This window comes from Poeciliopsis prolifica, unplaced genomic scaffold, assembly GCF_027474105.1.
Source record: "Poeciliopsis prolifica strain line A6 unplaced genomic scaffold, Auburn_PproV2 SCAFFOLD015, whole genome shotgun sequence".
In the NCBI taxonomy this organism is placed as follows: domain Eukaryota; kingdom Metazoa; phylum Chordata; class Actinopteri; order Cyprinodontiformes; family Poeciliidae; genus Poeciliopsis; species Poeciliopsis prolifica.
The window spans coordinates 687,623-752,500 of NW_026562390.1; the positions used below are offsets into that span (position 1 = coordinate 687,623).

The 64,878-nt window shown below is 39.0% G+C and overlaps 3 protein-coding genes, 1 long non-coding RNA gene and 1 pseudogene across 4 annotated transcripts; all 5 read right to left on the bottom strand.

Annotated features, from left to right (window-relative positions):
• Nucleotides 1-8,644: 8,644 nt before the first annotated feature.
• Nucleotides 8,645-14,355, bottom strand: LOC129366659 (NACHT, LRR and PYD domains-containing protein 12-like; annotated as a pseudogene).
• Nucleotides 14,356-30,809: 16,454 nt separating this feature from the next.
• On the bottom strand, nt 30,810-36,640 carry LOC129366660 (NACHT, LRR and PYD domains-containing protein 3-like). The gene is made up of 6 exons (XM_055040630.1): nt 36,028-36,640; nt 34,625-34,798; nt 33,936-34,104; nt 32,640-32,658; nt 31,919-31,966; nt 30,810-31,777 (listed from the first exon to the last, which is right to left on the bottom strand). Exons 1-6 carry the CDS (start codon nt 36,537-36,539, stop codon nt 31,245-31,247), a joined length of 1,455 nt encoding a protein of 484 aa, XP_054896605.1. The 5' UTR covers nt 36,540-36,640; the 3' UTR covers nt 30,810-31,244.
• Nucleotides 36,640-39,092, bottom strand: LOC129366334 (NLR family CARD domain-containing protein 3-like). The gene is made up of 3 exons (XM_055040112.1): nt 38,310-39,092; nt 37,938-38,148; nt 36,640-37,817 (listed from the first exon to the last, which is right to left on the bottom strand). The coding sequence occupies exons 1-3, from the start codon at nt 38,310-38,312 to the stop codon at nt 36,655-36,657; spliced, it is 1,377 nt and encodes a 458-aa protein (XP_054896087.1). The 5' UTR covers nt 38,313-39,092; the 3' UTR covers nt 36,640-36,654.
• Nucleotides 39,093-39,382: 290 nt separating this feature from the next.
• Nucleotides 39,383-40,487, bottom strand: LOC129366346 (uncharacterized). The gene is made up of 3 exons (XR_008606610.1): nt 40,398-40,487; nt 39,632-39,763; nt 39,383-39,497 (listed from the first exon to the last, which is right to left on the bottom strand). It is a non-coding gene; the product is annotated as an uncharacterized LOC129366346 (long non-coding RNA).
• A 9,442-nt stretch (nt 40,488-49,929) lies between these two features.
• Nucleotides 49,930-56,093, bottom strand: LOC129366661 (NLR family CARD domain-containing protein 3-like). Its single transcript, XM_055040631.1, has 7 exons — nt 55,998-56,093; nt 55,212-55,343; nt 54,954-55,076; nt 52,390-52,468; nt 52,003-52,228; nt 50,090-51,875; nt 49,930-49,982 (listed from the first exon to the last, which is right to left on the bottom strand). The coding sequence occupies exons 2-7, from the start codon at nt 55,298-55,300 to the stop codon at nt 49,958-49,960; spliced, it is 2,328 nt and encodes a 775-aa protein (XP_054896606.1). The 5' UTR covers nt 55,301-55,343; nt 55,998-56,093; the 3' UTR covers nt 49,930-49,957.
• Nucleotides 56,094-64,878: the final 8,785 nt, after the last annotated feature.

Below are 64,878 nucleotides of genomic sequence, written 5' to 3' on the forward strand. Positions count from 1 at the left end.
TTATACATAATGAATCCCTGGGGGAAGTGGAAGACCCTCCGTCTGTCCATATTGTTGGTTGAGGATTTTAAGATGTTATATAATTAAATGTATGATAACAGGATTTCTGCTTTTTGGGCTTGTCAGTTATCTGGTATATCATACAATTCAGAAAACATTGGCAGTTGTTCTGCCCATTGAGAGGCTGCCTGTCTTATACAAGGAAATGCCTTGCTGTGAACATTCAGACTCAGATGCTGTGTGAGCAGAACCACAAACAAGAACTGGTTCTTACTGAGAGGAACAGTTCAGTTGCAGTTCCTGAAACCTCAGGAATAAACCTTGGAGAATTTACAAGATCAGTTCAGCAGAACCGATCATAAGTTTTTCTGTCTGGAGTTGCATTGAGGTGTAATAGTGAGAACAATTATTGTCATCTGAGTCTGAGATGCTGGCGTCGCCGGCTCCCCTCACTCATCCCCCACAGAACAACCCAGGTTGCTGCAACGTACCAGGTTGCTGCAATGTACCAGGTTGCTGCAATAAACCAGGTTGCTGCAATGTACCAGGTTGCTGCGTTGCTCACCTCATTTCTCCGACATTTCTCCATCTCTCATATCACATGTCCTGTTTTTTATATTGTCAACATGTTGCTTTTCATATATTAGAGGTTTTTTACAACCTCACTGTGTAATTAGACAAAGTTAGAACATCAGTCTTCAGAAACAAACTGTGACATAAATCTTTTTAAGCTTGATAATAGTATTTTCTACCATCATAATGTTAAAAATAATAATAGTACATGACTGAATATCAACATGAATTTGCAGCATTTTATTTCAGGAGGGAAAAAAGACCAAAACAGGCAGACAAGATGGTGAATCACTGATAAACACTTTGGTTTCTGATGGGTTTGAGGAACCAGGATGAACTAAGAACAGCAATTTATCCTCTGCCAGTTAACAAGAATAAATTGTCACATATGTGGATAATTGGATAAATGTAACATATGTGTTATTGCTTTTGAGAAACCAAATCAAGGTGTAATTAAGTCAGGATATCTGATAAATTATGGTTTAATCTTTTATCTTTTTTTGTGAAACAACTCAAAGTTTGAATCCAGGACATAGAAACATGAAATAATTTGTTCAGAGAAAAACCAAAGAAACATCAGCTGTTCATCACTAATCTAATAATCCTGAAGATTAAACTTTAAAAGGAAGAGAGATGAAACTTTGACCAGAAATCAGAAGTGGATGTTTTCTAAAAACATGAGAGAAAAAACAAACAAGTAAATCAAAGTTCAATTAGAAAAAACAAGAAAACTTACAGTTTGATCAAATGATCCAAAGAGTTGATGAAGAATATATGAACAACAGTCTGACTCTCAAACTGAAAGTAAATGTGAGGGATGTGGTGGGACTGATGACATCACAACTCACATGATTTTCAGTTTCTTCTTTCAGAGCAGCAGAAAATCTGCAGTGAAATTAGAGACATGTTGATAAAACCTTCATGAGGAAAAGAGAAGTTCAGATGAAAATGTTTCATGATGGAATCATGAGGAGAAAAAAGTCCAGAGAAAAATATCAGCTGATTCCTGCAGCAGTAACTGAACTGACTATAAGTACAAACTGAAAATAATCAGAAAGATCCAACAAAATAATCAGTAGTTCCTGATATCACCAAACTACTGCAGCTGAAATAACATTATTATAATACAGATTATTACTATAGCTCATATAAACTGTCTCCAATATATATTTATATAATTATTCTCTTATTTCTGAATCATGATTCATTTCACATTCCTGGGTAAAAGTTACTCAAACACCAAAATGTACAAATAATATGAATTATAATTTACTAGAAGTTACCTGTGGAAAACCACAAGGGTCAGAACTGGATCCTAAACTTTATTACTTTACATAAATGATTTATGCAATGAATCTAATTTGTTAACATTTACTTTATTTGCTGATTCATTATTTTGATCTGGTCAGTTTGGAGCAGCAATAGTTTAATGGAAGGAGAATTACAAATATTAATGATGTGACAAAAATAGATTAACACTAAATTATGGAAACATTTTAATATTTAGTAACAAGAAAATAAATAAATGAAAGTGCAAACTTTAAAATGTTATGATTTAGTAGAGATCAGAACAACATTGATTATTTACAAAGTCTATAATAAACTTTCATGGTGTAAAGAAACATTGTTAGAAATGAAAGAAACTATAAACTAATAGAAAATGATTTATTTAGGATGAATATTAAAACAATTGTAGTTCAGTTAGAGTGTTTTCAATAATTTAGTGAGGAGATAAAAGTGTTTTTCTCTCTTTAAAATATTTGCTAAACAAATAAAATCAGGTTTATGTTTTTTTAGTTTCTTTGCAAACTTAGCTAGAAATCCTTGAAGATGTTTTAGAAAAATAAACAGGAAATATTTTGCTGCTTTGATTTGGATGATTTATGTAGAAAAGAGTGAAAGTTTAAAAAGTTTGTTTTTCTATCTGAACTTTTTTCAGTCTACACTTTGTATTCTTGCCATTAACAGTAATTTGAACTATTTCTATAATAAAATTGCCCCTCCCTCTGCTTTTTGGACAGCTGGCTAAAAACCCTTGATCCACCGACTCTCTTTTTAATTTCTGCTGCTCCAAGTCGTTAAGATGAGTCTCTTGCAATAGAGATATCGAACTTTTAAGCCATTTTAATTCAGCTAATATTTTCTTCCTCTTTATCGGATGACCCAGTCCTCTCACATGATAACACACAATATTTAAATCACTCATAATATATAGTTGTTTTAATCATGTTGACCTCGACCTCTACTTTTTGACCTTTTGACCTTAATTCTGGATGTTGCATCTGATCTGTTTCTGCCTCCTGTTGGTCACTCAGTGTGGCCACAAACATGTCAAGGAACAAGAACATAGTAACACAGAAATAGTTTGAACACATGAAGCCCCAAGGACTCCCATAAACCCGCCTGGTTCTATTAAGACCACATATAATCTGTGGTGGCCTCCTGACCAGCCCCCGATGTAACCAAGGCAGAGCGCCGTGTGCCCGTAGTCGCTCTGGGGAAAAAGCACTAAGTGCTTCCAGATCACAAAGAACATCAATAATTCCCTGCTGAGATCTCCACCCAATTGGGAGAACAATAGAAACCAGGTGATATTGGCGACCCGTGAGATCAGAAACATTTGAAATACAGATTCCCTATATAACTATGTAACATTGGCTGTTTCCATAACGTCTTCTTCTCCCCTAATAATTGTTGCTAAAACATCCCTTATATCCTCCAGAGTTCCTCTGTTTATGAACATTTTGTTCTCCTCAGTCTTCAATGTAAACTTTTAGATGTGCATCAGGTTGTCCCCCTTTTCCATGTCTCCTGTTGTTGACTCTCGGAGTCCAGGCCTCTCTGGAGGCTCCGCTTCCATCCTCTCTCTCTCACTCATCTGCACCGAGACGTCCAACCTCTCCAACGTCGGCGTCCACAAGAGGAGGGAAGCTTTTCGTTCCCAAGTCCATTCTGAGTTGTGCCGGAAAACCACATTTTGCCTGTTTTCCTTTAAGTTGCTTGATGAAGCTCCGCAGTCTCACTCTCTTCTTTTGGAGCTCTGGAGAGAAGTCCTAGTCAAAGTATATTGTTTTCCCTTGGAGAACGATGTGTTTTAGTGACCCGGCCCGTTGCAGCTGCGCTTCTTTTCTGGTGTAATCCATGAAGCGGCCAATGATGGAGCGAGGCGGGTTGGTGTCAGTGGGCCTCGGTCCCGGCGCTCAGTCTGCTCTTTCAATGCGGAAATCCTCCTGCAGAAGAAGCCAGGTTCTGATTCATTCCTTTACGAAGCCGATCATGTCCTGTTTCTGGCTTCCCTCCCTCCAGAACCTGCTAGATTCTGAGATGGTTCCGGCCCAGACAGTTCTGCATTTCAGGGTTTTTTAACCTTTTCTGAGCCAAGGTTCATTGTTTTCATTGAAAGAATCACGAGGCAAACCACCGACCAAAAACATAAACAAATAATACTCTATAGCCGCAGATATTAAATATATAGTAATTATTATCAAAGTGTCTTGAATAGAAATCAAATAAACACAAATTTATGTTTTGTCATATTTTATATTTTTTATTTCAAATTGCACTTAACATGTTCACTTCAAAATACAGCTGAACAGAGGCACAACAATGTGGTCTTAAATTTAAAGAGGTTAAACTTCAGTTATAAAAAACTGTAGAAAACTTCAGTGTTTTACAAACTAATTCTGTCCACAAGCTTTCTGTTGGCCAGAAAACAGAAAATAACTCCATGTGAAGAGTTGAAGCACAAAATGTCAATATGTGTATATTTTAGTCACTTAGTGTGAAACCTGTGCATGTTGGGATGAACACAGGGCTGAGATCCTGGCAGGAGTTGAAGAAAGACACACGAAGCTCTTCCTCCACAGCTCTCAGTCTCTCTCTGTTTTTATAATAGCCAGGCTTGAGAAGCTCACTTCACACAGATATGGTGAGGAAAATGGGAGCAACATCAAAATAGCTTTGTTTGCCAGAACAGGGAACTCCTTGGCAGCAGCGAACCAAAAACTGTCCAAAGGTCGATCAGCAAAGCTCAGCTTTAAACCACCATTTTGTCTCAGTTCAGTTAGTTCCTCCTGCTCCTGGAAAGTCATGTTCTTTCCAACAACTGCTGAGCTGTTTGGGTCCCTAACCCAGTCAAGGCCTTCAGTGAAGGCTGAAATAAAATGACATCTTCTCCTCCAGAATGTTTAAATGTGTCCCTATTATTTCACACAGAGCAACAGTGTGAACATTTACAGGTTGCCACTTTCCACTTGTTGTTGCCAGAGGTACAGCTTTGAGCAGAATCCTTTTATTTCAACCGTACTTGTGAGCAGGTTTTCATTTGGGCCTTCAGTTCATTCAGATGATGAAAAATATCTGCCAGGTTTGCCAGCTTTGCACACCACTCATCACTTGCAAGCAGCTTTGCGTAATTGGACCCTCATTAGTCAGATATACTCTGAGTTCCTCCTGCAGCTCAGACACATGAGCCAGTACCTTGTTACCATCGGACCTCCGTAGGAAACAGCAAGATTTGATGCTCCGCTCCCATTTCCTCACACAAAGATGCAAATATGCGGTTTTTCACAAGTCGTACTTTCATAAAGTTTGCTATCTGCACATCATTCAACACAGGTGTTGGGTCTGCTGGTAAAGTGTTGGACATGAGGGCCTCACGGTGTGAGAAACAGTGCGTAATGATTACATCTGGGTTTCTTTCCTGTCTCCAGGCTTTTCCTCCCAGCGGGATTTAATCAGGGATCTGATGCTTTCAGTAACATCCTCATATGAGAGAAGACTGTTGTTCCTCTTCCAACAGACGGCTCTAGGAATGCCGGGCGTCCAGAGCCAAAGGCTGAACGGGATTATTTCACGGTCAGAGAAAGGAGCAGGGTGCGTATCAATATTAACAGCAGCAGAACCGACTGGCTTTGATACCAGCCAAAAGTCAATACGGACTTTTTAGAAAGGTCTTTGGTAGGGAGGAAAAGATCCGGTTTATTGCTGCCGATTTCGATACCGATCACCATGAGGCCCATCTTTGCTGATCGCCTGGATCCGCTGATTATTTTTCATTTTAGTTAGAAATGATACTATGTGATGTGGCAAAAATTAAAAATGGATCTGCTCATAAATTCATCTCATTAACGTAAACATGCAACAAACTTGCAGGCACAAAACAGCAGCTACTGAGTCAAAAGAAGTGAAAAACCTGCAACCAGTTCAACAACATGAACAGTAAAGTTCTCTGTAGCATAAATTATATATGAGCCAATAATCTCACAACATTATTATATCAAATAATGTCCAGTAAAACAGGGAAACATTCATTCAAAGTAAAATGCAGCTTGAACCAAAATCAACAATCAAAACTTAATGAATCAAAACTTCATGAGAGCAGCTATGATTAACACAGGTTCTGGTTAACAAACTGATTAATGCTGGTTCTGGTTGGCTTTTGGATTTTTTCTCCAAAGAGAAAAATGGGGTGGGACCGGTGTGGTTCAATAGAACTGTATTTAAGACAAAATTGTAATAATTTATCCCCAAAAAGTTATCTTCAAGGCACACAGGCCCGCTACATATGAGGCTTGAGACAATCTCACTAATTTCAATAATTATTTATTACAGCAATTCATGCTAATCAATAAAATACACTAAGTTAAAACCACTCACATTAAATAAATAACAGTGACAGCTCAAGTCAAGGGTGGCAGTGCAGTTCAGGGTAGTGACCTAAATAAAAGAAACACAGCAAACAAAACAACAAAACTAAAGAAAATTGTGCAAAATCAAAAGAGTACCACCACCCAGAAAGTCCACCACCAACACCACGAACTGGCCTTTCCTGTCAAGATAAAAGACATTCAATTACATGAGTCATTTCATAGTTATCGTTCAGTTAACAATCAATCAGCAGCAATTGTCAATTAAGAATCCGTCCTGGGATGCCACGCCACAGACGCCACTCAAGAGCGGCAGCAGAGTCCGTCCAAGCTGGTCGCCAGTCCAAACCAGCCAAGCTGGACAAAGGGCAGGAGTCAGGTTCACGCTGACCACGACGGCTGGCAGAAAGCCAGCAACCAGAGCGACAGATGGACTGCCGACGGACAACCAAAATAACAGCTGACATCAACCAGGAACCACAGGGCAACAGGCAAACAGCCGGCCAAGGACAAACAGCAGCGTCTATAGCAAACATAAGTGTTAAACATCTAAAAGCATGCAGGTAATGAGCTTTTCACTTACCACAAGCTCAATGTGTAGTGCCTCTGGCTGGGAGGAGGATCATGCAATTTACACAGGCTACCTAGATGTACAGTTAAAGCTAAGCGAAGGCTAGGCTAACCAACAGCAAGTATAGGAGAGGCCTCTTACCAGAAGAAAGAGCGATCAGCGTGCATCAGTCAAGCACACCTGAGTGTCAGACTGGCGCTGCACAGCAACAGAGGTCTAAACCGGAAACACATGTTGACCAGGTGAGGGAGGGCCCCTTATATACAAACAGCGCCACAACCAATTAAATGCCAGCACTTGTGTGGTGCGTTCAAAACCTGCAGGGCATACTGCCACAATTATATCAAATAATGTCCAGTAAAACAGGGAAACATTCATTCAAGTAAAAATGCAGGTTGAACCAAAATCAACAATCCAAAGTTAATGAATCAAAACTTCCTGAGAGCAGCTATTGATTAATGCTGGTTCTGGTTAATCTTGAAAATATAAGTTTAATTAGCATAACTGTAGAGACAAGCTAACTTCAGGCATATGAAATATTAGATCTTGCATGAATATTTGTAGTATACTTTACATTAAGATAAACTTAGATAAAGATCCAAACTAAAACAACTGGTGACTCTCTGAACTTACGTTTTGCAGAGAGACAGGCCTGCACTCCCTTAACTGCTATACAGACAGGGAGTCTGTCTACTATCAGGACAATAAATTCTTTGGTTCAATAGTTCAGTAAAACTTTTAAAAAGTCTTATTCATACTATAATTAAACATATTAAGAGATTCTTAAGCATTAAACAACATGTTTTGAGTTAGTTACTTCGTAATCACATTTGCATGCATTTTATATGACTGAATACAATAGATTTAGGAAACTACTCTACTTTAAAAATATTTCAGATATTCTCAAAAAGAGCTTTTCTTAAAATAAAAAAAACAACAGTTTTTAGATCCAAACTCATAGTTATTATTTAGCATTAGATTTTGTGCAGTTTGTTTAAAATACAAACTACTTTCTTGTTGAATCATTTTGAGGCAGAGACAACAGTCCAGCTGCACGCCATAAATCATGGCCTGGGATGTGAAACCAGGAGACTGGCACAAGAAGATCTGGGTGTTTTAGCATTAACATAAGACAGCCCCCTAATGAATACACATTCTTATAAAAGCTTTTTTTTACAGTAAAAAAGTTGAATTGCTTTATGCCCGAGTATGCAATTCCCGGAAAATGCATTTTCTGTACTTTCTCTTCAACTCGTTGCAGGTATTTTCTGTTTGTCATTTTGTTGGATTTTTTGATAATCTGGTTAGATGCTTATTGTAACATTCTGTATGCATTGAATTCTCTGAATAAAGATCTAGATATCTGAAGTCTGATGTCGTATGATTGTTCTTTTTTTCCCTCGCACGATGACACTCAAGAATCCAGGAAAACAGAGGAAAATTAACAAGCAAAGCAAAGATATTCCTCTTAAATCTTAACATTAGCTAGGGGATTAATGCTGGTTCTCATTGGCTTTTGGATTTTTTCTCCAAAGAGAAAAATGTTCTGAAGGTTCTGAGTTTCAGGTAGAAGTTCTGAATGAAACAGAAAATATGAAGATTTTCCCACTTTATGCTTCAAAGCATTGACCTCTGACCTTCATGGGATGAGAATGTTTTACTTTAACTAGGACTTTCTGAAAGGAAAAGTTGATGAAAAATATTTTTAATGCAAATATTTAAATTTGAACAGGAAAAGAACAGAATGAGCAGCAAATGAACCAAATGAAGAAGAAAAATCTTTTTATTTAAAACACATGAAGAAAAACTGCAGCAAATTTACAAAAGGAAGATTTAATATTCAAATCTGACATGTTGAGAAAAATAGGAGCCAATAGAAACAGAAAATGATCAGATTGAAAAAAACTGATCAATATTTCAATAAAATCTGATGAATGAAAGGAAAAAAATAAGAGAAACAACATCTTGATATTCAGTGTGAAGCTTTGACTGGAAACAAAGAGAAAACATAAAGATCCTGGAATAATCCTGGAATAATCCCAGCTTCCATGTTTAAAGGACTGGAAGAAGAAAAAGTTTCGAAGGACTCAATCAGAATCGTTTCAACAAGAAATAGATTGTAGAGACTGAACTATCTGTTCAACAGTGAGAGAGTTTCTCTGACAGGAGGAAAAACTTTAAACTCTTTAGACTCAAATCAGCTCAGAAACACTGAAGAGGAACCAGAACTGGACCACCAGAACCCAAATCCAGGAATCAGAGGTTCAGTGAATGTGGTGTTGAAGGTGTGGAGGAGGATCAGTGAGTCAGAGAGGACTCTGTAGAAGGACAGAATGCCAGCAGGACAGTCCACATACACTGCTACTCTGTTAGAGACAGAGGACGAGGAGAGACCAGTTTCCCTGTTATTGTGCCTGACAGAGTAACCATAATCATCAGAGCAGCTCAGACTCCAGGAATGATCATTATATCCAAACACTGTCTCTATTGTCTCCTTTCCTCCTGATTCTTCTGTAACTCACTGATATATAAACATTTCCTCTCCACTCAACCTCCCAGTAACAGCGACCAGTCAGACCAGTTCTACACAGCAGCTGATCCCACTTATCAAATCTGTCTGGATGATCAGAATATGACTGAAGCTTCTCCACACGTGTCACCTTCCTGTTGTCTTCAGACAGTTTGAGTTTTCTGTACACTGTGTTTGTGTCGATGGTGAGTTGACAGGAATCTGATGGAGAGAACAAACACAATCCAGCTGCAGTTATTGATCATTTATTGACACTTTGACTCCTGAATGAGTGATGACAGTTTGAAGATGGTTGAATGTGAGCTGCTTTGTTGTCATGAATCAGATGAAAAACACACTTACATCTCCATGGACCTGGAGTCAAGAATCGGCCTCCAGCAGGCTCCACCCTGAAAGGAGGAGGGGGGTCAGACCATCAGTCTCTTTCAGCAGCAAACATGGACATTACATGTCTCTCAGACACACATTGTCCTCCACTGAGACAGGTACAGTCCAAAATCTGGATTGCAAACTGCAGTGGATGTAGGAAGGACAGTTGGTGCTGCTGCAGCACAACTCATTTCTCCAAACACAGGAAAAGCTCCAACAGAGAGGAGAAAGGAAATCCCTCAGTAATAACCTGAAGAAACTCACTGAAGCCTAAAAGGACATCAGGAAACTAAGGAAACATTTCTGGAAGCTCAACCTGATTTAATAATCAGCATTAAAGTACAATCAATCTAATCTCTGATCAACACCTGGATAGATACCTGATCCATCCACACTCCCACACACAGATGAAGGAATGAAACACTAAACAGCCCTGCTGCTGAAAACCTGCTGTGGCCTCACTGTAATATCCATAAATACAAACATTAAAAAGGAGAAGCTGCATCACATTCAACAAAGATTCAACAACAATCAAAGATTTGAAGCTGATAAACATTGAGCTTCCATCTAAATGTTTACCAGCAGACTGACTAAAGACATTTCTCCCTCTTCCTCCTCTATCAGACCTTCTCTGCTCCTGCAGCAGGTTCCTCCATACCTGAGAGCTTCCAGTCTCCAGAGTGGATCCTTCAGTCCAGCCGACAGCAGCTTCACTCCTGAGTCTCCTGGATGATTGTAGCTCAGGTCCAACTCTTTCAGATGGGAGGGGTTGGAGGTCAGAGCTGAGGCCAGAGAAGCACAGCCTTCCTCTGAGACCAAACAGCCTGATAAGCTGCAGACACACAATTCATCACATGTTGAGAAAATGAGAATATTGAGCTAGAAACCAAGATCTGAACGGATGGATGGATGGATCTGTAATTTTGCTTCTTTTTGCATCTTAGATGCATCAATTTGTCAAGAGCCCAGAGTTACCTGAGAGTTTCCAGGTTGCAGTTTGGACTCTTCAGTCCAGCAGAGAGAAGCTTCACCCTGAATCCTGCAGGTTGTTGTTACTCAGGTCCAGTTCTCTGAGACTGGAGGACTGGGAGCTGAGAACTGAGGACAGAGCTTCACAGCTTCTCTCTGAGAGGTTACAGCCACTCAGTCTGAGGAGACAGGGAGGAAAATCTGTCACTAAACAATAGGCTGTTCAAAGATACACAGTCAAAATTATCAGAAATAATTTTAGTTATTCAACTGTCATAAGAGACAAAAAGATGTTCAGAATATCGAGCTATATTTTCACCATCTTAACCATTCACTAATAAATCCCATTGTTCCAAAATAAATATTAAATTGTCAAACTACAAATTTAGCTTCATAATAAATGTCTTTAGTCACTCAGCAGACTGACTAAAGACATTTCTCCCTCTTTCTCCTCTATCAGACCTTCTCTGCTCCTGCAGCAGGTTCCTCCATACCTGAGAGCTTCCAGTTCTGCAGGTCATAAAAATCAACATCAGTCACATCTGCAATGGATTTGGAAGTCTAACAACTGCTGGGAGGAAGGATCTGCAATAATGCTCCTTGTGCACCAGGATGCAGCAACCTGTCAAATATCCAGAGCTTCACTACCAATGTTAGCCTGAACCAAACCTTTCTAAATTTCTCTCTTCTTGGTTCATTCAGGCTGCAGGGAAGGAAAACCAGCCATGTTTGTTTGTTGAGATTTAGCATGATTACCCATCTCACTGTAAAATATCTATTATTATTTTACTCTACTATTGAAAAAACATTTGCATCATAACTGATAGAATATAATGGATATAAATCTGGTTTCACCAGGATTGAAAACATTTTACCTGAGAGTTTGCAGGTTGCAGTTTGGACTCTTCAGTCCAGCAGAGAGAAGCTTCACTCCTGAATCCTGCAGGTTGTTGTTACTCAGGTCCAGTTCTCTGAGACTGGAGGACTGGGAGCTGAGAACTGAGGACAGAGCTTCACAGCTTCTCTCTGAGAGGTTACAGTAACTCAGTCTGAGGAGACAGGGAGGAAAATCTGTTATTCAGCAAATCACAAATATTAATTTCTGTATTTCCAGTCAAGGATGTTGTTCTTGGAAAGACGGAAAGGACTTTACTTTTAATATTTTTATGCTGAGTTTTATTGTGAACTGAATCATTTTGTAGATGGTCATCCTGTCTTAAAAGATTGAACAACAGACAAATAAGAAGCGAAGAGAAATATTACAATCCACTTTGAACTAAATGAATCCAGGTTCAGGTTAAACAGAAAGAGTCCAATGGAAATCCAGTCTGAATAACAGCATCAGAGCTGGTTTGAGGGAAAACACCAGCTTCAAGCAAAGCAGAGAATCTCAGATTTTCATCTTTCCCTTTTTTAACTGATGGATACAGAGATGGAAAACTGAGCAGCAACTGACAAAAGCTGTTCCTTTGAGCAACAAGCTAATTATTTAGCTTCAAACTAAATGTTCCCCAGCAGACTGACTAAAGACATTTCTCCCTCTTCCTCCTCTATCAGACCTTCTCTGCTCCTGCAGCAGGTTCCTCCATACCTGAGAGCTTCCAGTCTCCAGTGTGGATCCTTCAGTCCAGCCGACAGCAGCTTCACTCCTGAGTCTCCTGGATGATTGTAGCTCAGGTCCAACTCTTTCAGATGGGAGGGGTTGGAGGTCAGAGCTGAGGCCAGAGAAGCACAGCCTTCCTCTGAGACCAAACAGCCTGATAAGCTGCAGACACACAATTCATCACATGATGAGAAAATGAGATATGGAGGTAGAAACCAAGGTCTGAACGGATGGATGGATGGATGGATGGATGGATGGATGGATGGATGGATGGATGGATGGAGGAGGGAGGGAGGGAGGGAGGGGGAGGGAGGGAGGGAGGGAGGGAGGGATGGATGGATGGAGGGAGGGGGAGGGAGGGAGGGAGGGAGGGAGGGATGGATGGATGGATGGATGGATGGATGGATGGATGGATGGATGGATGGATGGATGGATGGATGGATGGAAGGATGGATGGATGGATGGAGTTACCTGAGAGTTTCCAGGTTGCAGTTTGGACTCTTCAGTCCAGCAGAGAGAAGCTTCACTCCTGAATCCTGCAGGTTGTTGTTACTCAGGTCCAGTTCTCTGAGACTGGAGGACTGGGAGCTGAGAACTGAGGACAGAGCTTCACAGCTTCTCTCTGAGAGGTTACAGCCACTCAGTCTGAGGAGACAGGGAGGAAAATTTGTTATTAAACAAATCCACAAAAATTATGTTCTTTCAAATCAACAATTTTCATTCGACAGAGAAGGATCTATCTAATAGAACAACTTTTGCTTTTGTTGCGAACTGCTTCATTCTATACTTGGACCTCCAGCCTTAAAGGACTGAACTCCAGGTAAAAAGAGGTTGGAAAGAGCATCATAAACTTTATTAATCCAATTTCAACTTTAGCAGTGGAGGAGATATGTAACACTATCTCTGCTTCTTTTTGCACAACAGCCCAATGGGACACTTTGAACAGACGACGCACCAAAACATAAATTAAAAAATGGATATTTACCTAATAATGAGCATATATCTATCAAACACCTGCATTAACAATCTGTGTCCTTACAGAGCTTTGTTGGAGGCTTTAACCACTGGCAGCAGCCTCAGAAGAACCTCCTCTGAAGCAGAGTATTTCTTCAGGTCAAACACATCCAGATCTTTTCCTGATGACACTAAGATGAAGATCAGAGCTGACCAATGAGCAGGAGACAGTTATCTGTGGAGAGACTTCCTGAACTCAGAGACTGTTGGATCTCCTCCACTAGAGAACGATTATTCAGTTCATTCAGACAGTGGAACAGATTGATGCTTTTCTCTGCAGACACATTCTCATTGATCTTCTCCTTGATGTACTGAACTGTTTCCTGCTTGGTCAGTGAGCTACTTCCTGTCTTTGTCAGCAGACCTTGTAAGAGTCTCTGATTGGTCTGCAGTGAAAGTCCCAAGAGGAAGCGGAGGAACAAGTCCAGGTGTCCATTTGGACTCTGTAAGGCCTGGTCAACAGCTCTCTGATGGAGAGACTTTAGTTTAGGTTTATTAAATAATGAAGATTTATTAGATCTTTCTGTTTCTTTCATCAGGTTGACCCCAGAGTTGATGAAGGTCAGATGAACATGAAGAGCAGCCAGAAACTCCTGAACACTCAGATGGACAAAGCAGAACACCTTGTCCTGGTACAGACCTCTCTCCTCTTTAAAGATCTGTGTGAACACTCCTGAGTACACTGAGGCTGCTCTGATATCGATGCCACACTCTGTCAGGTCTGATTCATAGAAGATCAGGTTTCCTTTCTGCAGCTGATCAAAAGCCAGTTTTCCCAGAGGACTCAATCATCTTCCTGCTCTGGACTCCAGTGTGGATCTGTTTCAGCTCCTTCATCATACTTGACCTTCTTCACTTTGGTCTGAACTACCAGGAAGTGAATGTACATGTCAGTTAGGGTTCTGGGCAGCTCTCCTCCCTCTCTGGTCTCCAACACATCCTCCAGAACTGTAGCAGTGATCCAGCAGAAGACTGGGATGTGGCACATGATGTGGGGCTTCGTGATGTCTTCATGTGGGAGATGATCCTGCTGGCCTGTTCCTCATCTCTGAATCTCTTCCTGAAGTACTCCTCCTCTGAGGGTCATTGAACCCTCTGACCTCTGTCACCATGCCAACACACTGAGGAGGGATCTGATTGGCTGCTGCAGGTCGTGTGGTTATCCAGAGGAGAGCAGAGGGAAGCAGTTTCCCCCTGATGAGGTTTGTCAGCAGAACATCCACTGAGGTGGACTCTGTAGCATCAGTCAGGATCTCCTTGTTGTGGAAATCCAGTGGAAGTCGACTCTCATCCAAGCCATCAAAGATGAACAGAACCTGGAAGTGTTCAAAGCTGCAGATTTCTTTGGTTTCAGTAAAGAAATGATGAACAAGTTCCACCAAGCTGAACTTTTTCTCTTTCAGCATTCAGCTCTCTGAAGGTGAATGGAATATGAACTGGATGTTCTGGTGGGCTTTGTCTTCAGCCCAGTCCAGAGTGAACTTCTGTGTTAGGACTGTTTTCCCAATGCCAGCCACTCCCTTTGTCATCACTGTTCTGATTGGTTGATCTCTTCCAGGTGGGACTTTAAAGATGTCTTCTTGTCTGATTGTAGTTTCTGGTCTGTGTGGTTTCCTGGATGCTGTTTCAATCTGTCTGACCTCATGTTCATCATTGACCTCTCCAGTCCCTCCCTCTGTGATGTAGAGCTCTGTGTAGATCTGGTTCAGAAGGGTTGGACTTCCTGCTTTAGCAATCCCTCAAACACAGACTGGAACTTCTTCTTCAGACCAGATTTAAGTTGATGTTGACATACTGCAGCAAAATGTCCTTAATTAACACAATAACGAAAATCACAAATGAAAAAAAAACATCTCTTGAATTTGATTCCATCACTTCAGCAAATGTGTAATTTATCTATCATTTCAAATCTCTAGAAATTTTCTTACTGCTCTGCAGATGGTCAGCCAGCTTTTCCTGCTTCATCTTCCTCAGGAAGTTCAGTGTGATCTTCATCACTGCCTCTCTGCTGCTCCTCCTCTGTTCTTCATCATCACCTTCCAACAACTCATCATCTCTCTGACTCTGAATGTTCTGGGTAATCTGGACTCAGAACTTTCTGGATCTTCTTCAGTTCTTTTCTCACAAAGTAACAATGTTTGTCCTCCAGCAGCTGGAACAGAATAATAGATGAAGGAAACATCAGAGTAAAATCATGGAGCCAAACACCAGATGGATGTTGGACAGACTGACAGTCCTCTGGTCTACAAAGTGCAGCATGAAGGTGACTTTGAACAAAACTCATGAAAAGTAGTCGTTGTTCATATACAGACCATAATTATGGAGTCCAAATGTGTTTGATGCTGCTGGGCAGATGGACCCCTGGGGACCTCTGAGCTCTGCTGGTCCACACTGTGGAGGAACCAGGAAAAATTAGGAAGTCAAGAAATATTCTTCTAGATGTGAACAGTGAACCAGGTGATCTAATTAGTTGTAAAGATTTAATGTTCCTGCTGATCCCATTAAGAACCAGCAGAACCTCTGATGGTCCACATCAGCTCAGTTTGGTTGAGTTCCAGCAGATCTCACCAACCACATCATGAAGCTTTCCTTCCCTGCTGAACTGCTCACAATGCACACAGGAACCAAGTCCTGATGGACCAGAATGGCTTTACCAGGTATTTCCCAGTGGAAATGTGATCCACTGTTAGTCTGACATGGAGCCAGGAAGCAACAGAACATCATCATCAACATCCAGAGATAAAGATATGAAGGTGTTTTCATGAGAACAGAGCAGCTGATTTCTGTAGATAATGGATCAAACCTCTGGAAATATAACTGGAAAAACTGAGTTCTTACTGGTTCAGTTTCCAGAGTTACAGCAATTAGATAGCTCACCTCTCTGATGATGGAGATCCAGGAGATTTAAAGTCAATGGGACGATCCATTGATATGTTGCTCTTAAAGGACAGACAGCTGGGTTCTGGTTCTGGTTCTGGTTTCAATCTCTTATGGATCCTGAAAGAAAAAATCTCATTAGAAAATTTCTATTTGTGTTCAAGATAATTTTTTATGTGACTGTAAAATAAAAAGCTGTAAACCAAAACCAGAACCAGACAGATCATCAACCTGATGTTCTAAATGATTCCTATCAGAACCGGTCCAATCCTCCAACATGATCCTGATCATTGATCCTCCTGAATAATGTCCAGCCTTCTTTAAAGAGCAGAAAGATTTGTTTCTGAGACCACCGTGTTGTTTGAAATGACTGAGAGAACAGTTTGGTGATCTTAGTGTTGAGCTCTGACATGGAGCAGAACCAGGAATCATTTCCACTCTGACCATCCAAGGAGGATCTGATGGAGCTTCAATCAGAACCAGATGGTCCATTAGAGACACTGAAGCCCACTGCTCAATCAGATCCACTAAATATTTAGTGTCACTGTAGAAATGGTTGATAATCTGCCATGTTGGATGATGTTTGAACTTCAGAGGTGGAATCATAAAAATAATTAATAGAAAATGTTTTATTTCAGAATGAATCTGTCTTTTGTCAGATTTTAGAGAAAGATGCAAATATCAACATAGAAATAAAATTCACTTCTGTCTATTTGTTCTTCTGTTAATATTAATATCAGACTAAATAAATTAATGTTTCATTTGGAAAAATTAGGCTAAAACAAAACAGAATAAAACAGAGTTAAATGTTTCTGGTCCAAATGTCATGTCAACATAATAGTTTATAAGATGAAGTCCTGACTGAGGATTTATAAGATTCTTTCTGTATGGAGTCAATAACTGTCCAATGAATGATGGTTAAATTGATGTCAGGTAAACATCAGATCAGATTTTGAGATTCTGTTAACTAGTGAAGCTCTGGGTAGAGACTGTGGATCCAAATGGACCTGTTTGATTTTTGTACAATGGATCCAGTTGAACTTTATTGTGTTCATAGTAACATGTTCATTATTGGAACATGTTTCATGGAGACATCATACGTATTACATCTTTGACGTGTGAAAGAAAAATAACCTGAAATTCAGTTCAATGATTTCATGACAACAGAACCCAACAGAACTTATCATCACATGGCCACAATAACAGATATAAACAGAAGTTACAGCAGTTAGAAACAGCTCACCTCTCTGATGGTGGAGATCCAGGAGATTTAAAGTCAATGAGAAAATGCTTTGACCTGTCATCTTAAAGGAGACACAGCTGGGTTCTGTTCTGGTTCTGGTTTGAGTCTCTGATGGATCCTGACAGAAACATGATGATTAAAACTTAATCAGCAAAGAGGAGCAGCAGCAGCTTCATCACCACGTCTGTTCTGGCCTGAATAGTGAACGCTGTGTGAAAAGGGCTGTGGACAGTTAGAGATGGTGACCTCACCTCTGACCTTTGCTCTGGCTCTCATCTTCCCCACACAGAGTGGTTTTAGAGGGAGGGACTCCCTCCTCTCTGTCCTCACACTGATCCATGCTCCTGAATTCACATCAGCTCACACACTTTCTAGCTTCACCTGCAGAGGAAACACACATCATTCATCTGCACATCACTCTGATCATCCTTTACATCATTAGTGCTGGAAAAAGATCAGCTGCTCCTCCTCTGATTGGCTCTTCTTCTCTGCTTCATATCAGTGTCAGGTGAATGCAGTCAGACAGCAGAGGCAGAGGAAGCTGCCATCAGCTGCTGCACTTCTACTATCAGTCCACTAGATGGAGACATGGAGCAACATTTACATTCACTGATTCAACCGGAACATGAAGTATTTTAATTAGTTAATAATCTCTACAAGTGGATTAAATGTGCCACTAAAGATTAACTATGTAGTAATTTGACTGAATTGAACACATTTTACTGTAACAACATTTCTGACTTTAATGATGGAGACCAGAGTTTGATACAAGGAAAGAAAAATCATGAATCATTTGTTCAGAGAAGTAAAAACATCTGATGTTCAAAATGTCTGATTTTAGTTCATCAGTAATCTGTAGATTAACCTTCAAACAGCAGAGATTAAAGTTTGGTCACCGGAATTAAAATCAATTAATGATTAGGTTATAAATCAGTCCACCAATTAAATTTTGTCATGAGGGTCTATATGGTCTCTTTGAAGAAAAATCCCTGATTCATTCACATCAGGAAAATAAAACATATCTTCACCATATTGGGCATTAATGTAGCATCTAAACACAGACATTGTGGAGATGAGCTGCAGAACAGGAATCTGAAGAAAATCAGCTCCAGCTCTGGTCCTTATGGACCTGTCCTGATGAAATCCCCCCGGTTCCGTCTCCGCGCTGCTCTCTGGATTAATGGACTTTCAGTCCACTTCAGGTTCACTGTTATATCAAACTAATTGTTTTAATCTACACAAATCATAAGAAACATCTTACAGACGGCTGACTGACCTTAAAGTGACCAAGTTTGACCACAAACAGCGACTTGTCTAGGTAACCATGTCAACAATAAACAAACAGCAAAAATCACCTGTTACAGGTTTCTCATTTCCTCTCCTCTTTAGAAAAACACAGTATAAAAATGTGAAAAGCCCTGCGTCTGTCCAATATCGTTGTTGAGGATTTTTAAGATGTTATATAATTAAATGTTGATAACAGGATTTCTGCTGTTTGGGCTTGTCAGTTATCTGGTTTTATCATACAATTCAGAAAACATTGGCAGCTGTTCTGCCCATTGAGAGGCTGCCTGTCTTATACAAGGAAATGCCTTGCTGTGAACATTCAGACTCACATGCTGTGTGAGCAGAACCACAAACAAGAACTGGCTCTTTCTGATACGAACAGTTCAGTTGCAGTTCTGAAACCTCAGGAATAAACCTTGGAGAATTTACAAGCTCAGCTCAGCAACCGATCATAAGTTTGTCTGTCTGGAGTTGGCATTGAGGTTTAATAGTGAGAACAATTATTGTTATCTGAGTCTGAGATGCTGGCGTCGCCGGCTCCCCTCACTCATCCCCACAGAACAACCCAGGTTGCTGCAATGAACCAGGTTGCTGCAATGTACCAGGTTGCTTTGTTGCTCACCTCAGTTCTCTGTCATTTATCCCTCTCTCATATCACATGTCCTGTTTTTTATATTGTCAACATGTTGCTTTTCATGTAGAGGTTTTTACAACCTCATTGTGTAATTAGACAAAGTTAGAACATCAGTCTTCAGAAACAAACTGTAACATAAATCTTTTTAAGCTTAATAATAATATTTTCTACCATCATAATGTTAAAATAAAAATAGTACATGACTGAATATCAACATGAATTTGCAGCATTTTATTTCAGGAGGGAAAAAGACCAAAACATGCAGACAAGATGGTGAATCACTGATAAACACTTTGGTTTTTGATGGTTTGGGGAACCAGGCTGAACTAAGAACAGCAATTTATCCTCTGCCAGGTTATTGGCAGAGGATAAATTGTCACATATGTGGATAATTGGATTAATGTAACATGTGTTATTGCTTTTGAGAAACCAAATCAAGGTGTAATTAAGTCAAGATATCTGATAAATCATGGTTTAATCTTTTATCTTTTTTGGGAAACAACTCAAAGTTTGAATCCAGGAAATAGAAACATGAAATAATTTGTTCAGAGAAAAACCAAAGAAACATCAGCTGTTCATCACTAATCTAATAATCCTGAAGATTAAACTTTAAAAGGAAGAGAGATGAAACTTTGACCAGAAATCAGAAGTGGATGTTTTCTAAAAACATGAGAGAAAAAACAAACAAGAAAATCAAAGTTCAATTAGGAAAAACAAGAAAACTTACAGTTTGATCAAATGATCCAAAGAGTTGATGAAGAATATATGAACAACAGTCTGACTCTAAAACTAAAAGTAAATGTGAGGGATGTGGTGGGACTGATGACATCACAACTCACATGATTTTTAGTTTCTTCTTTCAGAGCAGCAGAAAATCTGCAGTGAAATTAGAGACGTGTTGATAAAACCTTCATGAGGAAAAGAGAAGTTCTGATGAAAATGTTTCATGATGGAATCATGAGGAGAAAAAAGTCCAGAGAAAAATAACAGCTGATTCCTGCAGCAGTAACTGAACTGACTATAAATACAAACTGAAAATAATCAGAAAGATCCAACAAAATAATCAGTAGTTCCTGATATCACCAAAACTACTGCAGCTGAAATAACATTATTATAATACAGATTATTACTATAGCTCATATAAACTGTCTCTAATATATATTTATATAATTATTCTCTTATTTCTGAATCATGATTCATTTCACATTCCTGGGTAAAAGTTACTCAAAACATCAAAATGTACAAATAATATGAATTATAATTTACTAGAAGTTACCTGTGGAAAACCACAAGGGTCAGAACTTGTAGTTTTTCTTCTCTTTTCATTTAATGAATAAAATCATAATTTGAAAACTGTTTATTATATTTAATAAAGTTTTCTTCATCAAATGTTGAAATCAGTTTGATGATCTGAAACATTTCAGATCGACAAAAAGGCAAAACAGAAATAATCTGTAAAGGAGCAAATACTTAGAGACATGTTGATAAAACCAAAGAAATCAAGCGGTCCAGTCTGGATTTAGCAAAATGTCTGTTTAAGGTGTGACTGGAGTCCAGTTGTTCTGGGATTCTGGATCAGTCCAGAACCTTCTGGATCAACCAAACCAGATGCTCAGATCTTCTCATTACAAATGAAAGAAATTTGATTTCTTGATTCTGCCTGATTGTAACTTCCTCCTCAGCAGGTCAGTGTCCTGCTTAGGCCTCTAATCATCATTTGGTTCAGGTTTGTTGAATCAGAACTACAACATGCAGGATGTCGGCCCTCCAGGACAGACTTTGGACACCACTGGCCTAAACCACCGCATGAGAACACTGACCATAAACTAATATCAAATATATTCACATTATGATTTAAACAGCATTTCATTAGTAAAAATTTAAGTGCATGTTATCCACCTGAGTGACATTTGGATAAATCCTAGAATTTCATTATTATTTTTTTTTTTACAAAATTCTTTTCACACCAATTTTCAATGTCTTAAGAAAATCAAACCACTTTGGAAAAATAACATTGACTTAAAAAACATCATAATTAATGCATGAAAGGGTTAATAGCTATTACCTGCCAACCTCCATCATGATTTACAAAAACCCTTTGAAAACTTAAATTTATGAGTTACAACCACATTTAATTTATCTTTAGGATCAATTAAGTATTTTTTAAATTGAATTTGAATTATCTGGATGAAAAAAATCAACACAGCTATAATTCAGATCGGTTTATTCTGGAGATTTTGTGTTGGATTTATAAAAGGTTCACTACATGGAAACATTAAGCAACAATGTAAAATGTAAAGTGATTTCTCATTTATAAAATAATTCTATTTATTCAGTATTGCAGTAGTTTTTTTATATTTTAGCTTTAAGACTGTCAAGATGATCCTTCCAATTTCTGGCCTTTTACCATTTGCAAAATCTGATTTTTGTGAACTCGATTTATTTCAGTATTATGAGCTTGACATAAACATTTTTTTAATCATTTTTTTCTTCGAAGAGTGTTTGCAGCGCAACTGGCTCATATTTTTGACAGTAGGCAGAAGGAAAGAGAGCAAGGAGAGGGGGGAAGACAGGTGGCAAAGGTCGCCGGGACCGGGAGTCGAACCCGCAATGTCCGTGTCGAAGACTGAGGCCTCCAGACATGGATCGTGCACCACTACAACACGCCCCATTGACATCACTTTTGATGTTCTTGTCACTAAATATCAAAACTTTTCTTTTGCCATAAATTAGTAATATTTTATTTTTTCCCATACCATTTCTTCAATGCTTGTATTTAATGGTCTCCAACATGGTGGGTCCATTAAACCGAGAAGCTTCTAAAAACATCCCAGCTTCATAATGTAGCTTTGTAATGTAATCTTCAATCTGCTGTTGTTGTATCAACCTTCCAGACTCCAGGTTCTGGTTCTGGTTCTGCTCTGCATCCCCAGAACCAGAACCAAGAGAGGAGAAAAAGCTTTCAGCATCTTTGCACCAAAAAATTTGGAACAAACTTCCAGAAAACTGTAAAACACCAGAAACCCTGACTTCCTTTAAATCTCAACTAAAAACACCTGTTTAGAACTTTATTTGAAATGTAATATGTAACAATGTATTGTTTATTATATGTTGCATGACTTTGTGTTTTTGTGTATATGATGTAAAGCACTTTGAAATGCCTTGCTGATGAAATGTGCTATATAAATAAAATTTGATTAATTGACTGATTGATTGATAATGTAGAACCATCAGCAAATAAAGTAAATGTGAACCAGTTAGATTCATTATAAATATCATTTATATAAAGTAAAAACATTTAGGACCCAGTACTCTAATAACCTCCAGTATATCTGAATTTTATCTCCTCAGGTTTTGGTTAAATTTTTATGAAACTGTCTGACTTTGTCAAATATCAGGGTTTCCTCCACAAGGTTCTCATGAGAGCTTGTTGGAGTTCTGGTCCATTCCTCCTGACAGAACCAGGAGAACTGGGTCAGGTTTGACGGCTGTGTTTGGATAAATATTAATATTTTATGACCAAATTGATAATAACACGACAATTATCATTTCTTAGGTCAGAGAAGCAGAATATTTTCCTCTCTTCCTTCTCCAACATGGTGTGTCCATTAAACTGAGACATGTCTGTTGTTGGCAGCAGCAAATAAAGTTGATTCACTTTTGTTAACAAAATCATATTTTAAATTCTCAGAATTTTTTAAATCAATCAGACCTTTTCTGTCCAAATCTAATCTTCCAGTTTCTGGGATTTTTTCCAAGGTGGAAAATGTTCTTCACTGTCAAGAAACCCGAGATCATCCCAGTTCCCCATGCTGGAGATTTTAATTTAACAGTAACAATAGATAAAGTTACCTTTAAAGTCATCACACAATAACATCAAGACCCAACAATAGAGTTAAACTTCAATAAATTCAATCTGGTTGTTTTGTCTCCTGTAAACTTTGCTTTACTTCTCCTTCCTACTTCTGCAGGGTGAATCCCAGCAGATTTAGGAAACTCATTTCCCCCGTTAGACGGAGAGCTGGAAGCTCATCTCGTCCTCTCAGAAGAGGAAGCAGAGAGAGAGAGTAGAGAGAAGGATGGGAGGAGATGTGCAGCAACAACAGCAGGTTCTGAATGAAACTAAATATAATAACATGATCTCCCTGTTATTCTGCAAAGCACGGCAACTTTATCAACTAGTTTCAATATGGAATATTTAAATGTAAATGAAGAGTCAGAGTTAAAATTGAAAAATAATCAACTGACATTTAAACAGGAACAGAACAGGATGAGCAGCAAATGAATAAAATGTGTTTATTGCTCATTAAAACACATGAAGTAGAACTGCAGTAAATATACAAAAAATAACATTTGAATCCAAGATGAATTTCAGAAAATATGTGTGATAGAAAGAAAAAAAAAGTCCAGTGATTGAGAACAACTGCCATAAATTTAAAGAAATCTGATAATAAATGAAAGGAATAAAATAAAAAGAAAACAAAACATCCTGAGATTCATTGTGAATCTTTGGCTGGAAACAGAAAAAACAACAAGTTGATCCAGTTATAATCCAGTTATAATCCTGGAATAATCCTGGAATAATCCCAGGATTGTGTAGAAAAGTTTAAACAAGACTCATATTGGATCTATGAAAATATCTAGAGACTGAACTATCTTTTAATCAATGAGAGATTTTCTAGCTGGATGAGAAACCTTAGACTCTTTAGACTCAAATCAGCTCAGAAAAACTGAGGAACCAGACCACCAGACTGTAAATCCAGGAATCAGAGGTTCAGTGAATGTGGTATTGAAGGTGTGGAGGAGGATCAGTGAGTCAGAGGAGACTCTGTAGAAGGACAGAATGCCAGCAGGACAGTCCACATACACTGCTACTCTGTTAGAGACAGAGGAGGAGGAGAGACCAGTTCCTATGTTATTGTGACAGACAAAGTAACCATCATAATCAGAGCATCTCAGACTCCAGAATGATCATTATATCCAAACCAAGAGTCTCTACTGTTTCCTTTCCTCTTGATTCTTCTGAACTCACTGATATATTAACTCTCCTCTCCACTCGACCTCCAGTAACAGCGACCAGTCAGACCAGTTCTACACAGCAGCTGAGAATAGTCATCAAATCTGTCTGGATGATCAGGATATGACTGAAGCTTCTTCACATATGTCACCTTCCTGTTGTCTTCAGACAGTTTGATTTTTCTGCTCACTGTGTTTGTGTCGATGGTGAGTTGACAGGAATCTGATGGAGAGAACAAACACAATCCAGCTGCAGTTATTGATCATTTATTGACACTTTGACTCCTGAATGAGTGATGTGACAGTTTGAAGATGGTTGAATGTGAGCTGCTTTGTTGTCATGAATCAGATGAAAAAACACTTACATTTCCTCAGACCTGGAGTCAAGAATCGGCCTCCAGCAGGCTCCACCCTGAAAGGAGGAGGGGGGGTCAGACCATCAGTCTCTTTCAGCACTTCCTCTACCAACCAGCACCACCAGGTGGCGCTGCACACATTTACAATGAGCCCAAGAAGAAGAAGCAGCATCCTGAACCCAGCAGCTGCAGTAATGGCTTGTGAAAGTAATCCTCCCTCCACTGCAGAAGTTCTGGATGAGCTGATCTTGTGAATTGGATCATTTTGTAGATGGTCCTCCTGTCTTGAAAGATTGAATAGACAACAAGGAGGCAAGAGAAATATTATAATCCACCATGAAATGAATGAATTCAGGTTCAGTTTTAACAGAAAAAGTCCAGTGAAAATCTAGTCTGAAAAACAGCATCAGAGCTGGTTTGACAGAAAACCACAGCTTCAAGCAAAGCAGAAAGAATCTCATATTTTTATCTTTCTCTCTTTTAACTGCTTGGATTCAGAGATGAAAAACTGAGCAGAAACAGACAAAAACTGTTCCTTTGAGCAATAACCTAACTGTTCAGCTCACAGTAAATGTTTCCCAGCAGACTGACTCCCTCTTCCTCCTCTATCAGACTGTTGGAATAATTGTATATAAGTTATCCCATGTAGTGTTGTTTCTTGTATGTTGAGTTGGTGCAGCCTGGTCTGAAGTGTGTGCAAGAGTCAGTTTAACAGCGGGAGAGGAAGAGGTGTAGAGATCTCAACCAGATGGCTTTAAACTATTTAGTGCAGGTCAAGAGGTCGCACCCGCAACCAGTTCTTGTTTTTCTTACTATGTATGTTGGAATGTGTTTATCTCTGAGTTGCAGCCATTTGTTACTCTTCCCCCTATAGAGGCTGTGACTCTTGTGTAACCAGGGTGACCTAAGGAAATAAAAGACGTACTCAGAGTGTGTTGGAGATTGTAACTGATGTACGTCTCTGGGGCACTCTCCTCGCGAGTAAAACTTAACTGATGTGTTCTGTCTTTCTTTCCAGGTAGTGTTTTACTAATGTTAGGGGTTTAAACCTGACATTAAATTGGTCCTTCGAGCCGGAGTCTCGAGACCCTACAGATTCCAGCGGGTGAGCGAGATCCAGGAAAAGTCTGTGGCCACTGCACTAAGACCCTTTCCGGGACTGGTCTTTTCTCACAGGCTGGGATCCGGTGGGTTGGTGGACATCCAGGGGAAGACTGACACTGACAGAAATTTCTTTTAAAAAGAAGTGGTGAATGATGAATATTGCAATAAAATAGAGAATAAGAAGTGAAGAAATAAAACCCTGACAATTCTAGACACTATCAGGTAACTTAAAACAAGCAGTTAAATTCTGTGAGGATGGCGGAGTCCTTTACTCATAGAAGTAATTAAAGTCCGTGGGATGATGGAGTTCCCTGCTTGAAGAAATAAAAGAGTGAAGAAATAAAAGAGTGATCAAAATAAAAATAAAAGAAGAAAAAAAACAATAATAAATAATAAAAAAACTAGAAAATAATGCTTTGTAAACCTTACCTAGCTGGAGGTTTTGTAAAGCCCTACTGGGACGAAGACTGGCAAACTTCACCTGCTTCGGTATTTTACAACCTCACCTGGTTTGAGATCTTACAAACCGCACCTGTTGTGGGAACGGGGCCCGACTAATACCCGTGTTTAAATGGACGGCAGAGTCCAGCGAAACAGGCGCTTAAATTCCGTGACAAAGAACAGAGTGTGTATGTGAGAGTGAAAGGAAATTTAAGTATCACTGGATACTTGATTTCATACCAAAACAGCAAGGAAGTAAATGGTGACCCTCTGTGGCTGCATGTAGGCAAGAAAGTTCCACTCAAAAGAGTTGAAGTGAACTTTACCACAGACAGGAAGTTTTATCACCATCTTGCTGAAAATATTCCAGTGTTAGAACACACCAGGTGTTACCCCACACTGGACCAAAACATAGTTAAAAATGGAAAAAAGAAATAAAACTAGAAGATTGAATTTGTAAAGATTGGAAGGTAGTTGAGAAACAAGAACCAGGAGCAGTTGAACCACTGGCATACTGGGTACACAAATATGGCTTTAATGGTAATTTAAGCACTGCAAACATTGCAGAATTGAGAAGGAAAATAAGAGAAAAATGTAAGGACAAAGAAAAATTGATGGATAAAGAAGGTTATGAACAAACAGGAGTGTGGATGAAAATGGCAAATAAGAGAGAAGAAGGGGAAAAAGAGCAGAAAAAGAAAGAACAAGAGGCAGAGAAAGAAAGAGAGGAAGAGAAAGAAAAGAAAGTGTTGTTTTATAGAAGGGAAGATGATGAATTTATGCCAGGACCCTATCAGGGATTAATTGAGCAAGCAGGAGAAGCAGGAGATATGCAAGAGCAGCAGCAGGTGCCTTTGCAACCTATCAAAATAGCACCTCCAAAATGCATACTTCCAGACGAGACTAGGTCCAAGTCTGAAACTGGTCTAAATTTTATTTAAAAAATTTAAAAAAATGGGGAAAGAGATAAGTAAAACTAATCCAATAGACAGTCTCAAATCAAACAACTGGAAGTTCATTAAAGATCAGGATCCGTGTAAAATAAAACACTTAGATAAATGGATAACAAAGTATCATTTATATGGCAGTCTGAACATACAGAAATTAATTCTACTGCAAGATAAAATAAAACAAAAAACAAATTCAAATTAAATATAAATATATATACAAAGAAGGTGTGATGTAAAATTTTGGTTAGAAGTAGCACAAAACGAGAGATTGGAGAGAAAAAATCTAAAAAGAATGTTGAACAGAGTGCTAGATTATACCCTGTTGCCCTCACCTCCAGAATATGAGGAGAAACATCATGATGGACTTTGTATGAGGTCAAAAGGAGGAATAAAATAAAAGACAAAAATTACAATAGGGACATTTTATGAATTAATTATAAAATAATAAAGAGCAGAACTTTAGAGCGAGAAGCCCTTAACAAATAACATTCTTTTAACAGTGAACAAAACTCTATTAAAATGGATCAATATTATTAGATCTACAGAACTTATTGATAATTAAAGTACAGGATAAACTAGAGGTAACTCTCTTGATAAATAGAAATTGATTAAATACAGGAAAGTTTGCTAAAATTTACAGGATTTGATGTCAGAAAGGTATTAAAGTTTGAAATAACTTATTGATTAATGGGAAAAACAATATTTGAAACAATTGAAGATATCAAAATGTAGTGACATGATTACAAGTGATTATAAATTAGGTATATAATAAACAAAAATGAAACTAAATAGAAAAGTCAGGAGGAAAACAGATGTCCTCAAAAGAGCAGGATAACTGTTTTGTGATTATTCATTAGATTGCCCAAATAAACCCCCACGCAGCTCGCTATGATCTCAGTGTTATGGATAAACATAAAAATACAAAATCAACAGGAGACAATGTTGAAAATAAAGTAAGCGGGACAAAGCAACAGGTCTGTTCAGGAGAACAACAGGCAATAGGAACAATAGGAACTACAATAGGCAGAAGTTGTAGCTGTGCCTTATTCCCCTGATCTTGCAGCTGGTTCAACAGAAAGAAAATAGTTTGAATAGCAGATCTAAACATCAGTTCAACATCTTAAGCTGTATATAAAGGTGAGAACAAGTCCTGATGACAAAACATCAGTGCATAATAAAAGGTTAAAGAATGTAAACAGAAGTACCCCAAACAATTTAAGTTAAAAGATGAATTTGAGATATAAATGCTAAAATCTGAATGAAACAGCAGATTTCTCCTGCTGCCATGAAATACTTTCTTTCACAAGGTGAGGGAAAGTTTGTGAAGGAGGTGCAAAATTGTTTTATGGCCCATCTAAGTTCAAAGAACCATTTTCTTTTAGAGTGGATTGTTTAAGCAAGCAAATTAATTGAGATTAATGAAATAATATAAAAATGTTAAATGTAAATTTTTAACATCAAAACGCTGGGTCTAAAAAATTGGTAAACATATCTTGTCAAACATTAGTTAAAATTCTTTAGGACATTTGTAAAAATAAATATACTTTTATATTAATGTACAACTGTAAAGAAAATACTAATTTGGTACTGTGATCTTTTGAGAGGACATTATCTAATTTAATGTCTCAATTTATGCTTTGATGAGAAAAATGCTGTTTTATTAGTTCAAGTGATAAAATCAGAATAACTTAGGAATGTGCTGGTTATGAATCTCCTGTGGGGGAGGTTGCAAGTTGGTGAGAAAAGACAAATGCAGCAATAAAGCTGATAGCTAAAAGTAAATTAAGAACTATACAAAAACAAGGAAAAAGTATATAAAATATATTAAGGGTAATATATTTTATGGACATTGTGATCACAGCCAAGACTGTTTGCTTGCTAATCTGTTCATATAAGAATTATCAAATAAACAAAGAACGCATTAATAGATGTTTTTAATGATTCTACAATGCAGAAACTCTGAAAAGTTGTTCTAGTGATCCCTGAATATTGAGAACAAAAGATCAAGAAAGTTTATGTTTTGCAAGGGAGTTAAAACATCATAAAATTCTGCGAATTAAAAAATTATTAATGAGTAAGATGATGTGATGAACTTTAAAACTATAATGTGAAGAGTTTTGGAAAAAATAGAGTCATCTTGAAGGTTTAAATCTTCCTAAAAGATAAATGATATGTTTGTTGTGAAAGTTTTCTTTTAAGAAAAGGGCAGTGATCTTTAACAAAATAGTAAACAAATTAATAAACATTAACAACAAAAAATTTATTAGAACAATCCTGAAAATAAAATAAAGAAATTAAGAAGTCTTTAAACTATTTAGTTATGGAAGTAAGTTGAAATTTAAGGAATTTCCTCAATGAAGGAATTTGTTGAGAACTTAAATTGTTGAAAATTATAGAGACAGTGGTATTTAAGTATTTGATGCATCTAAAATGGAATCGATCATTCTAAAATAAAGGAAATGAATCTATATTTTATTGAAACTGACATGTTTCAACAGCAGGAAATTACTAATTGTTGTCAGGCCCTAATAAAGTTAGTGATCTTTTTAGAATGTGCACATGGTAATTACAATATTGAAGACTAAATTAAACAGGAAAACATTTAAAAAAAAATGCTAAAACATTTGGAAAATATTTGAAGTTTCAATATATACTTTTGAACAAATTTGAGCGAAAGAAAAATGTAGATAATAGACTGACTGTGACTGACCACGACGAGACTAAATGTTTTATGTTTTTGTTTGTTGTGTTATTGTTTGTTTGTGATTACATAGTATGACTTTGTGTGATTAGAATAAAATCAGAAAATAAAATGAAAATAGCAAACAAATTGTACACAAAAGTTGAGAAAGTGATCACATTAATCATTTGATATTAGAAAATAAAGTAACTAATTACTTTGATTTGAAAAGAAAAGAACGTGTGGATAAAGTAACCTGGTTTATGACTGAGGCTTAGAAATTTTAAATCCAGGATTAATTGATTAATGGACGTTAAATTGACACATTTTTGGAAATTGGACAGTTTGGGATTTGATTTAATTTTGGAAAGGCTAATTTTCATTAAAAGTGAGAACAGTGTTTTGGAGAAGAACCAACTAGAAACATCTTTTGGGGGATAAAAGGAAATGTTCTACCTTGTGAAATTTGACAAAACGTTATGATAGGTAGCAATTCTTTGAAGACACTCGGTTAATTGATCAAATATAAAAACAGAAACAATAGTAGCGAAACTAAAGGTGTTGGATGTAGAAAAATAAACTATCATGCATAAAAGATACCTGGAACAGTGAAATAGAGAAAGAAAACTTAGCATTGAATACTAAGGATTTGTTTTAAGGTACAATGATGAATCTGTTCCATCAGAATTTTTATTTGCAGTAGTGGACTTTGATTGATGTATTTCCATATAGAAAATACTTCAAAAAGGGGGAAATTGTTGAGATTATATTGAAACTTATAAAACATAGAAAACATTTTTAAGAAAGAAAGAAAAAATAAATAAAAATTTATTTTAAAATGTTTCAATATGGGAATGTTTAAATGTAAATTACAAGTCAGAGTTAAAATTGAAAAATAATCTACTGACAGAACAGGATGAGCAGCAAATGAATAAAATATGTTTATTGTTCACTAAAACACATGAAGTACAACTGCAGTAAATATACAAAAAATAACATTTGAATCCAAGATTAATTTAAAAATATAGGAGAAAACAGAAACAAAAAATATTCAGTAATTGAGAAAAACTGCAGTACATTCAAAGAATCTGATGATAAATGAAAGGTAAAAAATCAAGAGAGAGAAAAAAAACATCCTGAGATTCATTGTGAATTTTTGACTGGAAAATGATAAAACATGTTGATCCAGTTATAATCCTGGAATAATCCTGGAATAATCCTGGAATAATCCCAGGGTTGTGTAGAAAAGTTTAACCAAGACACAGTTTGGATCCATGAAAATATATTTCTGAATGAAACAGACATATAGAGACTGGACTATCTTTTAAACAGTGAGATTTTCTAGCAGGATGAAAAACTTTAGACTCTTTAGACTCAAATCACCTCAGAAACACTGAAGAGGAACCAGAACTAGAACAGACTGCAAATCCAGGAATCAGAGGTTCAGTGAATGTGGTGTTGAAGGTGTGGAGGAGGATCAGTGAGTCAGAGGAGACTCTGTAGAAGGACAGAATGCCAGCAGGACAGTTAACATACACTGCTACTCTGTGAGAGACAGAGGAGGAGGAGAGAGGAGTTTCTATGTTATTGTGCCAGACAGAGTAACCATGATGATCAGAGCAGATCAGACTCCAGGAATGATCATTACATCCAAACCAACAGTCTCTTCTGTTTCCTTTCTTCCTGATTCTTCTGTAACTCACTGATATAAAAACATCTCCTTTCCACTCGACCTCCCAGTAACAGCGACCAGTCAGACCAGTTCTACACAGCAGCTGAGGACAGTAATCAAATCTGTCTGGATGATCAGGATATGACTGAAGCTCCTTCACAAATGTCACCTTCCTGTTGTATTGAGACAGTTTGAGTTTTCTGTTCACTGTCTTTGTGTCGATGGTGAGTTGACAGGAATCTGATGGAGAACAAACACAATCCAGCTGCAGTTATTGATCATTTATTGGCACTTTGACTCCTGAATGAGTGATGTGACAGTTTGAAGATGGTTGAATTTGAGCTGCTTTGTTGTCATGAATCAGATGAAAAACACACTTACATCTCCATGGACCTGGTGTCAAGAATTGGACTCCAGCAGGCTCCACCCCTGAAAGGAGGAGGGGGTCAGACCATCAGTCTCTTTCAGCACTTCCTCTACCAACCAGCATCACCAGGTGGCGCTGCACACATTTACAATGAGCCAAGAAGAAGAAGCAGCATCCTGAATCCAGCAGCTGCAGTAATGGCTTGTGAAAGTAATCCTCCCTCCACTGCAGAAGTTCTGGATGAGCTGATCTTGTCTTTTTATCTTTCCTAGTAAATTTATCAGAACTTTGGATCTGAACCAGTTTCTGCTCTCATTTTTACATTTTCTACTTTTTCCATCATTCACTCCAATTCTTCCATCCTTCTGGAAAACAAGGGATTTCTTTTATTCTCTGATTTCATTCATACTTTTGATCATTTCCAGATGTCGCCCCCTGGTGGAGATAAACTGCCACATAGATGGATCTACTAAACTTCTAAATCTCTTTGCCTTATGAATAGTTTTTTCTTCACTTTTTCATGTGTTTTATATTTTAAAACACAAATTCATTAAAGCTGAGAGGTTTGCTTTACATCTGAATTTATTTATTTCACTCTGAGATCTTTAAACATCCATCTGATCACCATGGAGCTGCTTTTCTTCTCCTCTTGCTTCTGGGGGCTGATTGGTCTGAAGCTCCATCCAACATGGTTTTAATGTTTCTATCCTCAGTAAATTATCATAGGAATCTAACAGCTGAACTCCTTAGACTCCTGAATGAGTGATGTGACAGTTTGAAGAAGTTGAATCAGAATAATTTCATTATTATTTCTTATTCCTATTTAGCTCCAGGCTCTCCTCACGTTCTTAGTCAGAAGAATTTTCCACAATCAGCTGAAATCTTCCTAAACACGAGTGTTAAATCAAGAACTGATCCGTTTCCTTCATCAACATCTTTTGTCTCTTTTCCATCATTCAAACATCATCAGTTCGTATCTCTAAATGTTCTTCTGCTCTTACAGTTACTTTCAGTTTTCTGTTTCCATCCCATTATATTCCATATGCATTAAAGTTACTACATGTTATTGATAATAATTATATCTTTCTTGATCAGTTCCTCTATTTATGTTTCTTCTTTCTTTCTTCCTGTCACTGAAACATTTAAACTGATTCTAAAATCTATATTTGCTCTCAGCCATGTCTCTTTATTACTAATTATTAGCGACTGTCAAACAAAATCTCTGATCAAAACTTAAATCCAATCTGCAGTTAAGATGATTTTATTTTCCTCAATATCATCAAAGATCCAGAACATCAGTGGATAACAGATATTTGTGTCCAAAAGCATTAAAACCAGATTAACAGGTTTAAACAAAGATCAGAGATAAAAACATAAAAGCTTAAAGTGATCAGTAAAAACTAAACCTCCTCATCACTGACTAAAGTCACCAGGTGAGCAACAGCTGATCTATAATCACTAATAACACCATGTGATCCAGCACTACATCTATACACAACACCAATAATATCTGATTTATGATGTTATTAATCTTCATATTTTAACTTCCTGTCCATCAGCCAATCAGCTTCCTGTATTTCCTCAGTAGATCATCAGTGGAAGCCCCGCCCAGCCCATGATGCTCCTGGTTTGTGAAGACAGAGAGACAAACTGAACTCTGATAGGAAACAGTTTCAACTGATTTTCTCTCTCCAACCTCTTGGTTCCACATGGAGCTATATTTGGCCCCCTGCTGCTCTGAATACCATGTTATTGTGGTTCAGTAGATGGGTTGGTTTCCCAGGTTCATTCAGAACCATGTGAAAGATTCTTATAGTTTTTAATTGTATGCAGTTTGCAAACTTACATAGTCAAAATTACCAGCAGTATTTATAATTTAACTGAAATAAATACAAGCCAGATACTGAATTAGCAAAATAAATTTTAATCTTCAACCTAAATGTTTCCCAGCAGACTGACTAAAGACATTTCTCCCTCTTCCTCCTCTATCAGACCTTCTCTGCTCCTGCAGCAGGTTCCTCCATACCTGAGAGCTTCCAGTCTCCAGTGTGGATCCTTCAGTCCAGCCGACAGCAGCTTCACTCCTGAGTCTCCTGGATGATTGTAGCTCAGGTCCAACTCTTTCAGATGGGAGGGGTTGGAGGTCAGAGCTGAGGCCAGAGAAGCACAGCCTTCCTCTGAGACCAAACAGCCTGATAAGCTGCAGACACACAATTCATCACATGATGAGAAAATGACAACACTGAGGTAGAGACCAAGGTCTGAACTGATCATATTAATGTGAGGAAAACACTTAAGAAACTGGAGATTCACCTGTTCATAAAATAAAATAGAAATAAAACTATTTCATTTTGTAGATAATAAAAAAATTAAAATGCGTCATTTGTAAAATTTATGAGAAAGTCTAACAACTGATTGGAGGAAGAATCTGCAATAATGCTTCTTTGTACTCTGAGGATGCAACAATCTGTCAAGTGTCCAGCGTTACACTAATAGTTAAAGCCTGATCTCCATCTTTCTACATTCCTCTCTTCTTGGTTCTTTCAGCCTGGAATAAATGAAAACCAGCTGAGTTTATGTGTCAAGACTTAGCATGATTAGCCTCATCACAGTCAGACATCTACTGATGTTATAATCTGATACTGAAATAAAATTTACATCATATCTTATAGCAGGTAATGAACAGAAATCTGGTTTCACCAGGATTGAGAACATTTTACCTGAGAGTTTCCAGGTTGCAGTTTGGACTCTTCAGTCCAGCAGAGAGAAGCTTCACTCCTGAATCCTGCAGGTTGTTGTTACTCAGGTCCAGTTCTCTGAGACTGGAGGACTGGGAGCTGAGAACTGAGGACAGAGCTTCACAGCTTCTCTCTGAGAGGTTACAGCCACTCAGTCTGAGGAGACAGGGAGGAAAATCTGTTATTAATCCATCAAATGTTTGTGTTACTTTACAGTCAACAATATTCTTATTGGACTGATTGAATGTCATATTTTTCTAAACTTTATGATATCTTTATTTTGAACTGGTTTATTCTATAGTTGGGACTCAAGACTTGAAGAACTGAACTACAGGCAACAAGGACACTGGAGAGAGAAATATTAAAATCTACAATAAACTGCATTAATTAACTTGCCGACGAGAGTCAGTCTCTCTTTTACTCATCACCTGCTAGCAGCAGACTAGGAAACGATGTACCGATAAATAATCAGTAAATACCAGCAGATGGTTTGGTTTCCTAGGTACATTAAGCACCAGGTGAAAGAATCCTAATGTTTTAATGGGCTGATGTTTGCAAAGTTGTACAGTCCATTTAATCCCAAAGTAGTTTCTGCAAAACAAGAGCATGCATTTCCATCCTTAGACCTTCCTAACACATGATATTTATGAATTAATTAGAGGTGAGCTGAATGATCGGCCACTGATTATAATCGGCAGATTTCCGTGAAAAAGTGTATGATCACCGATCACTGTCTCCTGTTGCCGATCACCAACTCCGATCACATGTATCTACCATCTCAGCCTGTGTTTGCAGCTCATCTTTCCTTCTCACTGCACAGCAACAAATCCTGTAATGAGGAAGTTTGTTTGATGAGGCAGGAAATTACCAAAGGATGAATGTAAAAACTGGACATTGTACTGCTAAAACTTAGCTTTTGTCAAAAACTCAGAGGCAGACCTGAGAGCTCTGCTCAATGCAAATAAAGTTCTGGCTGGAAATAGGTGTTCTAAATAAAACATAAATTATGTTTTATAGGACAAATTTTAATAATTGAGTAACTCAAATCATTTGAGGAATCATTTAAGACCTATATTATGCTATTATTGTTGTGAACTGGTTCATTGTATAATCCTCAAGTGTTAAAGGACAGAACAGGCAACAAGAAGGCTTGAAAGAGAAGTATGGTCTAAGTGTATTATATTTCAATTTTAGCATAAAGAGGAGATAATTTACTCCTTGAATATGTAACATTATGTCCAGCTGCAGAATGAAATCTGTCTCCCAGACCCCTCAGTTTGACACTGTGAAGACACAATGCACTGATAAACTAATACATGAATATATTTACCTCATCAATAACAGATTTTTATGCACATAACTGAATTAACAATCTTTATCCTTACAGAGCTTTGTTGGAGGCTTTAACCACTGGCAGCAGCCTCAGAAGAACCTCCTCTGAAGCAGAGTATTTCTTCAGGTCAAACACATCCAGATATTTTCCTGATGACACTAAGATGAAGATCAGAGCTGACCACTGAGCAGGAGACAGTTTATCTGTGGAGAGACTTCCTGAACTCAGAGACTGTTGGATCTCCTCCACTAGAGAAAGATCATTCAGTTCATTCAGACAGTGGAACAGATTGATGCTTTTCTCTGCAGACACATTCTCATTAATCTTCTCCTTGATGTACTGAACTGTTTCCTGATTGGTCTGTGAGCTACTTCCTGTCTTTGTCAGCAGACCTTGTAGGAGTCTCTGATTGGTCTGCAGTGAAATTCCCAGGAGGAAGCGGAGGAACAAGTCCAGGTGTCCATTTGGACTCTGTAAGACCTGATCAACAGCTCTCTGATGGAGAGACTTTAGTTTAGATTTATTAAATAATGAAGATTTCTTAGATGTTTGTTTTTCTTCCATCAGGTTGACTCCAGACTTGATGAAGGTCAGATGAACATGAAGAGCAGCCAGAAACTCCTGAACACTCAGATGGACGAAGCAGAACACCTTGTCCTGGTACAGACCTCTCTCCTCTTTAAAGATCTGTGTGAACACTCCTGAGTACACTGAGGCTGCTCTGATATCGATGCCACACTCTTGTCAGGTCTGATTCATAGAAGATCAGGTTTCCTTTCTGCAGCTGATCAAAAGCCAGTTTTCCCAGAGACTTGATCATCTTCCTACTCTCTGGACTCCAGTGTGGATCTGTTTCAGCTCCTCCATCATACTTGACCTTCTTCACTTTGGTCTGAACCACCAGGAAGTGGATGTACATCTCAGTCAGGGTTCTGGGCAGCTCTCCTGCCTCTCTGCTCTCCAACACATCCTCCAGAACTGTAGCAGTGATCCAGCAGAAGACTGGGATGTGGCACATGATGTGGAGGCTTCGTGATGTCTTCATGTGGGAGATGATCCTGCTGGCCTGTTTCTCATCTCTGAATCTCTTCCTGAAGTACTTCTCCTTCTGTGGGTCATTGAACCCTCTGACCTCTGTCACCATGCCAACACACTGAGGAGGGATCTGATTGGCTGCTGCAGGTCGTGTGGTTATCCAGAGGAGAGCAGAGGGAAGCAGTTTCCCCCTAATGAGGTTTGTCAGCAGAACATCCACTGAGGTGGACTCTGTAGCATCAGTCAGGATCTCCTTGTTGTGGAAGTCCAGTGGAAGTCGACTCTCATCCAAGCCATCAAAGATGAACAGAACCTGGAAGTGTTCAAAGCTGCAGATTTCTTTGGTTTCAGTAAAGAAATGATGAACAAGTTCCACCAAGCTGAACTTTTTCTCTTTCAGCACATTCAGCTCTCTGAAGGTGAATGGAAATATGAACTGGATGTTCTGGTGGGCTTTGTCTTCAGCCCAGTCCAGAGTGAACTTCTGTGTTAGGACTGTTTTCCCAATGCCAGCCACTCCCTTTGTCATCACTGTTCTGATTGGTTGATCTCTTCCATGTGGGACTTTAAAGATGTCTTCTTGTCTGACTGTTGTTTCTGGTCTGTGTGGTTTCCTGGATGCTGTTTCAATCTGTCTGACCTCATGTTCATCATTGACCTCTCCAGTTCCTCCCTCTGTGATGTAGAGCTCTGTGTAGATCTGGTTCAGAAGGGTTGGACTTCCTGCTTTAGCAATTCCCTCAAACACAGACTGGAACTTCTTCAGACCAGATTTAAGTTGATGTTGACAAACTGCAGCAAGGTGTCCTAAATTAACACAAAAAGTAAAATCAGTAACTTAAGGATATTACTTTCTGAAGACGGTGTTAATAAACATGATTCCATCTCTTCAAACATCAGGTGAAATCTTTGTATAAATCCTCTTACTGCTCTCCAGATGGTCAGCCAGCTTTTCCTGCTTCATCCTCCTCAGGAAGTTCAGTGTGATCTTCATCACTGCCTCTCTGCTGCTCCTCCTCTGCTCTTCATCATTATCTTCCAACACCTCATCATCTCTCTGACTGTAATCTGGACTCAGAACTTTCTGGATCTTCTTCAGTTCTTTCTTCACAAAAGTAACAATGTTGTCCTCCAGCAGCTGGAACAGAATAATAGATGAAGGAAACATCAGAGTAAAATCATGGAGCCAAACACCAGATGGATGTTGGACAGACTGACAGTCCTCTGGTCTACAAAGTGCAGCATGAAGGTGACTTTGAAAAAAACTCATGGAAAAGTATTTGTTGTTCATATACAGACCATAAATATGGAGTCCAGCTGTGTTTGATGCTGCTGGGCAGATGGACCACTGGGAACAACAATTAGGAAGTCAAGAAATATTCATCCAGCAGTTAACAGATTAAATCAGCAAAAGTTTCACAATAAAAGCCCTTAAAGCAGAAAAATAGACACAATACAAAGACTTAAGAAAGAGGAAGATGAAATACAAAGATGAAGAAAAGAAACACCAGAATAAACCAGTAGACATTTTAAAAAGTTGATATTGAACTTGGACTTCAAACAGTCCAAACTGTCAGCAGATCTGATGCTGGTGGAGACAGTTTCCCAGAGCTTGGGGACAGTGGAAGTGAAGGCTCTGTCCACACAGGTCTTCAGGACAGTGTCGGGCATCCATCAGGTTCTGATGACTAGATCTGAGGTGATGTGGACATGGAGGAGGTCTGAAATATGTGGGTGTGTCCATGTGGGATCTTCTCCTGGATGTTATAGAGGATTTTAAAATGGATCCTGTAGATCCCTGGAAGACAGTGAGCTCACATTGTATCTGTCCACACAGAGACAATCAGAAGGTAAAGGTCCATGAAGTGATATCTGCATGTGAGCAGTGAACCAGGTGATCTAAGTAGTTGTAGAGATTTAATGTTCCTGCTGATCCCATCAAGAACCAGCAGAACCTCTGATGGTCCACATCAGCTCAGTTTGGTTGAGTTCCAGCAGATCTCACCAACCACATCATGAAGCTTTCCGTCCCTGCTGAACTGCTCTCACAATGCACACAGGAACCAAGTCCTGATGGACCAGAATGGCTTTACCAGGTATTTCCCAGTGGAAATGTGATCCACTGTTATTCTGACATGGAGCCAGGAAGCAACAGAACATCATCATCAACATCCAGAGATAAAGATATGAAGGTGTTTTCATGAGAACAGAGCAGCTGATTTCTGTAGATAATGGAGCAAACCTCTGGAAATATAACTGGAAACATCTGAGTTCTTACTGGGTCAGTTTCCAGAGTTACAGCAATTAGAAACAGCTCACCTCTCTGATGATGGAGATCCAGGAGATTTAAATTCAATGATCACATCCTTTGACCAGATACTCTTAAAGGACACACAGCTGGGTTCTGGTTCTGGTTCTGGCTCTGGCTCTGGCTCTGGCTCTGGCTCTGGTTCTGGTTCTGGTTCTGGTTTGCGTTTTTGATGGATCCTGACAGAAACATGATGATTAAAACTTTATCAGCAAAGAGGAGCAGCAGCAGCTTCATCACCACGTCTGTTCTGGCCTGATATAGTGAACGCTGTGTGAAAAGGGCTGTGGACAGTTAGAGATGGTGACCTCACCTCTGACCTTTGCTCTGGCTCTCATCTTCCCCACACAGAGTGGTTTTAGAGGGAGGGACTCCCTCCTCTCTGTCCTCACACTGATCCATGCTGCTGAATCCACATCAGCTCACACACACTTTCTAGCTTCACCTGCAGAGGAAACACACATCATTCATCTGCACATCAACTCTGATCATCCTTTACATCATTAGTGCTGGAAAAAGATCAGCTGCTCCTCCTCTGATTGGCTCTTCTTCTCTGCTTCATATCAGTGTCAGGTGAATGCAGTCAGACAGCAGAGAGGCAGAGGAAGCTGCCATCAGCTGCTGCACTTCTACTATCAGTCCACTAGATGGAGACATGGAGCAACATTTGCATTCACTGATTCAACCTGAACAACAGGAAGTAGTTTAGTTCATATTTATTGATCTTCCAACTCCATTAAAGTTCAGCTATTTAATAATCTGACTGAATTAAACACATATTATGAAAAAAAATTTACTTTGAAACTTGTTTTTTCAACTTTAATGGTGAAGACTAGACTTTAACTCCAGAAAATAAAAACACAAAACAATTTGTTCAAAGAACATTCAGCTCTTCATCAAGAGCTGTTGGATTCCAGTTTATCAGTAATCTAATAATCCCTTAGATTAACCTTCAAACAGCAGAGAATAAACTTTGAGTTCTTGTCACTAGTTTTCTGTTCACCAAACATCAGAGAGAAAAATAAGAAACAGTAAAGTTTCTGAAGACAAAGTTCAAGTAGAAATCAAATAAAACTTACAGTTTGTTGAAATGATCCAAACAGCTGAATAATTTATGAACAAGAATCAGAGACCCAACAGAACAGCAGTAGAACCAAACTGGTACCACATCTGAACAGGTGAGTTTAAACTGAAAGTCTTAAGAGGAGAAATGAACCCAAACTGGTTTAACTGGTCAGACTGGGAGTCAGAGGAAAGTTTACCTGCTGACGACTGAAGACATGAACCCTTCTCATAACTCCCAGTTTGAACACAAACTAGATCTTATTTTGCTGATCGAGGTTCTGTTCAGCTCTAATGGAACCAGAACCAGTTTAAACTTGGAACCAACTGGACTCTTCAATGGTGGGAAATTTATCTCCCTCTGGTGGTGAAACTACAACCTGCATGATGTCTGATTATTAAACCCAGAAGCAGCATTTTGAAATGATCCAAACATGTCAGTGATGGTAAAAATAGATCCGAACCAGAACCAGTTCTAATGTTTCAATGATCAGGATGTGAATAAAAGATCATCTGTTCCTCTGCAGCTTTTGAAATGAGCTCAGTGCAACAGAAGTAAACATGATATTCAATCATAATTTATTGAAATGAATCAGAACCAAAGTTCTGAAGCACTGAGAGAAAAACTAAGTCCATCCTTTCTGCTTCCACAGCAGGTCAAAGGTCATCAGCTTCAAGGAGCTGCTGGTCAGATGGAAATCTAACTATTTTTATCCCTTTGACACTAAATAACTAAAAGTTTATGGTTTAATGCAATTATGGCATCAAAAAATAATCAAAACAAAAATAAGAAACAAGAATCTATTAAAAATATAAACTAACAGAAAATAATCTGAAAACTGGAACAAAGGAACAAACTCAACTGTATCCTTAATATCACAACACAACTGCTGCTGGACCCACAGAAAAGAACCGTCGTAGCGCCTAGCAACCGCTCAGCCAATAGGATCCAAGCGTTACATTAGATTCTATAACTCTTGGATTATAGACGTGTTATAGACGGGCTGAAAGAAAACCCATTGTTTCCTTCTAGTGAGTGTGTCTGTGTGCTGATGAATCTGTCTAGATAGAGAGATTCTGTCTATTCTAACAATACAGGAACAATCTAGATAGATAAATGTTAGAAAAGCTGATAAAAATCAACATCCATCTTTTGATAGAATCCTGTCACTCTTTAAAGTTTAACTAACCTCTGAAATCTAAACCAACCCATTGCAAATATTCTGTTCCAAGATGGATCAGAAAATGATTCGCAGGAAGGGAGAGAGTTTTGCAAGGGGAGATTTGATCCAAGGAGAGAAAAGTTTTGAGCGTAAGAAAACGGTTTGAGGAAAAAACAGTAAATATTTGAAAGAGAGCAGAAGTTTTGAGTTCAAGTATTAAAAATTTTAAGAGGAAAGACACGACATCCTGCTTTCAAACTGAATATTCCCTCATAGACTGGAACAGAATGTCCCTGAGTCATAACCTTGACATTCAGACTGGATGAACCGGTCGCTGTTTTAGTTTTTATTTCCTTGTTTCTTCTTTTCTCCTCAGCTGTCATGTCTGGTGAACAGCCAGTAGGTGGTGCTAGAGTCAGGAGGAGCAGCCTGGAGAAAAGGCTGTTCCTCCCTGATCTGTTTCCAAGCAGTCAGAGTGTAGAAGTTGAGATCTGGAGAAGTTTCCTCGTGTTGCTGCAGCAGCAGAGATGTTCTGCTTCATGGACTAAATCAGGTTGGAAAGAGGAGAGATCTTTACTGAGCTGCTGGATAAAAGCTTCTGAAACATTTCAACTCTTTCTGGAAACTAATGAGACAGAAAAACAATGGATGTTTTTACCATCCAGACCTTTAGAACCAGTTCAGCTCAATAATTCAGTTGTATCTGTGGAAGATGAACAGATTTGATGTGAAATGATGAAATTCTTCATTTCTATCTGATGTTCCAGCAGATCTGTAGAAAATGGAACCTCAGCTCTCAGACATTTTATGTTTTCTATCAATGAATCCACTGATTAAAGCAGGAATCTCATCTCCATGTTCTCCTCCAGAGGTTCCCAAGGTTTGTCTGTCAACTATCTGAGGAAACGCCTGTGAAAGAACATGAACAAGAATAATCTGTAATTCATACTGACCATAATCTTTCTCCAACTGAACCAATTTCACAACAACAAAAGAAAGACCAATCTGCAGATGCAATAGAAATGAAAAAATGAAACATTTTCCAGCAGATGTTCTCGACTTTACAGGCAGGTAGAAGCAGAGATGATGCAGATAGTGATGCTGCTTTGGAGATCAGGAAGCTGAGGAGCTGCAATCCTTTACAAACCCTTTGGTAAAAACAAGACTTAAGAGGAAAATAATGAATGCCATATATGAAGCTCAGGAACAAGACAATTTAAACACACACACACACACACACACACACACACACACACACGCACACACACATCTTAGCCGCTGCCAGCCACATTCCTGCACATATGCCAAACATACACCCAGCCCCATTACACACATCTTCACAAGCTGCACCTCATCATGTTCCTGCACCTTTAGCAGAGACACAGATGCAACCAATTCAATAGCATCTTCAAAATAACAGTCACAGATTCACCTGCAGCAGAATGTATGAAAAAATAATAAAACATATTGATAAGGGCTGATCATCATCATCAGTCGTGTTCTACAATGTCACTGCTAGTGCATGTTTTTGTGCTCAAATAAAGCTGAGGACAATAATATCTGTTTAGGTAAATACATTTTAATATCTTACAGGATGCAGCATTTATTTTTGATCAATTATTCTCCAACAATCATTTTTACAAATACATGTAACCCATTTAGAAAGGAAGGAGAAGAAAAATGATGATCTTGAAATGTTTCTATGCAGATGATGGAGAGAGAGGAGCAGAGCTGCAGAGAGGGTTGAGACGAGGCTTTATTCACAAGATCCATCTAATGGCCGTCAGAGTTTAGTCATTGTTTTACTAAAGTTCTCTGATTGTAAAACCAGTTGGGGACAAACAGAGTTTGGTTTTTGTCAAGAATATTCTGGTTATTCCAGAGGAGAAATGTGTGAGGAGAGAAATAATGTTTATAAATTAGAGACCAAGCAAGAAGCATCTGATAATGGGCTGGTTTTAGTTAGACTAACTAGTACTATAGGTTAGTTAACTATATTATAGTCAGACTTTAGTAACAATGAAAGGCCACCCAGTTTAAATCTAATTATTGATCAAATTCCACAAAGAGTGGAGGTTCAATAAAAACCTTCTGGTCCAGTTGATTTGAAATGTTTGATTTAAAGATGATAAATGTAAAAACTTTAGAGCTCCTGAGTCTCCAGGGTTCAGGAGCTCAGAGTTTTTGATGTCATGAGTTTTATTCTCCAGGTAAAACTGTGGAGCATTTTATCAATAGTTTTACTGATTTGGACATTTAATGCTAGTGCAGCACAAGTTAGTCTGGATCTTCCTGCAGCTTTAGATCACAGTTTTCTTCCTCTTAAACATGAATCTCTTTGAAGCCACTGCTTTCATTTCTTGTTGCTTTCATAGGCTGGAGGGTCAAAGGTCAAGCTGGTGTCTTTCTTTGGCATCTTTTGTGATAATTACAGCAAAATAAGAACTTGTGTTTCAGCAGCAGGAATGTTGTAAAGATGGGATTGGCGACAGGATGACATGGGAAGCGATTCACATGAGTTTAAATGGAGTTTGAGGCCTGAAGCATCAGAGAAAGTTTGGATGAGACGGATAACAGGAATTTGGTCGGCATCTCTCAGAAACAGAGTCGTGTCATCAGCAACTGGACTGATACACATTTCTCCATCAGCAACTGGGATGCGGCGCATTTTGTTTCCCAGAATAAATGTTGCAAGAAGTTGGGCTGCCATCAGGAATAAATAGGGGAAAACTGGGCGGCCCAGTCTCTCTCCTCTGGATACTGGGAATCTGGGACAGGAACCAGTTTAACACAGCAGTTACCTTCTTGTAAAGAGGCTGGATATGAAATATGGCCTGAAAGCAAATGTTTCTAAGCTCCCATATGTAAAGCCGTCCTCTAGAGAGTCAGAAGCCTTATAAAAGTCCAACAAGCAAATCAAGCTGTTATCATTGGTTGGTTCTGAAGGGTCCAGTAGATCCAGCACAAGCCTCAGGTTGTTTGTGTCTGTGGGACATGAAGCCTGATTGAGATTCATCAATAATAGAACTGAGGGTTTGTTTCATTCTTCTGGCCAAATCCAAACTTTCCAGTCATTGTTCAGTCAGCAAATAGGTCTCCAGTTGTCAATGGGTAACTTGTCTTTGCTAGCCTTTGGGATCAGAGTAATAAGGCCTTGTGTTAAAGTAGGAGGCAATTCTCCACCATCAATACTTTCTGAAAGAGCCTGAGAATAAAGGGACTCACATCTTTGACACATTTCTCATAAAGCTACTTGACAGCCCATCACTACCTGCTGATTGGTTGTTTTAAGGCTTCAAATATCCTCTTCTACTTCCTGTAGCGTGAGGTTAGCATCACACATTTTGTTCTCAGATCAACTTCACAATGTTTCATGGAGTCAATCAGAAAAGAAGCTTTTTCATGGGAGTCTTCAGAGGAGTAGAGGTTGTTGTAGGAACTGGAACCAAATGAACCAAGAGTTTTATGGTCTGATACAATCTTGTCATGAACTTTAAGTGAGTCTAAAGTCTCATGAAGTTTAGATTGTTCTAAACCAAAACAGTAGGAAGAACACTGCTCCCCTTCCTCCAACCATCTGGCTCCAGACCTGACAAACGCGCCTCCAGCTTCTGTTTCTATATTTCATCCAGTTTAGTTTGACCTTCACTAAGGAGAGAAAGGTCATCCTCATGAAGGTCATCATGGCTGATCCTGGATAAAGAAGCTGTCTGAGAGCAAAGACTTTCTTCCTCTTGCCTTCTCTTTTCTGCAAGGTTCCTGCTGAAGGATCTGCTGGATTTTCCTCTGTCATATTTGAACAGTTCCCAAAAAGGACTAAAGGAGTTTTGTCTCCAGGCTTTTCCTCCCAGCGGGATTTAATCAGAGATCTGATGCTTTCAGTAACATCCTCATATGAGAGAAGACTGTTGTTCCTCTTCCAACAGACGGCTCTAGGAATGCCGGGCGTCCAGAGCCAAAGGCTTAACGGGATAATTTCACGGTCAGAGAAAGGAGCAGGGTGCGTATCAATATTAACAGCAGCAGAACCGACTGACTTTGATACCAGCCAAAAGTCAATATGGACATTTTAGAAAGGTCTTTGGTAGGGAGGAAAAGATCCGGTTTATTGCTGCTGATTCTGATACCGATCACCATGAGGCCCATCTTTGCTGATCGCCTGGATCCGCTGATTATTTTTCATCTTAGTTAGAAATGATACTATGTGATGTGGCAAAATTAAAAATGGATCTGCTTATAAATTCACCTCATTAATGTAAACATGCAACAAAACTTGCAGGAACAAAACAGCAGCTACTGAGTCAAAAGAAGAAAAACCTGCAACCAGTTCAACAACATGAACAGTAAAGTTCTCTGTAGCATAAATTATACATGAGCCAATAATCTCACAACATTATTATATCAAATAATGTTCAGTAAAACAGGGAAACATTCATTCAAAGTAAAAATGCAGGTTGAACCAAAATAAAACAATCCAAAGTTAATGAATCAAAACTTCCTGAGAGCAGCTAATGATTAATGCTGGTTCTGGTTAGCTAGCTGATTAATGCTGGTTCTGGTTAGTTAGTTGATTAATGCTGGTTCTGGTTAGCTAGCTGATTAATGCTGGTTCTGGTTAGCTAGCTGATTAACGGTGGTTCTGGTTAGCTAGCTGATTAATGCAGGTTCTTGTTAGCTAGTTGAATAAAACTGGTTCTGGTTAGTGTTAAGATTTAAGAGGAATATCTTCACTTTGCTCATTAATTTTCCTCTGTTTCCCAGGTTCTTGAGTCTCAGGGAAAAAGAACAATCATACGACATCAGACTTCAGATATCTAGATCTTTATCCAGAGAATTCAATGCATACAGAATGTTACAATAAGCATCTCACCCAGATTATCAAAAACCAACACTAAAGGATTTATTGTCCTGATAGTACACAGACTCCCTGTCTGTATAGCAGTTAAGGGAGTGCAGGCCTGTCTATCTGCAAAACTCTCACTAGAGATTTACGTAAGTTCAGAGAGTCACCAGTTGTTTTAGTTTGGATCTTTATCTAAGTTTATCTCAACGTAAATGTACTCCAAAATATTCATGCAAGATCTAATATTTCATATGCCTGAGGACAGCTTGTCTCTACAGTTATGCTAATTAAATTATATTTTCAACATTAGCTAGCTGATTAATGCTGGTTCTGGTTAACTAGCTGATTTAAGCTTGTTCTGATTGGCTTTTGGATTTTTCTCCAAAGAGAAAAATGTTCTGCAGGTTCTGAGTTTCCGGTAGAAGTTCTGAATGAAACAGAAAATATTAAGATTTTCCCACTTTATGCTTCAAAGCATTGACCTTTGACCTTCGTGGGATGGGAATGTTTTACTTTAATTAGGACTTTCTGAAGGTAGAGTTGATGAAAAAGTGTTTTTAATGCAAATATTAAAATTTGAACAGGAAAAGAACAGAATGAGCAGCAAATGAACCAAATGCAGAAGAAAAATGTTTTTATTTAAAACACATGAAGAAAAACTGCAGCAAATTTACAAAAGGAAGATTTAATATTGAAATCTGACATGTTGAGAAAAATAGGAGCCGATAGAAACAGAAAATGATCAGATTGAGAAAAACTGATCAATATTTCAATGAAATCTGATGAATGAAAGAAAAAATAAGAAAAATAACATCTTGATGTGAAGCTTTGACTGGAAACAAACAGAAAAACATGAGGATCCTGGAAGAATCCTGGAAGAAGGACTGGAATATCCTGGAATAATCCCAGCTTCCATTTTTAAAGGACTGGAAGAAGAAAAAGTTTCCAAGGACTCAAATCAGAATCGTTTCACCAAGAAATAGATTGTAGAGACTGAACTATCTGTTCAACAGTGAGAGAGTTTCTCTGACAGGAGGAAAAACTTTAGACTCTTTAGACTCAAATCAGCTCAGAAACACTGAGGAAATAGAACTGGACCAGAACGCAAATCCAGGAATCAGAGGTTCAGTGAATGTGGTGTTGAAGGTGTGGAGGAGGATCAGTGAGTCAGAGGAGACTCTGTAGAAGGACAGAATGCCAGCAGGACAGTCCACATACACTGCTACTCTTTTAGAGTCAGAGGAGGAAGAGAGACGAGTTTCTATGTTATTGTGCCTGACAGAGTAACCAACATCAACTGAACAGATCAGACTCCAGGAATGATCATTATATCCAAACCAACAGTCTTTACTGTTTCCTTTCCTCCTGATTCTTCTGTAACTCACTGATATCTCAACTTCTCCTCTCCACTCGACCTCCCAGTAACAGCAACCAGTCAGACCAGTTCTACACAGCAGCTGAGGCCAGTTATCAAATCTGTCTGGATGATCAGGAGATGACTGAAGTTCCTCCACATGTGTCACCTTCCTGTTGTCTTCAGACAGTTTGAGGAATCTGCTCACTGTGTTTGTGTCGATGGTGAGTTGACAGGAATCTGATGGAGAGAACAAACACAATCCAGCTGCAGTTATTGATCATTTATTGACACTTTGACTCCTGAATGAGTGATGTGACAGTTTGAAGATGGTTGAATGTGAGCTGCTTTGTTGTCATGAATCAGATGAAAAACACACTTACATTTCCTCAGACCTGGAGTCAAGAATCGGCCTCCAGCAGGCTCCACCCTGAAAGGAGGAGGGGGGTCAGACCATCAGTCTCTTTCAGCAGCAAACATGGACATTACATGTCTCTCAGACACACATTGTCCTCCACTGAGACAGAAATAGATCCATCCACACTCCCACACACAGATGAAGGAATGAAACACTAAACAGCCCTGCTGCTGAAAACCTGCTGTGGCCTCACTGTAATATCCAGAAATACAAACATTAAAAAGGAGAAGCTGCATCACATTCAACAAAGATTCAACAAGAATCAAAGATTTGATCTCTGAGCTCAGACTCACAAACCAGGGAGAGGCTTCCATCATCACACACCTCTGACAAACACCTCCAACCTTTTAGCACTTCCTCTACCAACCAGCACCACCAGGTGGCGCTGCACACATTTGCTTCTTCTTCTTGAGCCCAAGAAGAAGAAGCAGCATCCTGAATCCAGCAGCTGCAGTAAAGGCTTGTGAAAGTGTCCAAGGAGCATCTGGAACCAGAACCAGCAGATCCAACAGTCCAGAGAGTCTTTGTTTGCATCTTTCCTCTCAGATTTCCAAGCTGCTCTGAGAGGGATATGACATCATCACACTACTGATGATGTCACGCTCTGATGTCACTGATCAGGAGCTGCTGGACGTCTACATTTCCAGCATGGAGGACAGAGAAGATCTCAGCTCTGATGAGGAGCTGGCCTGCCTTCACACTGATTGAGGCTCAAAGAAATATTTCCAGATGAAGTCAGACTAAAATGTTGGATTGTCCTGCTGTTGCAATCAGAGGCCAAGAAGAAGCTTCAAGTTCTTCTCCTGTTCAGCTCCACGTTCCTGTCAGAGACTTCAGCTCCTCATGAGGAGAACAACTAAAGCCTGGAACAGACTGACATCAACATCCTGACATCTCATCCCTGAACAAAGCCTTGCAGCATCAAGGTGACTCTAAGCGCCATATATGGACAGATTTCCTCTAAAGGGGACAGAGCCTGAATTGGAGGAATCAGCAGCAGCTTCCAGGAACAAACCTTGGGAAAACCAGCAGACTGACTAAAGACATTTCTCCCTCTTCCTCCTCTATCAGACCTTCTCTGCTCCTGCAGCAGGTTCCTCCATACCTGAGAGCTTCCAGTCTCCAGAGTGGATCCTTCAGTCCAGCCAACAGCAGCTTCACTCCTGAGTCTCCTGGATGATTGTAGCTCAGGTCCAACTCTTTCAGATGGGAGGGGTTGGAGGTCAGAGCTGAGGCCAGAGAAGCACAGCCTTCCTCTGAGACCAAACAGCCTGATAAGCTGCAGACACACAATTCATCAGATGATGAGAAAATGAGAACATTGAGGTAGAGACCAAGGTCTGAACTGATGGATGGATGGATGGATGGATGGATGGATGGATGGATGGATGGATGGATGGATGGATGGATGGATGGATGGATGGATGGATGGATCGATCTGTAATTATGCTTCTTTTTGCACCTTAGATGCAGCAATTTGTCAAGAGCCCAGAGTTACCTGAGAGTTTCCAGGTTGCAGTTTGGACTCTTCAGTCCAGCAGAGAGAAGCTTCACTCCTGAATCCTGCAGGTTGTTGTTACTCAGGTCCAGTTCTCTGAGACTGGAGGACTGGGAGCTGAGAACTGAGGACAGAGCTTCACAGCTTCTCTCTGAGAGGTTACAGTAACTCAGTCTGAGGAGACAAGGAGGAAAATATGTCATTAAACAATTCCACAAAATTTATGTTCTTTCAAATCAATGTTTTTTTGTTGATTTGAAAGAAGGATTGTTTATATAGATGCTGAAGGAAGTCTGTTTCTTTATTGCTCAACCCCCAATGGGACACTTTGAAGAGACAATGCACCAATATATAAACTGAAATATGAATATTTACCTCTTAATTAGCAGATTTCTATCTATCAAATAACTGCATTAACAATGTGTGTCCTTACAGAGCTTTGTTGGAGGCTTTAACCACTGGCAGCAGCCTCAGAAGAACCTCCTCTGAAGCAGAGTATTTCTTCAGGTCAAACACATCCAGATCTTTTCCTGATGACACTAAGATGAAACCCAGAGCTGACCACTGAGCAGGAGACAGTTTATCTGTGGAGAGACTTCCTGAACTCAGAGACTGTTGGATCTCCTCCACTAGAGAACGATCATTCAGTTCATTCAGACAGTGGAACAGATTGATATTTTTCTCCGCAGACACATTTTCATTGATCTTCTTCTTCATGTACTGAGCTGTTTTCTGATTGGTCTGTGAGCTACTTCCTGTCTTTGTCAGCAGACCTTGTAGGAGTCTCTGATTGGTCTGCAGTGAAAGTCCCAGGAGGAAGCGGAGGAACAAGTCCAGGTGTCCATTTGGACTCTGTAAGGCCTGGTCAACAGCTCTCTGATGGAGAGACTTTAGTTTAAGTTTATTAAATAATGAAGATTTCTTAGATCTTTGTGTTTCTTTCATCAGGTTGACACCAGAGTTGATGAAGGTCAGATGAACATGAAGAGCAGCCAGAAACTCCTGAACACTGAGATGGACAAAGCAGAACACCTTGTCCTGGTACAGACCTCTCTCCACTTTAAAGATCTGTGTGAAGACTCCTGAGTACACTGAGGCTGACCTGATATCGATGCCACACTCTATCAGGTCTGACTCATAGAAGATCAGGTTTCCTTTCTGCAGCTGATCAAAAGCCAGTTTTCCAAGAGACTTAATTATTTTTCTGCTCTCTGAACTCCAGTGTGAATCTGTTTCAGCTCCTCCATCATAGTTGACCTTCATCACTTTGGTCTGAACCACCAGGAAGTGGATGTAGATCTCAGTCAGGGTTCTGGGTAGCTCTCCTCCCTCTCTGGTCTCCAACACATCCTCCAGAACTGTAGCAGTGATCCAGCAGAAGACTGGGATGTGGCACATGATGTGGAGGCTTCGTGATGTCTTCATGTGGGAGATGATCCTGCTGGCCTGTTCCTCATGTCTGAATCTCTTCCTGAAGTACTCCTCCTTTTGTGGGTCATTGAACCCTCTGACCTCTGTTACCATGCCAACACACTGAGGAGGGATCTGATTGGCTGCTGCAGGTCGTGTGGTTATCCAGAGGAGAGCAGAGGGAAGCAGTTTCCCCCTGATGAGGTTTGTCAGCAGAACATCCACTGAGGTGGACTCTGTAGCATCAGTCAGGATCTCCTTGTTGTGGAAGTCCAGTGGAAGTCGACTCTCATCCAAGCCATCAAAGATTAACAGAACCTGGAAGTGTTCAAAGCTGCAGATTTCTTTGGTTTCACTAAAGAAATGATGAACAAGTTCCACCAAGCTGAACTTTTTCTCTTTCAGCACATTCAGCTCTCTGAAGGTGAATGGAAATATGAACTGGATGTTCTGGTGGGCTTTGTCTTCAGCCCAGTCCAGAGTGAACTTCTGTGTTAGGACTGTTTTCCCAATGCCAGCCACTCCCTTTGTCATCACTGTTCTGATTGGTTGATCTCTTCCAGGTGGGACTTTAAAGATGTCTTCTTGTCTGATTGTTGTTTCTGGTCTGTTTGGTTTCCTGGATGTTGTTTCAATCTGTCTGACCTCATGTTCATCATTGACCTCTCCAGTCCCTCCCTCTGTGATGTAGAGCTCTGTGTAGATCTGGTTCAGAAGGTTTGGACCTCCTGCTTTAGCAATTCCATCAAACACAGACTGGAACTTCTTCTTCAGACCAGATTTAAGTTTATGTTGACAAACTGCAGCAAGATGTCCTAAATTAACACAACAACAACAATCAGAAGTGAAAGAAAATCATCGTTTGAATTCGATTACATCACTTCAGCAAATGTGTAATTTATCCATCAAATCGAATCTCTTTAGAAATCCTCTTACTGCTCCACAGATGGTCAGCCAGATTTTCCTGCTTCATCCTCCTCAGGAAGTTCAGTGTGATCTTCATCACTGCCTCTCTGCTGCTCCTCCTCTGTTCTTCATCATCACCTTCCAACACCTCATCATCTCTCTGACTCTCTGAACTTTCTGGATAATCTGGACTCAGAACTTTCTGGATCTTCTTCAATTCTTTCTTCACATAAGTGACAATGTTGTCCTCCAGCAGCTGGAACAGAATAATAGATGAAGGAAACATCAGAGTGAAATCATGGAGCCAAACACCAGATGGATGTTGGACAGACTGACAGTCGTCTGGTCTACACAGTGCAGCATGAAGGTGACTTTGAAAAAAACTCATGGAAAAGTAATTGTTGTTCATATACAGACCATAAATATGGAGTCCAGCTGTGTTTGATGCTGCTGGACAGATGGACCCCTGGGAACCTCTGAGCTCTGCTGGTCCACTCTGTGGAGGAAGCAGGAACAATTAGGAAGTCAAGAAATATTCATCCAGCAGTATTCATAGTGGGAATCACCAGGAGTTTTATATTAAATCTCCTTAATACAGAAAAACAGAGCATGACATGAACATAATTCAAAGTTAGAAAGAGGAACATGATCTACACCAGTTGTTCTCAAATGGTGGTATGTGTACCCCTTGGGGTATGTGGAGGTACTGCAGGGGGTACGTGAAGCTTTTCAAAATATCTTTAAAAAATCAGTCGGCTCCTCATAATAAGTCTTGGGAAAAATTATTTCGTAAAAAGTTCGATAAAATATGTGTTCATGCATTAAATTTTATATCCAGCATTTAGTTTCAATACCCTTTAAAATAAAACAGACCCCCCCGCACCAAGTTAGTTTGACTCACGGACCCAGCTCACTCGTCAATAACCTGTCGTTATCATGATTACACTGTAACTATGGAGACGTGGCTAAAGCGTAGCAGCAATGCTGCTGAAAGTTCAGATGAAGTGAAAAAGAAGGCAAAACCAGAGCCAACGAAGTACAGAACGTACATGGAAAAGTTAATGGGATTTATGTCCATGATCTCTGCCCCCCCCCCCCCTCCAGGTACTGTGTCTTTTTTTTGCTGGGAGAAATTAGCCAATGCTAGCCAGCGGCATCTCACGTTGGTTAAGGCACCGGAGTTCTTCAGGAGAAAACTTTCTGAGTTCAAGTGATCCAAAGCCACAATGCAAAAAGCCTCCACTACATCAGCCAAAGCCCTGGAGGCTTCTTAAAAAGCTCGTTGCTGAAGCCAAAAAACCATTCACCATAGCGGAAGACCTACTGCTCCCCGCTGCAGTTGTATTGGCCGAAACTCTGCCGGACAAAAAAAATCAGCGGATACGTTCAAAACTCTGTCTAATGACACCGTTACATACTGTTCAAATCGAATCAAATGTTCAATGCAAAGTGATTAAAGTGCAATCGTCTTTTCTTTTTTATCCTAAGAGGTAACGTTTTTTTGTGAGCAAATCTTTATTCATTAAGTTAATTTATTTTGTAAACAAAATATAATTTATTCATAATTAAGTTATATTTATTTTTGTGAACACATTTTAGTTATTTATGTATATATTTAATTTTGTACCCTTACAGAGACCAATATAAATTAGCAGTGTTTTGCATATTTCAGTTTTGACTGGTTTTATGCCTTCCTGGTGGTCACTGTGTTCTGTTTCTACATGCAATGTTTGCAATATGGATGTATTTGTCAGGTTCACTGATATAAGTTCTTTGGTTTAATAAATCAGACAGTGATTTTACAGCACTGTACCTATTTTTTCTTCCAAAAATGTTTTAACTGTGTCAGGGGGTACTTGACTAAAAATATATTTTTAAGGGGGTACATCACTTAAAAACGTTTGAGAACCATTGATCTACACCAGGGGTGGGCACTCCTGGTCCTCGAGGGCCGGTGTCCTGCGACTCTTGGATGTCTCCCTGATCCAACACACCTGAATCCAATAGCTGAATCACTTCCTAAATGCAGTCAAGTTCTGCAGAGTCCTGCTAATGACCTCATTATTTTGACTCAGGTGTGTTGAAGTGGAGATGCATCTAAAAGTTGCAGGAGACCGGCCCTCGAGGACCAGGAGTGCCCACCCCTGATCTACACTGATGAATAATCAAGAATAATCCAGAAGCCATTTTAAAAAGTTGATTTTGAACTTGGACTTCCAACAGTCCAAACCATCAGCAGATCTGATGCTGGTGGAGACAGTTTCCCAGAGCTTGGGGACAGTGGAAGTGAAGGCTCTCCACACAGATCTTCAGGACAGTGTGGGACATCCATCAGGTTCTGATGACTAGATCTGAGGTGATGTGGACATGGAGGAGGTCTGAAATATGTGGGTGTGTGTCCATGTGGGATCCTCTCCTGGATGTTATAGTTGGGATTTTAAAATTGATCCTGTGGATCCTTGGAAGCCAGTGAGCTCACATTGTATCTGTCCACACAGAGACAATCAGAAGGTAAAGGTCCATGAAGTGATATCTGGATTTGAGCAGAGAACCAGATGATCTAAGTAGTTGTAAAGATTTAATGTTTCCTGCTGATCCCATTAAGAACCAGCAGAACCCCTGATGGTCCACATCAGCTCAGTTTGGTTGAGTTCCAGCAGATCTCACCAACCACATCATGAAGCTTTCCTTCCCTGCTGAACTGCTCTCACAATGCACACAGGAACCAAGTCCTGATGGACCAGAATGGCTTTAGCAGGTATTTCCCAGTGGAAATGTGATCCACTGTTAGTCTGACATGGAGCCAGGAAGCAACAGAACATCATCATCAACATCCAGAGATAAAGATATGAAGGTGTTTTCATGAGAACAGAGCAGTTGATTTCTGTAGATAATGGATCAAACCTCTGGAAATATAACTGGAAACATCTGAGTTCTTACTGGTTCAGTTTCCAGAGTTACAGCAATTAGATACAGCTCACCTCTCTGATGGTGGAGATCCAGGAGATTTAAAGGTAATGAAGGGTTGACCCTTTGACCCGTCGCTCTTAAAGGAGACACAGCTGGGTTCTGGTTCTGGTTCTGGTTTGAGTCTCTGATGGATCCTGACAGAAACATGATGATTAAAACTTAATCAGCAAAGAGGAGCAGCAGCAGCTTCATCACCACGTCTGTTCTGGGCCTGATATAGTGAACGCTGTGTGAAAAGGGCTGTGGACAGTTAGAGATGGTGACCTCACCTCTGACTTTTGCTCCGGCTCTCATCTTCCCCACACAGAGTGGTTTTAGAGGGAGGGACTCCCTCCTCTCTGTCCTCACACTGATCCATGCTGCTGAATCCACATCAGCTCACACACACTTTCTACCTTCACCTGCAGAGGAAACACACATCATTCATCTGCACATCAACTCTGATCATCCTTTACATCATTAGTGCTGGAAAAAGATCAGCTGCTCCTCCTCTGATTGGCTCTTCTTCTCCTCTTCATATCAGTGTCAGGTGAATGCAGTCAGACAGCAGAGAGGCAGAGGAAGCTGCCATCAGCTGCTGCACTTCTACTATCAGTCCACTAGATGGAGACATGGAGCAACATTTATCTTCACTGATTCAACCTGAAGGAAGTATTTTAGTTAATTATTAAACTCTACAAGTGGATTATCTGCTCCATCAAAGTTCAACTAATTAATAATGTGACTGAATCAAATAATAATAATAATATTTCAATTTGAAATGAAGGATCAAGAAGCTGTTGTGTTTGACATTAATAGTTAGTCTGGAGTTTGATTAATGAAAATAAAATGATGAATTAATTTGTTTAGAGAATAGAATAAAGAAACATCAAGCTGTGCATCATGTTTTTCTTCCAATTCATCAATAATTTAATAATCCTGTAGATTAGCTTTCAAACAGCAGAGATGAATCTTTGAGATGAATTTAAAAATGAACATTTTCTCTAAATGTCAGAACAGAAACAAGTAGAAAAGTTTTTGTAGATAAACTTCTAGTAGAAACAAAACAGACTTACAGTTTGTTCAAACTGTCCAAAGAGTTGAAGACGAACATCTGAAACAGACCAAAACCCAACAGAAGCGCAGGAGAACCAGACTAATGCCACACCTGTACAGAGACTCAACAGAACTGGACTTTCACCTGAACAAACAAGAGTTAAACGTCAAAGAGTTATAAATGCTGCATAAGTGATTATATGATGGCTCACCTGGTTTGTAGTTTTCTTCTTTCAGAGCAGCAGAAGGTTTGCTGTAAAATCAGAGGCAGGTTGATGAATCTTCATGAGACTGGAGAGAAGTTCTGATGAAAATGTTTTCATGATGGAGTCATGAGGAGAAAAGAGTCCAGAGAAAAGAGCAGCTGGTTGATTCCTGCTGCAGTAACTGGTCAGAATATAAATACAAACAGGAAATAATCAGAAAAACTAAACTAAACTATAATCCTTAACATCACCACACTACTGCAGCTGAAACCACACATTGTTCTAATGCAGATTATTCCTAAAGCTCCTATATAATCATTGATCATGATGTTAGTGTGGTGAGCAGAGTGAGGACAGTCTCTGGTTAAAACCAGGATCAGCTGAGGAGGTTCTGCTGATCCAGGTTGAAACCCTGATTTCATTTCAATCATCAACCTGAATTTAAAGTCAGAGTCAGATCAAGCAGCAGAGAGGGTGGCAGCTTGTTCCAGACTCATTATTTACACATGCAGCTGTTTTCCAGCTGTTCTCCTTCACAGCTGGAGGGAGGGGGGGGGGGATATTTGGAAAAGAGAACCTGAACTTCAACCTCCAGGTTTTACAGCTGGATTCTGACCTCAGCAGCTGGAACAACGACACAGATGAAACCAGTGACTCCTGGAAAATGGGATGTTTGGATCTGAGCAGGTCTGCAGATTCACTGACTGGGATTTATTCAGAAAATGTCTCAGAGCTGAGAAGAGCTGAGCTTCTTTAGACTGAATGCTGGGAAACCTTCGCTCCTCCATTCAGTGATGTTCAGGCTCTGAACTTTCAAAACTAAAATCAATTGGAAACATCAGGAATTTTGTCCACTAATAGTGGTAATAATAAAACCAAACACTTCTGCTGTTAATTGAGTAAAGTCGGCATCTTGTATTTTAAAAAATTGTTGCTCTTTATAACAAATCAAACTGATTAGACTTTTTATTTTGAAGCAACAACCATTAGTTCAATTTATTAATTATGTTATTAGCAAACAAATATAAACTAAATCTGATGTACACTACCGTTCAAAAGTTTGGGGTCACCCCATTCAGTACTGTAGCTTCTGTGAGGTTGCACAAGGGTTTTCTAAACATCAAATAGCCTTCTGAGCCAATGAGCAATCACATTGTACCATTAGAACACTGGAGTGATAGTTGCTGGAAATGGTGTGAATGAATGGATGGAAAGTGTTTTTTTTTCCTGCTGGTGATTCATTGAAGCTGATTGTTTTGAAAGGAAGAGAAAGAGAAGCAGAAGCAGAGGAAGTGAACTGAGGCAACGAAACCAGAAACAAAGAGTCTAGTTGATCTGGAGAAACACAAGGAACGTTTGGAAAGTTGGATAAAAGAGAGAAAATGAAGAGAAAGACAGAAAATGCTAAACAAATGGAAATGCTTCCATTTCTGAACATGAATCTTTAGTCTATAGATTATAGGCCTCCATCTAGAAAAACAACAAAAATGAACCCAAATCGATTTCTATTGGCTTCTTCTTCCCTCTTTCTGAGCCTCGCTGAGGTGCATCTGACCTCTGACCTCCACCCTGTCCTCCCATGGACCAGATGATGTCCCTCTCACACTACCAGCTGATGAAAGTGATCCAGTAGATCCTGTGGATCAAGAAGATCAGGAAGATGAAGAAAACCTTCATCAACTCCAGGCACTGAAGTGTCTGTTGATCCTAATTTCAATGTTTGACACCAGAAAACTGATGAAACATTTCCATCCAGGGGTCAACTGTCAGGTCTCCGGTTGGACATTTGGACTGAAACTGAGTGACTGAACTTTAACAACCTCTGCTGGTCTGCTGTCCTGCATCAGCGTAGAGAAAGAAAAGATAAACAGGATTCAGAGCTGAGAGAGGAGAAGACACCACTCTGAACTGGTGACGCTTGTTTCATCTGTGGACAACATGGACATCGGCTTAGCACGATCTGGATGATTTTCAAGATCTTGCATTGAAGCTAACTTCTGCTTTAAAATGCTTTGTTCTTTCTCTGGGGATGCAGAGCAGAGTAGAATCAATAAAATGTTAGCGGTGGAGTACAAAAATAGTTTGATGAAAAAATGGGTGTGTTTTGGTTTATATTTCTTTTAATCCATGCACATATTCCACACATTTATTATTCATAATATTTCAAATTAACAATATTTGATCAAAGTATAGATTAATCTCTAAATATTTTTAGGTGCCACATAAATTCCAAGGTTGGTCAATAGGTTGGGTTTAGGAATCCAACTAACTTTTATAAAATTTTCAGTCTTATAGCACAAAGTAATAATATTGCCAACTCATCCCCAGTGTAATGAGCAAACATGAATTAGAAGGACAGACAACCAATCAGAATATGACCTTGCATGAATATTCATGAGGTCTTGCTATTATACAAACCTGCCAAAGGGGGCACTGTGGTGATACACAGTTTATACACAAAATCAGGTTTATTTGAATTAAACGTTCATCTTGTTTTTTTGTGCAATTTTGGCCTTAAAGGACCAATAGAAAACTTTCTACGTTTTTAGATTTTAGTCAAAATTAGCAGGACACGGTTCAAGTCCTGTTAATTCAAAATGTCCTTCTAGTGTGGCTTGTATTCTGACAAAATGTCCTTCTAAACAACATTTACCAACGCAAACACACACACACTGCCACTGCATGAAGACTGCTGGCTTTTTAACCCCATTCATATTTACAAATTCTTTAGCGAGAAAAGAATTAAACTTTCTGGAAGTTTATTCAAGATTGTGTGTGCATTGAAGCTAAATTATGTTTTGAAATGCTTGGTTCTGGTTCTGGGGATGTAGAACAGACTAGAATCAACCAACTGTTAGCAGTGGAGTGCCAAAATAGTTTGGTGAAAAATTGGCTCTATTATGGTTTATATTTCTTTTAATCCATGCACATATTCCACACATTTATTATTCATAATATTTCAAATTAACAATATTTGATCAAAATATATATTAATTTCTGTATATTTGTAGGTGCCACATACATTCCAAGGTTTGTCAAAAGGTTGGGCTTAGGAATCCAACTAACTTTTATAAAATATTCAGTCTTATAGCATAAAGTAATTATATTGCCAACTCATCCCCAGTGTAATGAGCAAACACATGAATTAGAAGGACATTGTAATAATTAGCAGGACCTTCCGGTAGACAACCAATCAGAATAAGTACTCGCGTGAATATTCATGAGGTCTGGCTATTACATAAACCTGCCAAAGGGGGCATTGTGGTGATAAACAGATTATACACAAAATCAAGTTTATGTGAATTAAACGTTCATCTCGTTTTTTTTTTTTTTTTTTTTTTTTGCATTTTTGGGCTTACTGGACCAATTGAAACCTTTCTACGTTTTTAGATTTTTGTCAAAATTAGCAGGACACGGCTCATGTCCTGTTAATTCAAAATGTCCTTCTAGTGTGGTGGGTATTCTGACGACATTTCCTTCTAAACATTTACCTACGCCCACACACACACACTGCCCCTGCATGAAGACTGCTGGCTTATTAACTCCGTTCATATTTATAAATTCTTTAGTGAGAAAAGAATGACTTCAATAGTTTTTATGCTCAATAAATAGAAAAACTCTTTCAATTGATCCTGTTAATTCTAAGTCCTGATCAGAAGGACCAACACTAATGATCCTCTCAGGGTCCATGAACCACAGATTGAGAAACTGTGAAGGGAAACTGCAATCACTTTAGTTCTGCAATGAAATAACAAAATTGACCATCAGATGGTTGAGATTTATTTTTGTTCTCCTTGTTGAAGATCTATGCTGTAGTTACATATTAGTATGGGAATAAACAAAACATCTTTCAGGGTTAAGAATCAGAGATCATTGATACTGCAGTGTTTATAACATTTTGATAGACCAGATAATATTTGTGGCATTTAAATTGAATAGAAGAAAATTCTTATAAAATAGAGCTGTGATACATTTGAACTAAGACGTTAAAAAGACCTTTTGTTTTCCTGGAACTATTTGTTATAACAAACCTAAAATTAGTGAAGCTTCAGCAGAAACTTGATCAATTTGTTGCTGTGATCCGAAATTATATTGAGATTTCTGCTTTGACTGTCAACACTTAAAACAGGATCCTGTAGATTAGAGTTCAATTCAAACATTAAAATATGTTGTTAAAAGGAGAAAAATCAGACAATCTTGAAGCTTCAGAAAATTTGATAATTACATTCTTTCTTTGGAAATTACTGAATGGAAATGGCAAATGGCTTCTGTTATGACATAATGCACAATATAATGTATGAACATTTTGATGAAATGCATCATGGGATGCTTTGCTGTTTGATCCCCAATGTCACATAATATGTTACACAATGTTTTGGATTAATTAAATCCATTGAAAAGAGATTTATCACTTACTGTTTTAAACTAAACTTAAAATTGGACTTTACAATAAACTTAAACCTTTACTAGGCTTCCTTTAATTGGAGTTTTACCACAAAAATAAATCTGGACCAAATTTACTTGATTCACCATAGTTCTCACATAACTATGTTATAATTTATAGTGTTGATGGGTAAAATAGAGGTTCTCTTTGGTTACAGGATGCTGGATGACTCGGTTTCCAATGGCGATGCAAGAGGTGATGCTGCTGCTAAGCTAGCTGCCCAGAGGCCTCAGGAAGTAACTGCCCCTTCTTTCACACTTGCTGATGTTGAGATGCTTCAATCCTTTGCACTTCTCTACCTGACTCACATTTTGGTCATTTAATATTGGATTTTTGTCAAATCTCACTAACTAAGGTTGAAAATGAAAGTAGATAAAAGATTGTTCCTGTGTTGTCTTATTGTGAAAACCTGTCCACTAGGCTTTGTTGAGCCCCATAGACAGTGAAAACCTTCCTGCCATTTCCTGCCAAAGGCCTGCTGCCTCCATTAGACCAGGCGACGGGTCGTGATGAAGGATTTTCAGAGGAAGCTCTGGAGCTCCAAATGCTGGCTGAGTCCAATCCAGAGGCCAATCCAGCTGCTGCTCATGACCAACACAACTGCTAAAGTCCAGGAAGGAACAACCTGAATCCCCAGCAGCCACTGAAGGAGAACCAGAGCCTCTCTGTGACGTCCATCTAGATCAGACCTCCAACTCCACAACAACAGAGTGAGGAGGAAAACTTCACTCTACCAAGTATCAAGTACTGCAACCTCTGACCCGAAGAGGACATGGTCCAGTTCGACAGCTGGTTCAGATGTTTCTGAAAGGCTCTGCAGCCAAAGACCTGCTGCTGATCCAGTGGTCGAAGTGGAGAGTGAAGATTTGAACCATCACTGTTCTGACAGGAGGCTCAACAATCCCCCTGAGCAGATAGACTGTCAGTGTTCCTGTTTCTACACTTTACCTGCTTTCACATGGAAAATCTGCATTTTCTTGTTGGGTTTTTCAATCATTTAAACTACAGACACTTATCTACACCTTCACTGAGCAATTGGAAGATTTGTGAGGGGTTTTCTAGAAAAGACATCATAATAATTTAGCTCTTTCTTAATTGCTCATGAATTTACTGGATATAACAAGATAAATGAGCCAAAATCAGTTCAATTAACTGATGTAAAAATCACTTTGATCAGATTAAATGAGATTAAAAAGTGTTTCAGATGAACAAATCACAGCATCATGAAGTTTCTTTTCTCTGTGTGACAGATTTCAACATCTCAACATCTTAATCCCAGTTTGTGACATTTGGTCTCCAAGCTGTCAGATTAGTGGAGATTAATCTGCATGGCAGGAAAACTGGGATGATGAATGGATGAATGCAGCTCTAAATAAATCAACTCATCGGCTCTCGTCTGGTCTCGACCCACTATCCTAATGTTTGAAAGGCTTTGCCACAGCGACTCCAGTGGAGACGTGGAGGTTTGGTTTCCTGCAGGAGATTAAAGCCGAACACAGACTGGAGGAAACACTCACAGTTTTTAGTGGAAACAGACTTTACTCAATTAACAGCAGAAGCTTTTGCTGTTATTATAAACACTTTTAATGGACCAAATTTCTGATGAATTTAGACCAAATTGAAAGTGTAAATATCCGTAATCAGTCAATACATCAATATTTCGGCCCAAATCTTCATATCGATGCATCCCCGTATGTAACATTTAGACTAGATTGTTTCAAGTGGGAAAGTAGGAAAACTGCATTCCTGCAGCGTGTTTTAAATGTTGATGTTGAGGGTGGAGAGTTTGGTCGGAGACATCAGAACGTGAGACGGCGACACCAGCAGCCGGTCCTCCACCTCTTGGCTCTCGTACTATAAAGGTCATAAATGTCTCTGCTCAGGTTCTGCATGAGGGGAAACATTCATGGGATCAACGTTCAGCTTGGAGGCAACAGGAACAAAACCAACTGCAGTGAAACATTCAAGCTAGCAGAATAACCAGTAAAAACCCCAATTAACTGGTGGAAACTAATTTGGTTAAATAAACCTGTATTTAAAACCCAATGTTGAAGATTATTTTGACAATGAATTGATTATTCTGCTGATTATTCAGTTATTGTGACGATTAATCAGATTTAAAATTGGCTCATGCTGAAGACATTTCTTTTAACCATTTACACCTTTATTTATATAGACTTTTATACATTAAAAGATACAAAAACAGAAAATTAAATCACTTGTTAGAATATATTTACAAAGTTTTTTCCATCTATTTTAAACTTTCTAACTTCTTTCCTGCAGTTACAGGGTGAGTCTTTCTTCATGACTCTTTAAGGAATGAGAAGCTCAATGTTTTTATCCAACCTTGTTATTAATCAGTGAAATAAGTTGGAGGAGAGACGTTTGGTTCCTGTTGCAGCTCGGTGTTAATCTGTTTAATCTGAGAGATTAGCTCCAGTCTAACACTGCAGTCAGGATTAAAAGCAGCCAGACAAAGTGAGGGACGGAGGAGAGGTCACCATCTGGAAGTTTGAACCTCTGCAACAAACTGCATTTTAATCACAACCAGCTGCTGATTTTACTGTGTTTTGGGATTTCCAATTAAATCCTTTATTTTCCACTTTGGGTTGAATCAGGTGTGGCCCACGTTGGTGCTGTGGCGGGTCGTATCCATGCTGATTTATTCTCAGCTAAAAAAAGGTTTACTTTTTGTTATCAGATGTAAAATATAGCAGAGATGCAGCGATCAGACCTTTTCTGTCCAACACTGATCTCCAGTTTTCATTCTGCTCTGATCTTCCAGTTCCTGGCATTTTTTCTCCAAAGAGAAAAATGTTCTGCAGGTTCTGAGTTTCAGGTAAAAGTTCTGAGTGAAACAGAAAATATTAAGATTTTCCCACTTTATGCTTCAAAGCATTGACCTCTGACCTTCATGGGATGGGAAAGTTTTACTTTAATTAGGGCTTTCTGAAAGGCAGAGTTGATGAAAAAGTCTTTTTAATGTAAATATTTAAATTTGAACAGAAAAAGAACAGAATGAGCAGCAAATGAACCAAATGCAGAAGAAAAATGTTTTTATTTAAAACACATGAAGAAAAACTGCAGCAAATGTACAAAAGGAAAATTTAATATTCAAATCTGACATGTTGAGAAAAATAGGAGCCGATAGAAACAGAAAATGATCAGATTGAGAAAAACTGATCAATATTTCAATAAATCTGATGAATGAAAGGAAAAAATAAGAGAAACAACATCTTGATATTCAGTGTGAAACTATGACTGGAAATAAACAGAAAACATGACCATCCTGGAATAATCCTGGAATAATCCCAGCTTCCATCTTTAAAGGACTGGAAGAAGAAAAAGTTCTCAGAATCAGAATCATTTCACCAAGAAATAGATTGGAGAGACTGAACTATCTGTTCAACAGTGAGAGAGTTTCTCTGACAGGAGGAAAAACTTTAGACTCTTTAGACTCAAATCAGCACAAAAACACTGAGGAACCAGAACTGGGTCTCCAGAACCCAAATCCAGGAATCAGAGGTTCAGTGAATGTGGTGTTGAAGGTGTGGAGGAGGATCAGTGAGTCAGAGGAGACTCTGTAGAAGGACAGAATGCCAGCAGGACAGTCCACATACACTGCTACTCTGTGAGAGACAGAGGAGGAGGAGAGATGAGTTTTTCTGTGATTGTGAATGACAGAGTAACCAATCTCAGAGCATCTCAGACTCCAGGAATTATCATTCCCTCCAAACCAACAGTCTCTACTGTCTCCTTTCCTCCTGATTCTTCTGTAACTCACTGATATATAAACATCTCCTCTCCACTCAACCTCCCAGTAACAGCGACCAGTCAGACCAGTTCTACACAGCAGCTGATGCCAGTAATCAAATCTGTCTGGATGATCAGGATATGACTGAAACTCCTCCACATATGTCACCTTCCTGTTGTCTTCAGACAGTTTGAGTTTTCTGCTCACTGTGTTTGTGTCGATGGCGAGTTGACAGGAATCTGATGGAGAGAACAAACACAATCCAGCTGCAGTTATTGATCATTTATTGACACTTTGACTCCTGAATGAGTGATGTGACAGTTTGAAGATGGTTGAATGTGAGCTGCTTTGTTGTCATGAATCAGATGAAAAAACACTTACATTTCCTCAGACCTGGAGTCAAGAATCGGCCTCCAGCAGGCTCCACCCTGAAAGGAGGAGGGGGGTCAGACCATCAGTCTCTTTCTGCAGCTAACATGGACATTACATGTCTCTCA

What these genes read in the sequence shown, in the direction of transcription:
- LOC129366660 (XM_055040630.1), bottom strand. Translation starts at nt 36,539, where the DNA reads ATGGAAGAAAAACAAACATCTAAGAAATCTTCATTATTTAATAAATCT. An exon ending in AAAGCCTCCAACAAAGCTCT is followed by an intron (nt 34,799 to 36,027) that starts GTAAGGATAAAG and finishes CTGTCTCCTCAG; the next exon opens with ACTGAGTGGCTGTAACCTCT. An exon ending in TGCAACCTGGAAACTCTCAG is followed by an intron (nt 34,105 to 34,624) that starts GTAAAATGTTCT and finishes GTGTGTCTGCAG; the next exon opens with CTTATCAGGCTGTTTGGTCT.
- LOC129366334 (XM_055040112.1), bottom strand. An exon ending in GGCTGACCATCTGGAGAGCA is followed by an intron (nt 37,818 to 37,937) that starts GTAAGAGGATTT and finishes GTGTTAATTTAG; the next exon opens with GACACCTTGCTGCAGTTTGT.
- LOC129366661 (XM_055040631.1), bottom strand. Translation starts at nt 55,300, where the DNA reads ATGGATCAGTGTGAGGACAGAGAGGAGGGAGTCCCTCCCTCTAAAACC. An exon ending in GGCTGACCATCTGTGGAGCA is followed by an intron (nt 51,876 to 52,002) that starts GTAAGAGGATTT and finishes ATTTAGGACATC; the next exon opens with TTGCTGCAGTTTGTCAACAT. An exon ending in AAAGCCTCCAACAAAGCTCT is followed by an intron (nt 49,983 to 50,089) that starts GTAAGGACACAC and finishes GTCTCTTCAAAG; the next exon opens with TGTCCCATTGGGGGTTGAGC.